The 72,089-nt window shown below is 39.1% G+C and overlaps 2 long non-coding RNA genes and 1 other non-coding gene across 5 annotated transcripts; 1 reads left to right on the forward strand and 2 right to left on the reverse strand.

Moving 5' to 3' along the window:
* Nucleotides 1–23,058: 23,058 nt before the first annotated feature.
* On the reverse strand, nucleotides 23,059–28,672 carry LOC118479315. Of its 2 annotated transcripts, XR_004885958.1 has the most exons (4): nucleotides 25,864–28,672; nucleotides 25,517–25,745; nucleotides 24,456–24,525; nucleotides 23,059–23,495 (listed from the first exon to the last, which is right to left on the reverse strand). It is a non-coding gene; the product is annotated as an uncharacterized LOC118479315 (long non-coding RNA). The 2 variants fall into 2 exon arrangements; XR_002582432.2 differs by having other exon boundaries at nucleotides 25,517–28,672.
* Nucleotides 28,673–28,682: 10 nt separating this feature from the next.
* On the reverse strand, nucleotides 28,683–31,818 carry LOC110921493. 2 transcript variants are annotated; one of them, XR_004885959.1, is made up of 4 exons: nucleotides 31,144–31,811; nucleotides 30,797–31,025; nucleotides 29,747–29,816; nucleotides 28,683–28,786 (listed from the first exon to the last, which is right to left on the reverse strand). It is a non-coding gene; the product is annotated as an uncharacterized LOC110921493 (long non-coding RNA). The 2 variants fall into 2 exon arrangements; XR_002582433.2 differs by having other exon boundaries at nucleotides 28,735–28,786; nucleotides 30,797–31,818.
* Nucleotides 31,819–54,651: 22,833 nt separating this feature from the next.
* LOC118489462 lies at nucleotides 54,652–54,758 on the forward strand. The gene has a single exon (XR_004887483.1). It is a non-coding gene; the product is annotated as a small nucleolar RNA R71 (small nucleolar RNA).
* Nucleotides 54,759–72,089: the final 17,331 nt, after the last annotated feature.

Here is a 72,089-nt window from a genome sequence, read left to right on the forward strand (position 1 = left end):
ATGTCGAGGCGAAATTTGAGTCCAGTGCGTCAGTTCCGTTGTTGATCGTCGGTGCGTTACTGTTTCCGCGTTTTTCGTTCGCGTCTGTGTTTTGTGTCGTTCGGAAGCACGATAAATTTGTAAAACTAAATTTATTGACACAAAATTACTCGTATAAGATTTGTACATGTCGGCATTGTCAGTATTCTGCACGTTTTCAGTCCGTTGTCATTTGATGTTCCGCAGATGCCCCGCGAATCTTCAAACGCGTACTGTAGAGTTGGATAAGCGTTCCTAGGCACTCCAATGGACTAATTAAGTTAATTTGTGCTGTAATCACTATATATTATCGCGTTAATCACCTGTTAATCACGTACTTAGGAGCCGTCAATTACCGGTTGTCACAGCAAGTCTGACAAGTCTTTCTTCATCTATCATCAGGAATCAAACACAACTTGGTATCAACATTTCACAAACTTCTTTTGCTTTCCAACACGAGTGGTTTTTAGAAAACCATGCATACCACATTTTGGCAGTGTAAGCTCTGTTTTGGGATGGAACAGGGGTTTTTATAGGGTGAAAAAGTGAAAGTAGATGTGGCATCTGTGACAACCCAAACTTTCGAGGTTTGTACTGTTTTAACTTGTGATTTTAATTTTCAATGATTCGCTCATTCCATGTCTTTGAGTATTATACTTTCGTTATACGTTTTGTATGTTGTGTGGTCGAGCGAATAAAGTGTTTGTATGTTAGTTGGGCCATCCTTAGTGTTTAGTGGTTATTTAGTCGGGCCAAGCTTTTAACGGGCCACGCATACACAACTGTACCCAAGCGAATACATGGCTCCCAATCCGCAATGTTTGGGCCAGCTTGGGCCTGTTTCTATCTTGATTAGTGATGCACCCCAGCCCACTCGGACCACACCAATCGAAGGGGGGGGGGGGTAATGTTACGTGATTGTTGCAAACTAGCAAACCCTAAGACTTTAATTCTCTTCTTGTTCCTCTGATCGGTGGCAGAAGGTCTTTCGTGGCTATCTTCTCGTGGTCTAGGTATTGTCACACATCTATTACTCGGTTAGTTGTCATCCTTGTTTAATGAGTTTGCAAAGTGCTAGACGAATTAGTGCAGTACTCGTGACATATGTTCTGATATGATTTGTGTAGTACATGATTAATCTTTGTAACACAATCGGTTTAGTTGGTAGATATAATCTCATGCTAGTAATCGGTAAGTAGGTTTATCGTTTTTGATTGTGACTGGAATCGTGATTTTATGTGATTGATTTGGATATCACCATGAAGTTGAGAATGAATATATGTGTTGATTGATTTTGATGTACCGATCTGCAAAAGTAAGTGTAATTTGTAATTGTTTGAAACCACTAAGTGTATTCGGTCTAATTAGAATGTTTTTAAATTCACAAAAAGTCAATCAAATCAATTATGATATATCAGTAGTTATTTTGGTCCAATACATTTGAGGATGAGTGGGCTGACAAGTTGAGATGATAACCTTTATTAAAAGTGGCGGCCATGTATAGCCTGGTCTAATCGAATATGAATGTCATTGTTAGTCTAGGGTATGTTGAGTAATTATTAGTCTTGTTTGTCTTTTGGGTATTTGATGATGTGTACATGTGGGACGTGATCTGTTAAGGTCATAAATATATACATAAGCACTAAGGGTGGGTCAACGAACTGTAGTAATAAACTGATGAAGTTGGTATGTTATGTTCATGCATGGAAGTATTAGGTGATGGTAGTATAGATGGGATTACTATAGTAATATGAAGAAATTGTGCATGTGCAATGTAACAATGATGTGTAACCAGTATTAGTTTATGACTTCAAGATTGTTTGATGATGATTGTGAGCTTAGATTAAATTGGGAAATTGAACTAACAACAATAACATGTAAATCCATTTGAGCTAAGGTAGGGGACGGATAACATCCAGTTTGGTTGGGCCGAGGGTTATATATAGTAGAGGGACACACACACATTAACATATATTCTGGTTATGGCTTATAATTGGGCCGCATAAGGTAGGATCATGATAAATGGCATCATGGACTGGATAATAAGAGTGGGCCGCATAGGAAACGTTATATATGTTTTGGACTTTACTCTACATGCGATTTGGGCCTTAGGCCTGCTGGGTCATAACAGTTCATCGGGCCCAAGTTGTTGGGCCATAGACGTGTAAACGAACCACATGATTAACTGGGCTTCATGTTTTGGGGCTGTACATGGTTGATGTGTTATTATAAAATATACTTATAAATGCCAATACTTGTATACGTGTGCACTATCTGATAAATAAACGTGGAATATTACATGCTGTGTTTGTGTGCAAACTGATTGTCGTGTGTAACTATCCTAGGGCTTGGTTGATCACATTGTTAAACGGGTAATTAATTCTACCGAGCAAACCACAGGTGAGTTCACTACTTTTGAGCATCCGTCCCGGTGGTTGGGACAGTCAGTGGGTATCCCGGGGAGGGATAAGTCTTTTGGGTAAAACTGGTATATTGGATAATATTCAAATTCTATCACTCTTAAGTCCCATCTTTTGTTACCGGGGAGGTAACAGGGTATTAGTTGGTAGCGCTACTTAGGTTTAGCACCCTCACACCGTACCGGGGAGGACGGTTGTGAACTAATGACCCAGTCGAGCCCAGTGTTTTGATAGGAGCACTGGGGAACGGGCAAAACATACATCAGGAGCCGTCTTATTCAGTATCGAGATATTATTAACAGTACTTTCGGATTAAATTCAATGGATTAACGAAACACTTGGTAACCAACGTTTTCGTAAAACTATGAACTCACCAGCGTTGTCTGATACACTTTTTGCATGCTCGCAGGTCCTAGATATCTTGGATTTGGGAACTTGCTGTCTGGAGTAGCTGGAGTGGTCATGGGTCGACTTGAGGGATTCATGCGACTAAACTATTGATATCATACATTGGTTTTTGAAACAATTTAACCTTGGTTTACCATTTGCTTCCGCGGAACATGTTGGCTTTCATTTAAACTTGTTGATGGTATTTTCATTAATAATTGAGGATTTATTTATAAACTTGTATGGGTTCAATGTAATTAGTGGCTCGTTGTTGGTATGACACACGCCTATCAGGGACACTCCCTAGGTGGTATTTTGGGGGTGTGACAGTTTGGTATCAGAGCCACTGGTTATAGTGAACTTGGTTTTAAAAACGTTTTTATAAAACCAGACTATAACCGAACAAGTTCCGAATACGACCATGACACTCAGCTCCAGATTGCAAGGTTCGTCTCTTGTTTACTTATTGCATTGCATAACTAGTGAAGACTTATGTATGATATTGCACGTGATTGCACATGTAGCACCAAAGTACGAGTTCATGTGTTACTTGCCTATGTTATGTGAATGATAGTGTCACAGTGTAGCATTCCTTCTAGACCTCTGTGAACCCTGTTTTGTGATGTCCTTTGTCTTGCTACTTGAATCTGAGGAACCTTTTAGCACGAGTTAGGAGGAGCTGAGACAAACATGCAAATCACAATATTATTGTGGGTGCACACATAATAATAATGTGGGGTGCATGCGAGTCCAAGTGAGGCTTAACAAGTGAAAAAGGGGTTCCGTTCTGTTATTTGAATGATGTGAAACACAAACGCCTATAGGAGTCGTAGTAGTGATTGTCTCCTACTTGAGCGTGATCTTTTCACTCCTTTCTGAATCCTCACGAATCTCGATGCTATCGAGTATTACCTGAACACCCATCTGAACGCCTAGCAAACTGTGTAGAATGTTAGGTGCTTGTACAAACATCCCAGAGTTGGATGTTGCAGCGTCCAATGATTGGTCAAAACCTTCTCACTCCTTTTCATTGGTTGGAACTCTGTGTATTGACGCCTTAGATCCCGTAAGTGCGATCGTTTCTGCAACACCCTAGCAACGTACTGTCTGTTACTCGACTAACTTGCAAGATCGAGGGGCAAGAGGATGATCGTAGTATCTCACCGACTTCAGCATTAGAACGGCCTTGGTTCTAGAAACGAACACCAGCAAATTGGCTCCAATCGAATCCTTAACCCTTGTAAGCGACTTATGGGAGTCGACTCTTACGAATCAATCGGGGCATCAGCGGTGACAACTGATTATAGTGTGGAATATGTGACTACCAGCACAGTGATTAGCGCTTTAGGGCGTGGCACAGAATGTGGAAAAATGGACTTGGTTGGTGAAAGATCGTAGGGTTCCGTTTCAAGCAACGACATTAGAGGTAACAGTCATGGCAACACAAAGGTACTTGTAATAATAACCTATAGTATGGAAATGAAGTTTCCTACGGCATGGATTGGTCGTTGATAATTCTAGGCGACAACAACCAAGGGAACGATGACAGTATTGGGAATCCACGTGATCGTAACAACAACACTGGTAGTGGTGCTCGCGGAAGGACATTTAGGATTGACAGGGGCGGCGACAGGATAATAGCAACATGGTAGCATGAATGGGTAGCAAATCGCTTCGTCTCGGATCTGTTTAACCCTGATGCTTCTCGAAATCGTACCTGTTGTGGAAACCGGCCGACGACAAGTCAATTGAAATCTCATATGTTCGTTGGGATGCAAACTCGACCTTGTGGGACAAGTGTTCGGCATCGACTTTCCTTCTGCTATCTTTGATGGTTTCGATGCAGTAGTTGTGTAGATTGGTTAACTGGATATCGCGTAGATATACCCTGTGGGAAGGAAATTTGGGTCACATTATATTTTGAAGTGTTAGAGTGGTGTAAAGGTTAGCATCATATCAGCAAATAAGGCCCAGAAGTGTCCACGGAAGGATTATCCCGCTATGATAGCACACGTTACTGATGTGGGAATAAGGAGGTGAGGATCGAGGATCCACCAATGGTTCGTGATTCTTTCGGCATGCTACTCGAGGAAATTCGGGTTTACTTCCACAACTGTTAGGCAGAATCTCCGTTTGATCTTACGCCAGAGGCAACCTTAATTCTTCGTACTTCTTACTCTCTTGCACCAGAAGAGATGCAAGAACTGTTAAATCAACTACAAAGACTGTGGGACAGAAGTTTTGTCGGACCTAGTTTTCGCTCCGGGGAGCCCCCTTTATATCCGTGAAGATAAGCCTTTTCGTGTGCGTACTGATTATCGAGGACTCAACAAAGTGGCAGTCAGGAACCGTTTGCCCCGACCATGTATTGACAACCTGTCAACTAGTTGCGAGAGTCAAGCTCCCATTCGAGGATTGGCTAACAAACGAACTATCATCAGATGGAAGTCCAAGGGGGAATACTCTTAGAACGGCATATCAAACGCAATGTGGCCATTGCGACTTTGTGCATCATGACCATCGAGATAATCAACACACCAGCAGCTTATGGACCGCCAGAATCGACTGTGTTTATTGATGACGTTTTGGGTCATTTCCTGGTGGAAGGGACATCATGGACGACATCTGTATCCTATCTTAGAGCTCCTGAGGGAGGAGTCACTACGTGTGAAGTCTTGCTAAACGTAACATCAGATTCGAGAGATGCATTTTGATCATGTAACCAACGAAGTGGAAATACGTGGGGATCATGCTAGGATCCATTTTGTTAGAAACTAATTGACACCAAGGATTCCTTCGGGGGTACAACAATTTCTTGGTTTCTTTGGATGTTGTTGTAGATTCATCGTAGGATTTTCGAAGATCGCATAGCTTAACTCCCTTAAGCACAATGGGGTGTTGTGTTCGTGGGAGACAAAACAGGAGAACGTCTTTCCAGCTTTCGAATCCCAACTCTGCAATACACTGAGCATAGTCTTCACCCGAGGGTGCGGGTGATTTAGTGGTATATCATGATGATTCGAATCAGAATCCCAGTTGCGTGCCGATGCAACACGAGAAAGTGATGGCTTACGTAGTGGAATTACAAGAAGAGTTGCACGAATCACAACCTGCAATGGAAACCATGGTCTTTGGAATTAAGTTGGAGGCATTACTTGGATGGTACCAAATGCGCTATTTAGACTGATCACAAGGGCCTCCCGTGTACCGTTGTTTTGAAGGAGCTAAAGCATGTAATGACCTCGTTGGATGGAACCCTTGAGCGATTTCAACTGTGACACCTAGTGTAGGATCGTGTTTCGACCTCAATGAGTCGTTCAGAGGAGTTTTGTCAATCGCAGGTGCGGAAAACAAGCAATTAACATAGGAACAGCTAGTATTACACTTTAAACACTCTATTGCATTAAGATATAACAGATTACAGGCTAATCTCGACCCGGCAGCACCTCGGTACGAGTTTCTCCAAAAGTTACACATGATCCGCTCATGAGGACTATATATAGGGGATACAGGTTCGCTCCAAAGGACATGGTCCATATAAGCGGACCTCCCTTTGGACATATAAGCGAACCAGACATCATGCACTAAAAGCGAATCTAGTGACTTGCACTATAAGCGAACCTATCATGTCCTATGAGCGAACCTGATTCTAAACTCACATACAATATCCTATTTTCTCGTAATTTGTGCCCTGATCTAACACTCTAAGACTATGACTCGATCCAAAACAAAGTCAACAGATGAAATGCACCAACAGACTCCCCCTCAGATGTTGACGGAGTGCCATCGAATGGAGTGTCATCGAGTCATATCACACTATCTTCAAATCTTCTGTCTTGATCAGCCATTGGGCTTCTCTTTATCTTCATCTCTTTCTCTTCTATCTTCAACAAACTCCCCCTCATGAGAAACAGACTCTTCTTCACAAAAACTTTGACAACTTTTGAGTTTGTTGACTCCCCCTCAGATGTTACATATTCTCTTCAGATGTTGACATTTCCTGCATACTTTCTACCACAAACATAAGATATATGACAAACATTAAAGCATAAAATAAACCTGCACCAACTCAGACTCCCTTTCAATTTTCTATCTGTATGATGAACCATTTGAAAAAGTTAGATTATGAAAACATTTTTAGTTTCACACACACACTCCCCCTCAAATGTTGCTCATCATGTTTAGCACTTCGAATTTTGAAAATCAGTTTTTCAACACCAGTTGTCGAAACTCTTTTTGTATTTTTCAAAAATTTATGCTAAAACACACTAAAATCTTTTTCGATTTTCTGAGAGAAAATAAAACTAACACCAATTGTAAAGAGAATACAAAAATGATATTTACAGACAATATTTTTGTGATTTCGTGCAAGAGGATCATATCAGTTTCTGAGACGTATCACCAACACCGTTAAGCTTTAAACATACTCAGTTCTAAACAATTTACCTAGATTGTCAGTATGTTTGTCCACTTAAATTTTCACACAGACTTCAATTGATTCGAGATACGAAATTAATGTTTTAGACACTTAAAATAAATTGTGTATCACTCCACTTGAATATACTCCTGTATCCAGATCCCAAATATTCAGTCTTACAGGTGAGTATACCACAGATGATATCTGTAAAGGGGTAATGCGAAACCGTAAGAGCTCAGGTCAGAACTTCCGTTCAGCAGAGAGATGACAGCTCGACTTTTGGTGGGTCCCCTTTAGAGGATCTTTTTTACAACAGCAATGACTATCAATTTTATTGTTTAATCAGATTGCTGAGGGCGGCGCTTTTTCAAGCTTATGCAGAAAGTATTATCCGGGGACTAGGTCAGTACTTCCATACAGCAGAAGTCCCGGGATAATACCCCAGATATCACTGAGTATAAAGACATAGTATCTCAGAATATGGGACCTTTCAAACAAGATTTCGGGGGTTACCCATATATTCAAGAATAGTTACCCACGAATCAAGCAAGTTTGATTTAGGTTTATATCTCGTTTCAATTTACTAAATGTGCGAAAATCTACTGACATATCCGCAGTAAGATCGTTTATCACATTTAAACTTTCCAATTCTTTAGCATGTTGTGATAGTCCACTGATGTACTATCATTTCCTCTTTTACGCAACAAAAACTCGTTTTTGAATTTATCATGTTTTTGACTTTTTCAAATTTTCTAATGTTTTTGGATTTTCTGAAATTTTCTTACTCCCCCTAAAATGCAAACACATTAACGAAAATATGAAAACAAACTGTACAGAAACATGACAACCGATATCAAATCACCTCAAATCGCCATTCACTAGGCATAAACAATCAGAACCCCCCCTATCAACAAACTATTTTCCCATTTAGATTTCAAAACACTTAAGTTTGTTTTAATCAAAATGGTTTTTCCGGAAAATAAGTTTGATTGATTTTACCACTCGTAGATTTACCAAACAAATGTTCGGGGATGTGGTTCATCATCTTGTCTTCCAACCAGAAGTAGGAAAATACAAGTACAACTTAATGTCCTTGATTTACCTTATGCAATCAAAAAACCTAACCACTTGTAATTATAACCAACAAACATAAACAAACCTCTTTACCGTTTGTATGATTGACGTTACCGAATAAAATTCAAGAAAGATGCCGATTCATGCTCCACGCTTACCAACCTGGGAGCTCCGGCAAGTCCACAGACTTATTGTTCAAAATATGTACCATCCCAGTCACAAACCAGGGATGGTTCAACCTTTTCTTTCGTTGTTTTCTTCTCATAAAATTCCTTAACCCCTTTGACTTTTCGATCAATCATCTTGCCAAAGATGTGTTTTACCTTGGGGTTAAATACCTTGTCAGCATCAAACTCCTGTTCATCATGATAAAATTGATTAGAAATTTCAACTTTACCAATCTTCTTTTTGTAATTCTCAGCCCGAAGTAATGGAAACTCTTCATCATTAACAATCGGAACTGAGTTTTCATTGTTTTTAACAGCTTCACAATTTTGAAAAACTTGTGGCTCAACTGACTTTGTGGAATCAGTTTCATTGCCTGAAGATAGCTCCTCTGATTTTGATCCATCAGAATCATCGCTAGAGCTTTCATCAACTTTCTTAACAACCCATTTCTGGTTGTCAGATTTTGCTCTTTTCTTATAAAATTTGTTCGAACTCTCACCGATCTCAAAAATAGAATTTTTAAACAATTTTGTTCGATCAATCGGTGGTTCAAACTCAACCACATGCTCTTTGAATTTCCGAGAAACTCCCTGTTTTGACTGTATTGCCTGTGAACAATCTTTGGCAATGTGTCCAACTTTGTTGCATTTGAAACAGGTTCTCGAGTCTCTCTTCTGCTCAGCTATCTTCTTCATCTCAGCTTGTTTCTTAGCAAGAAACTCACTGTTTGATTCTCTCCAAAACTTTGTTTTCTCTTCTTCCTCGCTTGATGTACCTGAAACAAATGACATTTTGGATTTAAAATCACGAACATATTTTTCATTTTTCTGTTTTTCCGTAGGTGTAAAACCAAGCCCTTTCTTTTTGAAATTACCGTTATGGTTTGATTTCTTTTGAAAATCTGAACCAGAACTGTAATTCTTTTTCTTGTTTAATCTCTGTTGAACTCTTGAGATGTAAGGTTTAGGTTTTTCATTAAGACATAAGCCTTTTATTTCAGAAATATTAATTTCTGTGAGTTTGAAAACCTTTTTTATCATTTCAGGTTTAACACCTCTTATTGGAAATTCCTCATCAGAATATAATTTGTCAGAATTATTCAAAGTGTAAGCAACTTTAAATAATCCATCATCCAAATTAGATTTTGACAATAAAAACTTTCTATCATAAACCAATTTGCCCTGTTTTTCTGATTGACTCTGTGTGCATGACCTAGACTTTGACTCTTCCACATCATCACTCTCTAACACATGATCCACGACTTTCTTCATTAATTGAGACTGTTGATCAGTGTCAGATGATGTAAACACAACATCAATACTTTCTGGAAGATTTACTGACGACTCTGACTCCCACTGTAAATTTGTGGCCTTTTTTACTCTTTCATTGTTTGGATATCTGGGCAAATATCCATTTTCCAACGGGGGTGGACACTTATTGTAACTGACACCTTTCTTCTTACCAGATGAAGCCTTTTTAGTGTCCTTTTTCTGATCACCCTTCTTCTTGTCAGCAATCTTTTCACTAGCAACAGCTCTAGCTGCTTTTTCTTCAGTTATCTCATCTTCTTCCCATACCTTCATGCTCTTAACCGTAGGATAAATCCTGTCAATCACATAGGAAGTACATGAGTAATTTTTTAATAAACGATTAACTCTTTCCGTTTCAATTCGTTGCAGCTCAAGCTTCTGTTCTAAAGCAGCACACTTTTCAATATAATTGTTTACAACTTTTTGTTTCGTCATAAACACTCCCTGAAGTGTCTTCATAGCAACAGCTTGCTCTTCACTAGTTTGATTGTACTGATTCATTGTCTTGTTCAGCACATCGTACGACTCCTTCAGACTGTTCAAGTTGTAAATCAAAGTGCTATTCTGCTTCTTCACAGCTTCACAATTTTCACACTTTACAGGAACTTCTTTTGCATCAACCTGTTCTTCAACTTTAAACTTAGACACTTCTGTCACCTTTTGCCTTCTCACCACCGGCACTTCTTCATCATCACTACTCACCGGTGTCTTGATCTTTTTCTTTTTCTTTTCCTTCTTGACTTTTTCATCTTTGCTATCACTCTCAGCAACCAACCTCATATCTTCTCTATATTTTCACGCCCAATATTCCGTATCATCATCACTATCATCTACAATCTTTGCCGTAAAAGTAGTATAAGCTGTAGTTTGATCAGGAATATAATCATCCCAAGTGAAATTTGCCCAACTAAAACCCTCTGCTAGCTTTTCATCATCCTGATCAATAATCAAAGCACTACCATCTCTTCTTTTGCCATACAACCTATCATGATTACCCACACAAGCTCTTTTTCCGGAATCTTCGATTACATCTCTTCCATGTGCAGTTTGAGCTTGATGTTTAGATTGTTGAGATGATTGACCAACTTGGTGATAGATGGCTTTCCGATAATAATCGTTGTTGTTATTGAACGGATTTTGAGCTCCACTTGCTTCTCGGTTTGTGCACTCTCTCTTGAAGTGTCCTTTTTCCCTGCACCGAAAACAAGTGACTTTAGATTTGTCAAAACCTAAAGTAGAAACATTCGCATCATGAAGATCATCTCTCCCCGTGATTTGTTTGAACTTCTCAGCTCTCCGTAAAACACTAGCCAGACACCACTTTATGTCCATCAGCTCCATTTCTTCAGCATCTATTTGGTCGTAATCTTCTTTGGTTAACATTGGATTCCCGATACGACCTGCAACAAAACAAGTGTAAGATTCCAAAACCATTCCTAATAAAGACATTTGGTTTTTGGCAACTTCCTCAGAATAATCTTGATCATTTTCAAGATTTTACACAATGTTACACTGTAATTTTCTCCCATTTTTAGTTGCAGAAATGTTTGGATCATATGATGAAAATGAAGTAAAGCTGGTTTTGCTGTTGGACCCCGATGATGGACTTCCAGATGAGTTCTTGGCGCTGTAGGCAGTCTCAACCTTCGGAGATAAATTTGAAGACTTCTTCTCATTCACCCCTGCCTTATAATACAGCCCGATGTCCTGTTCACCATCAAAATCTTTCATCCTGATCACTTTTCTCTGTTCCATCTCCTGAGCCTCTATCTTTTCGATGAACTTACTGAGCGTCAGGTTACTGAAACCTTTCTTGTTTCTAAGCATCATCAAGTATGTGCCCCACGTCTAATAAGGCAACGCATCAGCAAGCTTCTCTATCAGTTCATCAGTACTCTTCTCAATACTTAACCGTTTCATATTAGCAAGCAGATTACAATAACGTTCAATAATCTCTCTCGTACTCTCATTCTTCAACCCTCGGAACAAATCAAATTCTTTCTTCAGAAGTGACTTCTTACTCTTTACCATCTCCTCACTTCCCCTGAACTTCGATCGTAAAGCTTTCCATATCGAGTACGAAGTTCCATTATGCTGTAGAAGAACCATGATGTCCTCTTTCACTGCTTGTTGAAGAAGACTAAGCATCATTTTCTCATCTTTGTATTTTTATCGAGCATCAGCAGATAAATCTTTGATTGGAACGGGTTCTTCATCATCGTTCAATGGTCGAACATACTTAGTTTCTACGCATTCCCAAGCGTCAAGATAATTTGCTTGCACCCAATTCTCGAACCTACCTTCCCAATTTTTGTATTCCTCAATGTTCATCAGCCTAGGTGGTTTTTGCATTGTCCCCGTTTCATTCTCGAGCATCGTGTTTTGTGCCAAAGTGCTAGGAGTTACCGGTGTAGCGAACGAGTTGAAGAATTCCTCGTCCATTTTCAATCTTTCAAAAATTTTTATCACAGTCTTAAAAGCGAACTTAGTATCTTGAACAGTACACAAAAGCGAACCGGAATGTTCACTGGAGCGGATCTATATGATGACTAATGAGCGGACCAATCTTTGTTCAGTCGAGCGGACCAAACAGTGTATGAATGAACGAACCAGAGTGCAAAGTGACAAATGAGTGGACCAGATGAAACTTTGGAGCGAAGCTGAATCACAATGTCACTTCGAGCGAACCTGACCAGTATTTTTGAGCGGACCTCCTGAAGTTTGTATCTAAGAGCGGACCAGTGGGGTTCACAGGAGCGGACCTATGACCTGTTCAGAAAAGCGAACCATTTTCGGACATCCATTTGACCCATTTTTCCTTCGAGTTTTGACACCAAACTTTCAAGGGTTTGTCTCTGTGTAGTTGCGCACAATCCCTGAGATTTTGAGCCGATTTCGACCGTTGAAAGTGTCTGAATCAGAAAAAGAAGGTGTAGAAGATAGAAATTTTGAAAAATCTCAGCTATTCTCTGTAGAACTCCTCCTCCTGAAGCTCTGATACCAATTGTAGGATCGTGTTTCGACCTCAATGAGTCGTTCAGAGGAGTTTTGTCAATCGCAGGTGCGGAAAACAAGCAATTAACGTAGGAACAGCTAGTATTACACTTTAAACACTCTATTGCATTAAGATATAACAGATTACAGGCTAATCTCGATCCGGCAGCACCTCGGTACGAGTTTCTCCAAAAGTTACACATGATCCGCTCATGAGGACTATATATAGGGGATACAGGTTCGCTCCAAAGGACATGGTCCATATAAGCGGACCTCCCTTTGGACATATAAGCGAACCAGACATCATGCACTAAAAGCGAATCTAGTGACTTGCACTATAAGCGAACCTATCATGTCCTATGAGCGAACCTGATTCTAAACTCACATACAATATCCTATTTTCTCATAATTTGTGCCCTGATCTAACACTCTAAGACTATGACTCGATCCAAAACGAAGTCAACAGATGAAATGCACCAACACCTAGACGTGTACGAGCCTCACAGCACACCATCGACTTTAACTTACCTGATCAGATTTGTCCTGCTCAAACCGAGGCACTGAAGGAAGAAAATTTTCAAGTTAGGTCCATGCGGGGCATGGAGAAGTGATTTTTGGCAAGTCCGACGATATTCGCTACTTCGCGGAACGAGCATGGGTTTTACTATACAACAATCCAAGGGAACTCGTGTTGAGCAAAGCACACCGGCTTTGATATTCTAGATGTCTGGATTTTGATGAGAGATTTTGGACCTATAAATCTTGTACTGGTGATCGGGCATGAAGACCCACTTAGCAAAGTATGTGTATGATGTTTGACTTATGGGGAGGTCAAGGTGGAGTATCACCTGGGTGATCGATGATTGTCCCACGTAACCCGCACGCTTTCTCACAACCAAGGAAACTGACGAGTCTTCACAGCTGTGGATGTTCCTCTGAGAGAGGCGGATTTTAGGCACGAGGTGCCAACTCCTGTTACCTCTGATTTTGATCTATGTTTGATTTATGACACACAACACCCTTGGCTCACGTCTAGGCATGAGCATTGGACAAATGGACAAAGTAAACGAATCATCCAGACACTCGAAGGCATGCTGTGAGCATGTGAGTGATTGACTTTAATATGAGTAAGAAGGACATCTACCTTTGGTTGAGTTCTACTGCAACAGCCACCGGTTTGGTATTTAGACAGCTCCATTGAGGCATTGCATGGACAGTAGCGTTAATCTTCTTGTTGGATTAAGGTGGAGGACAACCTAATCACGGGTCCAGGACTTGTACTCGAAACTCTTGGGAAGATTGCTTGGATCGGAAATCGTTTGGCTGTAACGCATGACCGTCAAGAAAAGCTGATGAGCTTAGGAAACACTGGGAGTTCGCTGTAGGCGAACCCAAAAAAAAATCTCACCCTGGGAGGGTGCGGTACGCTATGGAAAAACGTGGCAACCTTAGTTTACGATACGCTGGGACATTTGGAGTTCTGGTAATGTTCACGATGTCATTTACATTTCGAATCTATAGATTAATAACAAGTTGCACCTCATCGACGAATCCATCAAAAATAGAAACCAGGAAGTCAAGGTCAGTAAGCATAGTCGTATTCCGATTGTGAGAGTTCGTTGGAACTCAAGACGTGGACCGGAGTTCACGTGGGAATGTGAGGATCAGATGAAGCTCAAGTATCCTCAACTTTTTCCTGATGACAAGTCTAAACCTGGTAAGGCTGGCGAATTTCGGGACGAAATTCCTCTTCAAGTTGGGGATGATGTGGCACCTGAGCAAAATCCGCAGCAATCTTGACTTCTCACTTCATTCCTCTGTGCTTATCAAATTTCGGGACGAAATTCTTTCAAGTTGGGGATGATGTGACAACCCGAAATTTCGAGGTTTGTACTGTTTTAACTTGTGATTTTAATTTTCAATGATTCGCTCATTCCATGTCTTTGAGTATTATACTTTCGTTATACGTTTTGTATGTTGTGTGGTCGAGCATATAAAGTGTTTATATAGTTGGGCCATCCTTAGTGTTTAGTGGTTATTTAGTCGGGCCAAGCTTGTAACGGGCCACGCATACACAACTGTACCCAAGTGAATACATGGCTCCCAATCCGCAATGTTTAGGCCAGCTTGGGCCTGTTTCTATCTTGATTAGCGATGCACCCCAGCCCACTCGGACCACACCTAAGACCTTAATTCTCTTCTTGTTCCTCTGATCGGTGGCAGAAGTTCTTTCGTGGCTATCCTCTCGTGGTCTAGGTATTGTCACACATCTATTACTCGGTTAGTTTTCATCCTTGTTTAATGAGTTTGCAAAGTGCTAGATGAATTAGTGCATTACTCGTGACATATGTTCTGATATGATTTGTGTAGTACATGATTAATCTTTGTAACACAATCGGTTTAGTTGGTAGATATAATCTCATGCTAGTAATCGGTAAGTAGGTTTATCGTTTTTGATTGTGACTGGAATCGTGATTTTATGTGATTGATTTGGATATCACCATGAAGTTGAGAATGAATATATGTGTTGATTGATTTTGATGTACCGATCTGCAAAAGTAAGTGTAATTTGTAATTGTTTAAAACCACTAAGTGTATTCGGTCCAATTAGAATGTTTTTAAATTCACAAAAAGTCAATCAAATCAATTATGATATATCAGTAGTTATTGTGGTCCAATACATTTGAGGATGAGTAGGCTGACAAGTTGAGATGATAACCTTTATTAAAAGTGGTGGCCATGTATAGCCTGGATCTAATCGAATATGAAAATGTCACTGTTAGTCTAGGGTATGTTGAGTAATTATTAGTCTTGTTTGTCTTTTGGGTATTCGATGATGTGTACATGTGGGACGTGATCTGTTAAGGTCATAAATATATACATAAGCACTAAGGGTTGGTCAACGAACTTTAGTAATAAACTGATGAAGTTGTTATGTTATGTTCATGCATGAAAGTATTAGGTGATGGTAGTATAGATAGGATTACTATAGTAATATGAAGAAACTGTGCATGTGCAATGTAACAATGATGTGTAACCAGTATTAGTTTATGACTTCAAGATTGTTTGATGATGATTGTGAGTTTAGATTAAATTGGGAAATTGAACTAATAACAATAACATGCAAATCCATTTGAGCTAAGGTATGGGACGGATAACATCCAGTTTGGTTGGGCCGAGGGTTATATATAGTAGAGGGACACACACACATTAACATACATTCTGGTTATGGCTTATAATTGGGCCGCATAAGGTAGGATCATGATAAATGGAATTAGGGCTGTAAACGAACCGAACGAACACGAACGAGGCCTTGTTCGTGTTCGTTCGTTAAAGAAATAAATGTGTTCACGAACGGTTCATGAACACTTACCGAACGAGATTTTATGTTCGTGTTCGTTCATTAAGGAAATGAGCGTGTTCACGAACGGTTCACGAACACAAGCGAACACAAATAAATTTGGCGAACGCGATGAAGGATAAAGGTGGATGGCCCAGAGAGTATCACTAGAACTTGAATCCCTTATTGTGGAACGGAGGTAGATCATATTCGTCGATGTAAATAATGAGAAAAGAAAGGGAAATAGTGCATAAACAAGGTGAAAGAGGGTTTCCTAGTTTAATTGTTAAGGTAATGATATAAATAAAAGTTTAATAGTATAAAAAGTATAGATAAAATATATGAAAGTATAAAAATCTTTAATTAAAACACGAACATACGAACGTAAATGAACGCAAATGAACGAATGTTCACGAACACCTTACCGAACGTTCACGAACACAATTGAACGAACAAGACCTTTGTTCATGTTCGTTCATTTAACTAATCGAACGGAATTTCTTGTTCATGTTCGTTCATTTATTAAAGAACGAACATAAACGAACTTCCCGCCGAACGGTTCACGAATTGTTCGCTGAACATTCAGTTCGTTTACAGCCCTAAATGCCATCATGGACTAGATAATAAGACTGGGCCGCATAGTAAACGTTATATATGTTCCGGACTTTACTGTACACGCGATTTGGGCCTTAGGCCTGCTGGGTCATAACAGTTCATCGGGCCCGAGTTGTTGGGCCATACACGTGTAAACCAACCACATGATTAACTGGGCTTCATGATTTGGGGCTGTACATGGTTGATGTGTTATTATACAATATACTTAGAAATGCCAATACCTGTATACGTGTGCACTATTTGATAAATAAACATGGAATATTACATGCTGTGTTTGTATGCAAACTGATTGTCGTGTGTAACTTTCCTAGGGCTTGTTGATCTCATTGTTAAACGGGTAATTAATTCTACCGAGCAAACCACATGTGAGTTCACTACTTTTGAGCATGCGTCCCGGTGGTTGGGACAGTTAGTGGGTATCCCGGGGAGGGATAAGTCTTTTGGGTAAAATTGGTATATTGGATAATATTCTCATTCTATCACTCTTAAGTCCCATCTTTTGTTACCGGGGAGGTAACGGGGTATTAGTTGGTAGCGCTACTTAGATTTAGCACCCTCACACCGTACCGGGGAGGATAGTTGTGAACTAATGACCCAGTCAGGCCCAGTGTTTTGATAGGAGCACTGGGGAACGGGCAAAACATACATCAGGAGCCGTCTTGTTCAGTATCGAGATATTATCAACATTACTTTCGGATTAAATTCAATGGATTAACGAAACACTTGGTAACCAACGTTTTCGTAAAACTATGAACTCACCTGCGTTGTATGATACACTTGTTGCATGCTCGCAGGTCGTTAGATATCTTGGATTTGGGAACTTGTTGTCTGGAGTAGCTGGAGTGGTCATGGGTCGACTGGAGGGATTCATGCGACTAAACTATTGATATCATACATTGGTGTTTGAAACAATTTAACCTTGGTTTACCATTTGCTTCCGCTGAACATGTTGGCTTTCATTTAAAATTGTTGATGGTATTTTCATTAATAATTGAGGATTTATTTATAAACTTGTATGGTTTCAATGTAATTAGTGGCTCGTTGTTGGTACGACACACGCCTATCAGGGACACTCCCTAGGTGGTATTTTGTGGGTGTGACAGCATCTGTTTCAAAGATCTGATGTCTAACATCTATCCATGTGGCAACCTCTGTTGGGAATAACAGATGACAGTAGTTAAGAAACCTCTGCTGGAAAGCAACAAAGGTTAGGAATAGTGGAATCAACAGTGGTTGATTTTAGTCTATCAGTGGATAGACATCAGAAGTTATGAACAGTGGTTGATTTTAGTCTATCAGAGGATAGATATTAGTGGTTAGGATAAACAGAGGTTATGAGTTCGCTGATCTGTTATTCGCTACAGAAAAAGTATACAAATTGTTCAAAAATGAAACCAAAATAGGGATCAAATTTCATATCCATCAGTATTTTTCATTCCTCAAAATTACATGCAAATAATAGTTTCATAGGGCAGGAATCAAGCTTTTCTTTCATCTATAAATATACAGGACCGAGTAAAAACAATCAAACTCAAACATAACCATCTAGCTTCAGGTATCAAGCTTTTCTTTCATCTATAAATATACAGGACCGAGTAAAAACAATCAAACTCAAACATAACCATCTAGCTTCAGGTATCAAGCTTTTCTTTCATCTATAAATATACAGGACCGAGTAAAAACAATCAAACTCAAACATAACCATCTAGCTTCAGGTATCAAGCTTTTCTTTCATCTATAAATATACAGGACCGAGTAAAAACAATCAAACTCAAACATAACCATCTAGCTTCAGGTATCAAGCTTTTCTTTCATCTATAAATATACAGGACCGAGTAAAAACAATCAAACTCAAACATAACCATTCATTCAACAAATAAATAAACAATTTAATAACTAATAAGAAACTATCGTAGCTCTTAAGAGTCTGGTCATCCTTAAGTATCCGTCCTTTATAAATCGACCGTTGCTGTGCCGCTGGAATATCACACTTCTGTTCAACAACAGACTTGAACGACTCAACGGACGGCTCGAGGCTCGCTTGAACGGGGAACGACTCAACGGACAGCTCGAGGCTTGCTTGAACCGTATTTACCGAAGAAACTAAATGAACACAATAACTAAAATATATGATTGTTTGTAATTATCTTTTTCATTAAAGAAACTAAATGAAATATATTAACCATATGTACCTCTAAAGAAAAGCTTTTTTTTCCATTTTCGTTTACCCTGTGATGAGGATTGGCCGATATTTTCATCTGTAACAAACCAATAATCAACTATATTCAATAGTTCCCAAACCCCAATATTAAACACTCATACAAATCACTCAATATATGACAATATTAGTAAAGACACTTTTTAAAGAGTTAAAACAAAACTTATAGAAAGTTGTTTATACATTTGAGCTGGTAACCTAACTTCAGAAGCACGCATCAGTTAAAGTAGCCAACCTGAAGTTGTTTAACGTGTGAGTCTCACCTGTTGTCATCTGTATTTGATTCGATTGAAAGGCAATAATTCCAATATTATGCTGACAGCAGCCTCTCATCCTCTACGCGTCTGCATCTACTCTCTCTCTCTACCGTTGATATATTATTTGTCAAGACATCCATTTTGTAAAATCTAGCTGGATATAAAGCAAACGCCATTGATTTAACTGTCATATATCAGTTAATGCATACACCCAAAAAGATAACAATAATTATTCTACACAAATTGAAAACTATAAAGTCGCTAGTTTGCAAATCTAAGCATATAAACTGATTTCTAATGTCCAGATAAGAACAGTTGTTTTGAACAGACGTTTAGAACATATGTTTTTGAACAGACGTTTAGAACAGATGTTTTTGAACAGACGTTTAGAACATATGTTTAGAACAGATGTTTAGAACAGATGTTTAGAACAGATGTTTAGAACAGACGTTTAGAACAGACGTTTAGAACAAATGTTTAGAACAGATGTTTTGAACATATTGTACTTGTAGCTGAAGATACTTGTAGCTGAAGATACTTAATAGTTTCTCCACTTGGCATGCCTCGTTCACTACCGCAAACAATATCATTTCAACTACTTCTTGGTCGGTAATGTTTATAGGCTGCAAATACATATTTCACAAAAACACATTAGTGTAAGCTTTTAAAAAACTTTAGGCGACTTTCAACATTTTTTTTACCAATTTGACCCAATTGAGATAAAACACAAACGAAACCAACTTTTTAACTTATTCATAATAAACGGGTCAAAAACGCCACCTCGGTATCTGACATTTCACTTCCTTTATTATGGAAAAAAAGGTACCTTTCCTCCGGGCATAATGTTGACTTGTCTTCTAGCCTCTTCTAAAATCGGGAACACTTGTGGATCGGGTTTTGGCTTGCTACCCCTCTCATAAATATAATATCCTTTTCCATTATTTTTACCTGAAAAATTAGTCTTGCGTAAGAAAAAGAGCCTTTCATTCAAGATCATGACAAATGAAGCGTTTCCGAAACATATTCAAGAAATTACCGTTTCGTCCACTTTTAATCATAAGGTCAGTTATAGGAGACCGGAATGTACGATCAGGAAAAGCTTTGGCAAATTCTTTACCGACAGCAACAGCTACACCATATCCCGCTAAATCTTGAAGCCTGAATTCACAGATTCATACAACATTTTTGAGATTGAATATAAGTAAAGTTAAAAAAAAAATATTTAAGAAAAAACTTACTGGAACGGGCCCATGGGGAGTCCAAATGCAATGAGGGGGGCACACTTTCTCGAGTTCGCTAAAAATCTTTTGCTTCAGTGGCACATTCTCAATAACCGCCTGCAATAAGGACAACTCGATAAGAACATAAAGTTCATATTCTTATGTTTTTTAGGATGTATAATAACTAATAACATACATTCTTTTAAATAAGAACGAACCTCTATAACCATATTCACATCTCTAAATTCCGAGTAATCTAATACGCCTTTAATCATCGATAAAGCTTTTTCAGCTTGTGCCTGTGCTAACCTCTTCCTTGCAACCAAACCTCGAACATTTCCTATCGAACAAAGTGTTATCACCGTAAGTTTTTCTAAAAAAATAAATCCTTTATATGACAAAGAATAAGCTACATTGAAGGTGGAAAAAAGCAGGTATTTGAAACGGGAGAATAAGATATAACACAATCAGTATACCTGACGTGTGAGGACCAAGCTCCGTTTCACCAATTTCTTGTAATGATCTTTGCTGAGCAAATAGGTATTTGAAACGGAATCTTTTAGAACAGAGAACATTGCATTTTCCGTGACAGCCCTGAATAAAAAGCGATGGAGTATATTCATGTTGAACTGATTGAAGAAATTATAATTGTAGCTGTGAATTGAGTTGAAAACATAATATTGTGTAATTTACATATATCAGGTAGTTTATAATGAAAGAAAGGACCCCATCCTCCCCACTTAAACGTATACTGGTGAATTTCACATACATCTCTCAATAATCAACTTTTTTTTTTTTTTTTCATATTAACTCCTTATCTACTTTTCTGAGTCTGACTATAGAAAGAGGCCAACAAAGTTCAAAAATAGATATCAAACCTCAAACTTCAAGAAGCCTTCAAGCACGTCTAACAGCAACGGACCACTATCCCCATTCCTGCTTATCTCATAACCATTTTTGTTACTAAAGTCCTTTAACTCTGCTTTCCAGGCATCCTTTTGCTGCAAATGGCAGGATTAAAAAAGAACCGCAATTGAACAAAACTAGAAAGTTGAAAGAATCGTGAATGATACTTAGCATAGATGATAAGAAAGAAAACTGTTACCACATTACACTCAGGCAAATCTCACCGGTTTCTCACACAGATTTTGATAATTTAACACATATTTTGTGTGGCGGTGGTATCACAAAAGAAAGTAGAATTAAAGGTGAAATTACAAAATTCATCAAATTTAAGCAAAAGTGAGTATAAATAGATCGGACGGAGCTCCGGCTGATATATTTACATACCGTTGACTGAGTTGAGCAACTGGAAGTGATGCCGGTGTGATCTTTACCTTCTTGCGTTGAAGAAAGATACTGGAGATAGAAAATGTGAGTTTTAGAGAGAGAAATTGATTGATGAAGATGATATGTTATATACTTAGAGACAGAATTTTGAATTTTGAATTTGGAGCCATAATACTGAATCGTCAGAGGTTTTGAAGTTTGAATTTTGAATCATCAGTGGTTTGATTATACTGGTTTGAATTTTGAATCATCAGTGTGGCTTGAATGGACAGTGGTTTTTTATTACAGAGGTTTTGAATGGGCACTGGTTTGATTGTGGGCCAGCTTTGAAATTTAAAGTCTTTATATATTAGCTTTTATGATGTAATAATGACATAAAAATGCCTTGTTGGACATGCTTTCCTGCTGACACATCAGCTTTTCTTATGTCACTTGGATTTGTTCTTTTATAGAAACTATAGATAGATAGATGTTTTTGTTAAACCTGAAGAATTTGGTTTATTATTTTATAATTTAAATAACCAAAGTTTTTTTATTTATATTTATGAGTTCTCATTCTCTAGATGTTCTAAATTTCCCTTTAAATTGTTATGAGAACTAGTGGGTTCCGTATGTGATGCATTTCGGGAAAATTTGAGTGTGTTTTACATCGTTTCAAAACTATAAAAACAAATACCAACATTGAGTTCCAATAAACCCAATATATAGGTGTATCATATGATTAAAAAAAACTCAACTTTGAACGTTGTATGACGTAACCCAAAAAAAAGTCGTTTTTATATTGATAAACAAAATAATAAAAAGTGGTATATTTTTAACTGTTTTATACACTGTTCAAGTTTTAATATTTATAAAATACTATTATACTACACTTCACGTTGGGTAAGTGCACCCATTGTTGGCGTAATACGGTAATGGTAAGATACCGATGTCATCCAAGGATACAACTGTGACAACCGGCAAAATTAATGGTAATTCCGTACAACTTAACAATTATTTATACATTTAATTGCGTTCAATTTGGCTTAATTAATGCGTAATTAGGTCATACAAGTCTAGCAATTGTAGGACATGTTTAAACATGACAATTGATATTGTTATTTTCATCCCGTCGCGAGAAAACAATTAATTATGTCCTAATATGTTGGCGAAAATACTGAAAACACTGTTCGCATCAGCGAATTCTGAAAACTGACTAAATGATCAACGAACGATATGGAAGGCATATCAACATTGAAACTTGAATAAAAACCCTAATTAGGGACATGAAATGCAATAAAAGTCTAACTTTTCGAAAAATGTCAAAACTATTAAATTGTCCGATCCGCAATAAACTGCAATAAATATAATTGCCCGTAACACTAAAATTCAACTTTTACAATGTCCATAAGGCTTGTAAATGATGTCCAACTCCTTAAATAAACCCCGGGATATCAATGGAATATCCAAAACATAGCTTCTAGTATTACGACGCATCTTTCACAAATTGTCCGGTTTCGAGCCGACGAACAAACTAGCGATATTTTTATTATCATAATACCTAGTTAACTAATTTAATAAACTAGTTAATACTAACACCCTAAATCATCATTAGTGGGCTAATGGTGTCACACCCCGAAATTATCAGAGCATTGGCGTGACTGGACTGGTATCTTCATTGCACAGCGGAAGCAAACAATCTAAGTCTTTTAGGAAATTGAACGCCACTAAGTACTCGACTCTTCATGGTTCTCCTATTCCAACCGTGCCTTGTCTTAGAAATGCAACCTGAGAAAGAACATGCGAAAAGTCAACATAAAGTTGAGCGAGTTCATTGTTTGTTTGTAAAAGATTTGAAGTAAATCTTTTTGAATAACCGGTTTTTGATGTTTTGTTGAGAAAATGTATTTAAAATCATTTTCTTATCGAGTTACTTGAAACTCTGAATGAAAACATAGTTTGTGTCACGTATAAATCAAGTTTTCATGTATAACTCAAGTATTCATGTGTACACCAAGTACTTTATGTATAATTCTAATCTTCTTGAGTACCCCACGTACTTCAAGTATAATTCAAGTTTTAGTATGGTATGAATTTCATGTAATTAAAGTGTTCCTGTAAATTTCAGGATTGTTAATGGGTTGCAAGGCCATTAACATGTGGCACGACATAGGAAGTCACCAAACCTTAGGCATTTAATTGGTATATTCTGAGACACAAAAGCACTACTCGATACTCGCCCTCACCGAGAGTGTGGCTGCCCGGCACCCGTTAGATCTAACCTTTTGTTCTGCGGTCTAGGTATATTGTTGATTAATGGTGCTTCTGTACCCTATTCGTGACACGATTTCTCGCATCATTTTTCATAGCGCATCCTACTTGGTTCTCGTTTCTCACCAAGCGCGCTTCCCGTATTCTTATATCACATCACACTCGGTACTCGTTTCTCACCAAGTGTGTTTTCTTGTATTCTTATATCGCAACACACTTGGTACTCGTTCTCACCAAGTGTGCTTTTTATATTTTCATACCATAACTCATGTATTTTTAAACTCTTGTCTTTGTATTTTCAAAAAAATACGCTTGTTTGGAAAACCGGTATAAATCATAAGCTTTTCGTAAACCATTTGTGTTCTTTTGTAACATGGTTTAAAAATATATAATCCTTGTATGCTTTGCAAAAAGTGCATGTCTTTCCACCCCGAAAACATTTATAAAATTGTAAAAAATGTGGGGTTATGAACTCACCATAATGCGTCCCGTGCCCATGCTAGCAAGTCAATGTTGGTGAAAAGAAATGATCCGACCTACCCATGCCCTATATCATAAAGGGGCACCTTAAGATCTAATAAAATAACCCTAGCATATGGGTTGGACATGTACCAAAAACACCCAACTAATTAGTTTTGAAATGTAACTCGTTCTTTTGTTTGGCCCGATAAATCGACCCATTGGTGATATTTTATCGACTTTTGAAAATATATAATTATGCCAATAGATGTAAATAATGTGTTAGCATTATTATCACTGTGACTGAAAATCCATGTAATGAACCATATTCGGGTAAAATGGAATATATATCTTCCGAATCGAATGGTAAGTAAATATACACAAAATCATATAAATAAAATTTTAGGATTTTCTAGCCTTCACAATTTATATATAAATATATAAAACCATAAAGATGCATCTCTTAATTTCCTGCATTTTTGAACTTACTAAAAATAATTTAGTAAATTATTTAGTAGTCTTGTAGAATTTATGAAGTACCATAAATATTTGTCCAGATATTCTTTTTAAGTTCACAAGTGTTCGAGATTAATTTAGTCCTTATTTGTTGTATAGCTAGACATACATTTTCAAAACCAAATAAGCATATACTTGTAACTCACAAGCACTAGATTATATATATGGCTTTATAAAGTCATTTCAAGTAAAACTAGTCCTTACTAAAAATTAACTTAAAATCCTTGAATGTGTGTATGAACATATCCTTAATATACCTTGTAAACATCACTGAATAAATCATGCAAGTCTTGTATCTTATGGCAAATCATGGATTCCCGATGCTTGTTGGTACATTCATAATTCAAAATATATATATATATATATATATATATATATATATATATATATATATATATATATATATATATAAAGAGACTCAGGTATATATATATAAAAAAAAAGTTCTATGATATAGTCTTGTTTACTTCCATGAACTATTTGATTGTATAACAACTTCCTAGGTGTTTTTGGAGCATGAATAATGTATGAAAAAGACTTAGGATATCATGGATTCAACTTACTATAAAAAAAACACGGTATAGGTGGGATGAGAACTTGAAGTAGAAAGCTAGAAACTTGGTGAATCCTGCACCCGAACCGCACTGCAGTTGACCATCTCTGACCTCCTTTGACCGGGTTTGACCACACCTGATCCCGCTGACCCGAACGAATGTGAAGCTGCCTTTGACTAGCGTTGACCTGGACCCCAAACCGGAGCCTGTAACACACGAACACGAGCCGGAGCCACGGCTGTCCCGAACCAGAACCGAGTCGAACCCGAAACCCGACAAACCGATCATCATCAGCGGACCTCAATAACGTCATCTAACAAAAGAAATGGAGATGCACGCGGGAGGAGGAGTCTTACCGTGAAATTTTGACGGATAATGTCATGGACTGCCGGATAAATGGACCGACCGGAGGTCCGAGTCTTTGTCCGTCAGATCTCTCTTTCTCTTCTCGCCTCTCTCATTTCTTCCGATCTTCGTCGCCGGAAAATGACCCGAGTAGCCGGTTAACCACCGGTTTCGCCGTCGGACCAGAGACGAGGGGGTGGGGGTGGGGGTGGGTGTTGCCTGGAAGAGGACTCGCCGGAAACACAGGGGTGCCGGCTACCGTCTACCGTCGCCGGTCCTCCTTGTGGTCATCAGTCTGCACTGAGATGGAGGGGAGGTGGGGTTCAGTTCCTGTGGTGTTATTTTGAGGATCAAAGAAATGAAGGGTTCTCATATGTGTGTGTATCTTGTACATATAATTTGTTTATTTTGAAATCGAGAGGGTGAGAGGGGATGAAAGGCCTGTTCTCTATTTGTGTGTGTGTGTAACCGAGAAGGAGAGGGCAGACTTTTAAGTCTGTGGGTTCTTGTGTGAGTGTATGTGTTGTGAATGAAAGATGATACACCCCTTATTTATAGAGATAACAGATATCTTACAAATCTTGTGTGTTCTAAACTTTTGAGACAACAATCTTTTGTCAAGATTTTGCTTAGATTTTGACAAGATTTTCTTTTTCTAAGATCTTGAAGAGATTTTGGATAGATTTACAAGAAGAGTCTTGTAGAAAAAAAAATCTAATATATTATATGTAGGTTTAGGCTTGTGTGTTTTGGGCTTGGGCCCAGGGCCCACAAGCCCATCTCATGTGTGAGCGGCCCGTAATTCCTACGAGACCCGATATCGCGACCCAAACTCCATGAGCATAAAATATTCGTGTAACATCCATATTTGTCGGCGTCGTCAGTACTTTGTACGGTATCGGTCCGTTGCCGCGTAATATTAAGTATATTTTCTGTAAATCACCACACGCGCACTATATAGCTGAACAAACGTCCCGGGGCACTTGAAGGGCCTGGTTAGCGTCGTAAACACTATTTATTATCGTGTTAGTCGCCTGTTAATCACGTAATTAAGGGCGTAAATTACCGGTTGTCACAGTCTCCCCCTGTTAATAAAATTTCGTCCTCGAAATTTACACTACGTTAACTCCTTAGAGTTACATTATGCGTAGAAAATGTGAATAGTACTAAACTGAACGATCATGAAATCAAATCATGACTTATTCAAATGATGTGAATTCAAGGATGTATCACAAGATGTAAATGAATTCTAGAAATGATTGTACCCAATCAATGAATTTAGATTTCAACAAGCTCAAATGTACTAGTTTGCATTAAACGCTCGATCATGATCAGCCCAAGCTGAAAGTTCTACTGACGCCACAAGGTGTCGTAGTGAATGAAATAATTCAAATATGGCGGTGATCGAACAAGTATCACCTGTGTTTTGCATAAAACGCTCAATCATGATTAGCCCAAGCTACAAGTCTGTACTGACATCACAAGGTGTCGAAATCAACAAACGACTTAATGGAGTCGTAGATCAAACAAATCTACTACGACTCAGAGCAATGAAATGCTTGTTAAAACGAATTCGAATATGATGTTCTCAATACATCATATGATGTCTTGAATTGAATATGTGAAATGAACAAGTTCAAACAATTGAATTTGACTTTGGCGCAAGCCGACAATAATTGCATGTATTGACAAGAAAACTTTCGGCATGGTCACCACGAAAACCATGTATGTAACTTGAAAGGAAAAGGGATTTCAAGAAAACGTGTTGACCTGATAACGAAGAAGCCAACAATTACAATGATGCAGGTCATTCGAATCACAAATCAACAATTAGATTTAGCGAAACAATATTTGAGCTTCAATGAAACGCTTTATTCGAAACGAAACCACATGCGTAACAAACGATGCATGCGTAACATATGAATTTTCAAGAAACGAAGCAAATGGGTATTCGCTATACTGGAAGAAATGATCATGACACAATGACCATCAAGAGGAGTAGAGATTCTAAAATCTACTCAGTAAGTGTGAAAGTCGAAATTTCAATAAAAGAAATTTAAGGACTTTACCTGGGGTTGCATGTGACGACCAGTTGTTAGGTGACATTACCATGGAGTCAAACATAGCGTACTTGTCATTATTCGGATAGGGGGGATACGGTGACTTGCGTCTTTTCCTTAGCATGACTCGTGTCGTTTGCAGGATCGCGTGCCAAACCGCCGCTTCCTGATCGATAGTTTTCGTGCTGACAGTATCTAGCGTCGTTGCTGAATTACGCCATCGTATCCTTTCTAAGGCATCGCCTTGATAGTCGTATGTGACATACTTCAACCTCCATTGATCGAGTTTTCGTGTAATTTTGCACGCTCGTGCTTCGTTTTGCGTAGGTTACCTGCTCGGCTAAATAGCATAGATGACATAAAAATGACGTTTGTCCGAGTTAATAAACGTGGTACCTACGTGGTGACCTTTAATGAACTTCTACATGAGTTTCCGGAGGTCTTAAATGCATGTTTCTTAAATTCTCAGAGTTTTGTGTACTGTATGCGACTGTTTTGTGTACCGTGTGTAAAACACCACTTTAGCGTATGTTTGAAAACAAAATCTTGACTGTTTGTTTTTCGGCAACGGTTGGAGACCATATTCGAGTACTATGCTTTCTGTATGCATTCAGGTTTTAATATTCTAAGTTCCCAGAGGATAGTGAGGTTAGAGCCTAGGTATTCCTACGGAAAACCCTGTTCGCTGTAACCTATAGCTCTGATACCAATCTGTCACACCCCGAAATTATCAGAGCATTGGCGTGACTGGACTGGTATCTTCATTGCACAGCGGAAGCAAACAATCTAAGTCTTTTAGGAAATTGAACGCCACTAAGTACTCGACTCTTCATGGTTCTCCTATTCCAACCGTGCCTTGTCTTAGAAATGCAACCTGAGAAAGAACATGCGAAAAGTCAACATAAAGTTGAGCGAGTTCATTGTTTGTTTGTAAAAGATTTGAAGTAAATCTTTTTGAATAACCGGTTTTTGATGTTTTATTGAGAAAATGTATTTAAAATCATTTTCTTATCGAGTTACTTGAAACTCTGAATGAAAACATAGTTTGTGTCACGTATAAATCAAGTTTTCATGTATAACTCAAGTATTCATGTGTACACCAAGTACTTTATGTATAATTCTAATCTTCTTGAGTACCCCACGTACTTCAAGTATAATTCAAGTTTTAGTATGGTATGAATTTCATGTAATTAAAGTGTTCCTGTAAATTTCAGGATTGTTAATGGGTTGCAAGGCCATTAACATGTGGCACGACATAGGAAGTCACCAAACCTTAGGCATTTAATTGGTATATTCTGAGACACAAAAGCACTACTCGATACTCGCCCTCACCGAGAGTGTGGCTGCCCGGCACCCGTTAGATCTAACCTTTTGTTCTGCGGTCTAGGTATATTGTTGATTAATGGTGCTTCTGTACCCTATTCGTGACACGATTTCTCGCATCATTTTTCATAGCGCATCCTACTTGGTTCTCGTTTCTCACCAAGCGCGCTTCCCGTATTCTTATATCACATCACACTCGGTACTCGTTTCTCACCAAGTGTGTTTTCTTGTATTCTTATATCGCAACACACTTGGTACTCGTTCTCACCAAGTGTGCTTTTTATATTTTCATACCATAACTCATGTATTTTTAAACTCTTGTCTTTGTATTTTCAAAAAAATACGCTTGTTTGGAAAACCGGTATAAATCATAAGCTTTTCGTAAACCATTTGTGTTCTTTTGTAACATGGTTTAAAAATATATAATCCTTGTATGCTTTGCAAAAAGTGCATGTCTTTCCACCCCGAAAACATTTATAAAATTGTAAAAAATGTGGGGTTATGAACTCACCATAATGCGTCCCGTGCCCATGCTAGCAAGTCAATGTTGGTGAAAAGAAATGATCCGACCTACCCATGCCCTATATCATAAAGGGGCACCTTAAGATCTAATAAAATAACCCTAGCATATGGGTTGGACATGTACCAAAAACACCCAACTAATTAGTTTTGAAATGTAACTCGTTCTTTTGTTTGGCCCGATAAATCGACCCATTGGTGATATTTTATCGACTTTTGAAAATATATAATTATGCCAATAGATGTAAATAATGTGTTAGCATTATTATCACTGTGACTGAAAATCCATGTAATGAACCATATTCGGGTAAAATGGAATATATATCTTCCGAATCGAATGGTAAGTAAATATACACAAAATCATATAAATAAAATTTTAGGATTTTCTAGCCTTCACAATTTATATATAAATATATAAAACCATAAAGATGCATCTCTTAATTTCCTGCATTTTTGAACTTACTAAAAATAATTTAGTAAATTATTTAGTAGTCTTGTAGAATTTATGAAGTACCATAAATATTTGTCCAGATATTCTTTTTAAGTTCACAAGTGTTCGAGATTAATTTAGTCCTTATTTGTTGTATAGCTAGACATACATTTTCAAAACCAAATAAGCATATACTTGTAACTCACAAGCACTAGATTATATATATGGCTTTATAAAGTCATTTCAAGTAAAACTAGTCCTTACTAAAAATTAACTTAAAATCCTTGAATGTGTGTATGAACATATCCTTAATATACCTTGTAAACATCACTGAATAAATCATGCAAGTCTTGTATCTTATGGCAAATCATGGATTCCCGATGCTTGTTGGTACATTCATAATTCAAAATATATATATATATATATATATATATATATATATATATATATATATATATATAAAGAGACTCAGGTATATATATATAAAAAAAAGTTCTATGATATAGTCTTGTTTACTTCCATGAACTATTTGATTGTATAACAACTTCCTAGGTGTTTTTGGAGCATGAATAATGTATGAAAAAGACTTAGGATATCATGGATTCAACTTACTATAAAAAAAACACGGTATAGGTGGGATGAGAACTTGAAGTAGAAAGCTAGAAACTTGGTGAATCCTGCACCCGAACCGCACTGCAGTTGACCATCTCTGACCTCCTTTGACCGGGTTTGACCACACCTGATCCCGCTGACCCGAACGAATGTGAAGCTGCCTTTGACTAGCGTTGACCTGGACCCCAAACCGGAGCCTGTAACACACGAACACGAGCCGGAGCCACGGCTGTCCCGAACCAGAACCGAGTCGAACCCGAAACCCGACAAACCGATCATCATCAGCGGACCTCAATAACGTCATCTAACAAAAGAAATGGAGATGCACGCGGGAGGAGGAGTCTTACCGTGAAATTTTGACGGATAATGTCATGGACTGCCGGATAAATGGACCGACCGGAGGTCCGAGTCTTTGTCCGTCAGATCTCTCTTTCTCTTCTCGCCTCTCTCATTTCTTCCGATCTTCGTCGCCGGAAAATGACCCGAGTAGCCGGTTAACCACCGGTTTCGCCGTCGGACCAGAGACGAGGGGGTGGGGGTGGGTGTTGCCTGGAAGAGGACTCGCCGGAAACACAGGGGTGCCGGCTACCGTCTACCGTCGCCGGTCCTCCTTGTGGTCATCAGTCTGCACTGAGATGGAGGGGAGGTGGGGTTCAGTTCCTGTGGTGTTATTTTGAGGATCAAAGAAATGAAGGGTTCTCATATGTGTGTGTATCTTGTACATATAATTTGTTTATTTTGAAATCGAGAGGGTGAGAGGGGATGAAAGGCCTGTTCTCTATTTGTGTGTGTGTGTAACCGAGAAGGAGAGGGCAGACTTTTAAGTCTGTGGGTTCTTGTGTGAGTGTATGTGTTGTGAATGAAAGATGATACACCCCTTATTTATAGAGATAACAGATATCTTACAAATCTTGTGTGTTCTAAACTTTTGAGACAACAATCTTTTGTCAAGATTTTGCTTAGATTTTGACAAGATTTTCTTTTTCTAAGATCTTGAAGAGATTTTGGATAGATTTACAAGAAGAGTCTTGTAGAAAAAAAAAATCTAATATATTATATGTAGGTTTAGGCTTGTGTGTTTTGGGCTTGGGCCCAGGGCCCACAAGCCCATCTCATGTGTGAGCGGCCCGTAATTCCTACGAGACCCGATATCGCGACCCAAACTCCATGAGCATAAAATATTCGTGTAACATCCATATTTGTCGGCGTCGTCAGTACTTTGTACGGTATCGGTCCGTTGCCGCGTAATATTAAGTAGATTTTCTGTAAATCACCACACGCGCACTATATAGCTGAACAAACGTCCCGGGGCACTTGAAGGGCCTGGTTAGCGTCGTAAACACTATTTATTATCGTGTTAGTCGCCTGTTAATCACGTAATTAAGGGCGTAAATTACCGGTTGTCACAAATGGTTCAAGAATACTACTAAATACCTAAACATGTAAATATAACATAGGGTAGGGTTCTAGAGTGAACACTAGGTTGAGAGTGAACTGTGTGAACTAATCTGGGCAATTTGATTACATCATCTAAGGATTTTTAAACAATGGCAAGATTGTAACTATAATGTTGTAACCTCTCTTTAAATTAATTGACAAAAGGGTATTTGCGTCTTTTATAAATTGCATTTATTAAACAATATAATCAAAATCCCTAAAATCTCGCTAGTTTCCGAATATACAAGATACACATTTGTTAGTGTATACACATGTATACAGTCTCGCTAGTATTAGTTTATACAAGATACACATATTTTAGTTTATACACATGTGTACAGTCTCGCTAACTATCAGTTTATACAAGATACACAACTGTTAGTTTATACACATGTGTACAGTCTTGCTAACTATCAGGTTATATAAGATACACAGTTGTTAGTTTATACACGTGTGTACAGTCTTTTATACATCTGTGTATTATATTCAAAAATGGTTACATATGTGTATATTAACAACATATAGTATATTATGCATGTGCACGAGTAGATTCATATAAAAATTATGAAATTAATGAAAACGAAACATATCACATGTATGAAAAAATAAATAACTTCATCACGTATTCAAAAAAAGAGTTAATGCCCAAAAATAATTACAATTTCAATCTCAGAGAAAATTTTCAATATTTATTGAAAATTATAAAAAGTTAAAAACAATATATTATGATATCTCCATATATGGATAATAAAAGAAAAACAATATTAAAGTTAAAATTGAAACAAAATCTATGGATAAAGAAATGATAGAGAAATAATTAAAATTGAGAGAGAGTTAAGAGAGGAGAAAATTAAGGGATTTTAATTAAACATACTTGGCTAATGTCAATCTTACCCTTTTAATCTAAAAAATGATCAAGGGTCAAGATTAGTTCACACAGTTCACTCTCAAAAATTTGTTCACTCTTGAACCTAATCCTATAACATATTATATATATATATATATATATATATATATATATATATATATATATATATGTAACTTAAAAAAATCCTAAGGCCATGCCCCCCCCCCAATTCGGCCAACACGAGGGTTACCCCCTCATTCTACAACCTACCTTGAATAGTGATGTTAGAAGTATGGCATGAGGAAGATGGTATTGTGTCGCAACCCCCGACCCCTGCCTCGGGAGGCGGGCGGCCGCGGCCTACTCAGAGATGGTGGTATCGGTGTTCATTATTATTTGGCAGTGGAAATTTCATCAGGACCGTAGTTAGAAAATATTTAATCAGAGTAAAACACCATATTTTATAATATTAATTATCTTGGGATAAAACCCAAGTTTTCGTTACAAACAGGTTTATAGGGGTAAACCCTATTTTATTGAAATAAAACATCTTCTTTATTTAGATAACTTTTATAGCCACTTTTCCAAGCCTTCAGTGCTGTCCAGCTGGCTTCTATTTAGCTTTCACATTTTGTTACCTGAAACGCGTTTAAAAACATTTTGTCAGTGGAAAATACTGGTGAGTGAATCCCAATTTAATCAAGAAGAGTTTTATCATTTAACAGTATTGAGATCGATTACAGTGTTTGTATCTACACAATTACTCATTCAGTACTATCAATCCTGATTGGTGGGTCATATTACTCATTGGCTATCTCGTTGTCCAATGGTAACGTGTTCCACATTTTGTATAAAAAACCCAACATACCGGCAGTAATTGAAGAATTACAAAGACTCAATCACTGCTAATCACATTGTAAAATATTTAAGGTTTTGTAAAATAGTTTGCAAAAAGGTTTACAAAAAGGAGATTACTCAGATTGCTATTTTAGGGTTTTCCTTTGTGGTTTACTGGTTATTATCTACTAATTAAACGAAGAATGTATTCCGTTTGTAACTATCGTTTGAAACTGACCCATTCCGTTTGAAATTGTCACTATTGTTTAAACAATCGTTTGAAACTGACATTCCGTTTGAAATTATCGTTTGAAAATGGATTCCGTTTGAAAATGTTCATTTGAAAAGAGTTTTCGTTTGAAAGTGGGGATATCGTTTGAACTGTATCGTTTGAAAGGGTTTCGTTTGAAACTTGACTAAGTGTTATCTCAAACGGATTAGCACATTTCGTTTGAAGAAGACCATTTCGTTTGAAGAAGACCATTTCGTTTGAAAGACTACCGTTTGAACCATTTTGCTTGAACAGATTCCGTTTGAATCTGTCATTTTTCAAAACCAAAAATATTTCTAAGTGTTTGCTGATTTTTCAGGTACATTCAAGATGGATGATATTTTCTTGAACCCGTTTAGCGATATGTATGCGTTCACTGGAAATTCTGGAAACGATGATGCTTCTCTAAGTAACACAATTGAGAATCCTCCGAATGCAAAGAAAAAGTTATCGGATGCTTTGGAAGTTGAAAGTGCTTTCGGAACTTACAATAAACCACCGAAGTTGATGGCTATTGAAGAATATAGTCGGTGGGCTAAAAAGTTCGAAGATTAGTTGATGGCTTTTGCGTTCCTTAGCTGGAAGAGTCTAAAAAATGGATACGATAGTGGTGGTAAAAAGGGTGAAGTCTTATCATCATCTGAAGAAATTGAGGCATTTGTCGCCGAGCAAAAATGCATTGCACTGCTGTTTCAGTCTGTTCGAGAAGATATAATATCTTTGATCGAATACTCTAGTTCTAAAGATCTTTGGGATAAGTTGAAAAACAAATGTTTAGGAAGTACTGAAATCGTGAAAAACAAAAAGAAACTTCTTAGGAAAGAATTTGATTTGTTTGGGTGTTTAAAGAATGAATCAGTTTCAAAAATGATCGAGAGGTTTGGGCACCTGAAGCTGGAACTAGCTAGACATGGAATTAATTATCCTGAAAATGAGCTAGTAGACAAATTGTTTGACTCATTGCCAGACGAGATGGATTGGAGATATTATGCGCTGATGCTGAAAAATACTATCAAAGCGCCAGAAGTGTTGACTGTAGATTTGCTGATTGAGAAACTCGAGAGTCACGAGTTGGAATTGAAGAAGACATTCAAAGTCAATAACTATTCCTACCAGCAGAATTTGGATTTGTATTATCCAAAGAGTATGATGCCAAAAACAACATCTCCCAAGACTGCGTTTTCTGCTGAGAATGTGTCTACAACAAGCAAAGAAAGTCAAAGTAGTCAAAGCAGTGGATATCACAGTGGATCTTCATCAAATTCAAACCAGTCTGACGCAAAGAACTTGTTTCACTGCAACATCGCTGTAGACATGAAGAATGCTCAGAACTTCAGTGAAGAGTCGGCGAAGCAGCAGATGGTTTTCTTGGCGTCGGTGTTAGAGTCTTATGAAAGCCTTGTAGCTGGGAAGATAGGCAACACCAACCTAACGAAAGAAGATTATGATCAGATTGATCCCGAAGAAATGGAACTGATCGACATACGGTGGTGTATGGCTAGTGCAGTTCATCGTGCACAGCGTTTTATGGAGATCACAGGGATGAAGTCAATTGGTGGACCATCTACGAAATTGGGATTCGACAAGTCCAAGGTGACGTGCTTCAAGTGCAAGCAAAAAGGTCACTTCAAACGTGAATGCCGGAATGCTTATGCCGATGAGTCTGAGAACCCATTCAGAGAAGACTACTACAAGAAGGCGATTTATCATCAGAATAAATCCGAACCGCCAAGATTAAAGCAGGTTGAAGAGAACAAAGAGAGATCTAGAGCTCTTGTAGTAATTCACGATGACGAAGGTTACGACTGGAGTGAGTTGTTACCTGAAGAGGATGCGGTTGGATATGCTTTCATGGCAAAAACTGAACCTATTCCTTGGAAAGACAACAGAACTGAAGAGTAGAAGTATAATTACAGAAGAATGTTAGCCACAAACAGATTGATCAGAATATCTGGTATCTATTTGGAAGCAAAAAGAGCAAGAGGATGGGATCCAGACAGGGAGTGTTATCTTGACCTAGATGGAAACATTGATGTTGATCACAACACTCTTGATATAGAAGCCATAATCAAAGAGTTCAAAGATAATGATGAGTATTGGCAGAATAAATGGTGGGGAACCGGAGAAAAGAAAGAAAAAGAAGAGAAGGAGAAAGAAGAGAAAGAGTCAAAGAAGATTGATACAGGGATCATTGACACGACGCAGGAGTTGAATGCTGAAAATCTTGGAAAAATGGCTGACAAAGTGCTGGCAGCAAAGGCGCTTGAGGTAGATTCTAAATCCGTCTCTGAGTCCAAAGGCCAGGTCAGTTCAAACATGTCAACGACTGAGTCAGGTAAGAACGTCAATGGTGATGTTGTTTGCAAAAATTGCATCAAGGAATGCAAAGTTTGTAACACAGTCACTTATCGCAACGATAAGAAAGTTGAGGATCTGACTGCGAGAGTTAGAAGCGTTGAGGGTCAAATTCTTGATCGTGATAAAAGGGTGAAAGCTTCAACTGAATGGCTAAAAGAATAAACTAACAAAATTGAAAACGATAAAATTGATCATGAAAGGATTAGGCAAGAAAATGAAAAGTTAGTTCTTGAAAACCGTCAGATCACTGAAAAGTTTGAGAAACTTAAAAGCACAATGAAAGATAATGATGACAGAAATGGTAAAACTTATAAAGAAAATATTCAACTAAAAGCAGTGCTTAGGTTAAAAGAAGAATCAATCAACCAACAACTGGATGAAATCGCTAAATTGAAACTTAAAGTGCAAGAATCTGAAATTGAAAATGAGCGAATCCAGTTGAAGCTTAAGAGTTACAACTCCGCAAGCTTTGTTTTGCAACACATTGTTCCCAAACCCATCGGGAAAAACAAAGCCGGCGAAGATGTTTACTCTGATGGAACCGGGGTGGGTTTTCATCAAGTTCCACCACCTGTTCTTGACAATTATTCGAAAAAACAATCAGGGTTGGTTGAAATTGGAGAAGAAAGTGAAGTGAAACTTCCTGATTCAATTGATGTTACATTTTCTTCTTCATCATCCGATGATAGTGTTCAGACAGAGATTGTGAAAAGTACAGCTGAAAGTGTGTTGTCTGATTCAACTGAAGATGATGGATGTTTCTTGGATAATTACATTCCGAAACAAAAATCCAAAAACAAGTTAAATGATGAACTTACTCTTGTCATGTACAAGATGTCGGGATCTGATAAGTTATTTTCGGATTCTGAGTTTCCCATTGAGAATGTTAATGTTTCCAAGTTAACAAATGTTTTCAAATTGGTTGAAGTTGAGTTGTTAGAAGTGAATAGTTTGAGTCAAACAAAGAGACAAATGAATTTTGAGAAAGATAAATCATACTACAAGAAACCCGTTATTCCACCACGTTTTTATAACAACAATCAAAACAACTGGTCGGGTGGTTATAAGGGTAAGAGTTATCAAAAGAGAAATGTTCAAAACAAGAAGCTTGTTGGAAAGAAGGTGTTTGTGAACAGCTCAAGTTCACTGTCTGATGAAGAAGCAAAGATTTTTTCGAAGTCAAATGAAGAATTTTTTGAAAAGAAAGCTACACAGTTTCAGTCTGAAGGCACAAGTCGAGTTGTTGACACTCGTACATGTTTCAGATGCAATCAGGTTGGACATATTGCTCGCAATTGTACCAACTTGCAGCCTAAGACTGAAGTTGTAAAGTCTCAGCAAAGAAAAGTTGATGTGAAGGGCAAAGTTCCATTGTTCATTGATAAAAAGAGTTTGAAAAATGACAACATCAAAATCAAAACTGAACCCGTAAAGAAAGTGGTAACTAACACTGATAAGTTTTACAAACGGGTAGCATTATCTCAACAAATTTGGAAACCTAAAACAGAGATGAAAATTTCAACTTCTGAGGTGAAAAAGGTTGAGGATCCAATTCCGATTGAATATGATGCAAATTTTCCACCTCTTAAGGCTGAAAACTTTAAAATTCAAGTTGCAAGAGTCAAAACTACCAAGGTTACACCCAAGACTGATGAGGCTTGGGTGGACACAATGTTTGACTAAGCAGTTTGAATTGCCGGAGCTTCCTGGATCGCGTAGCATGAATCGGCATCTTTATTGAAGTTTTGAAGTCAATGTTTGTTACATGCAGGATCTTCCAAAACTAGTTTCAAGATGGATCATGGATAGTGGAGCCTCTCGATATATGACAGGGAAAACTGCATTGTTGTATGATGTGATGAATATAAATGGAGGTTACGTAGGATTCGCGGGTAATCAAGGTGGTAGGATTGTTGGTGAAGGAACGTTGTCCAATGGGATTGTGACGTTTGAAAGAGTTAATTACATTGATGAGCTGGAGAATAATCTGCTGAGTATCTCCCAGATCTATGACAGGATGTATACTACTCACTTCACTGATAAAGAATGTTTGATCTTGAAGCCAGGATTTGTAATCCCTGAGGAATGGATTATCATGAGGGCACCAAGAGTCAATGATCTGTACGTGTTGGACATGAGCGTAGCTACTATAACCACGGGTCAGGCTCATTGTTTTGTGTCCAGAGCAAATGAGAAAGAATCAAGATTGTGGCACCGCAAAATGGGGCATATTCATCTAAGGAAAATGAACCACTTGGTGCACAACGATTTGGTTACAGGTGTTCACGTCAAAGGTTTTCATCTGGAAGGGGAGTGCATTAGCTGTGTCAAAGGCAAGCAGAAGAAAAAGTCACACCCTACAAAGCAAGTCAATTCAGTTTCGAGACCTCTGGAAAGACTTCACATGGATTTATTCGGTCCTGTGAATGTCAAAAGTATTACAGGAGACTACTACTGTTTGGTCGTTACTGATGATTATTCCAGATTTTCGTGGGTTTCTTTCTTGAAGACGAAAGATGAAACGTTTGATAGTTTGATGGCATTGTTCAAGAAGATTGAGAATCTGTACCAAAGGCGAATCAAAAGAATTCGAAGTGATAATGGTACTGAATTCAAGAACAGCAAGTTGGAAGAATTTTGTGATGAAAGAGGTATATGAGTTTAGTGCTCCGTACACTCCGCAGCAGAATGGAGTCGCAGAACGCAAAAACCGAACACTAATCAAGACGGCTAGAACAATGCTTGCAGATTCAAAGTTACCGATAAATTTTTGGGCTGAAGCTGTTTCCGCCGCATGCTATACGCTCAACAGAGTTCTCACTGTCAAGAAGTTCAACAAAACATGTTTTGAGTTAATCAATAATCGCAAACAGAATTTGAAGTATCTAGAACCGTTCGGGTCACCCTGTACTGTTATAGAGCCTCATGGAAAGTTTGGTCCGAAGTGCATTGAGGGTATATTTGTTGGTTATGCAAGCCCGATGCGACGTGTCTTCGTTCCAAGTGAAAAGCGGATTATTGAAGCTGCAAATGTTGAATGTCAAGGTTATACTATGCCGCCGCAGAATCCAGGAGATTCATGGCATTATCATTATGACAAGTTGTGGGATTCGTTTGACATGAGAGAAGAATCGGAGGAAGATGAAGATTTCTTTGATGAGCTGGATATTTTGCGAGAGTATGAGTCGCAGCACAGGTTCCCAGCTGAATATTCTAGACGACCTCGGGAAACTTCAAATGATGATGAAGCAGGTCCTAGCAATGCTGTTGAACATGATGATGAAGTTGCTCCTGGTAATCAGTCGACAGAGAATGATGATCAAGAAGCTGAGAACATGCCAGTATTTGATCATGGTGATTCAGATTCTGAGGGGAGCAGATCCAGATTTCAAGTCAAACAAACCAAGTTGGTGAACAAGATGCAGATCCGAATGTTACTAATCTGGAGGGCAATGTAGATGTTCCAAGCGAAGTGATGCCACGAACTCTTTCATACCATCCAGAGGAGTTAATCATTGGAAAGTTGCAAACAGGCGTTCGCACGAGACGTCAAATTGACCAGGGCCTTACATGTTTTTATTTTACAGTAGCACCTTTACAAACTGAATTTTCATTAAGTTGCATCTTGGAAGAACTTCAAAGTATATCAGCTAGATGTAAAATCGGCGTTTCTTTATGGGAAGGTTAAAGAGGAGGTTTATGTCGGACAGCCGCCGGGCTTCACCGACCCAATCCACAAAAACAAGGTCTACTTATTGGACAAAGCGCTGTATGGTTTACACCAGGCCCCGAGAGCTCAGTATGAGACTTTGTCTCAACACCTACTAGCCAACAACTTCATTCGTGGAAAAGTGGAGGCCACTCTCTTCACCAAAGTGGTCGATGGACATCTTCTGATAGTACAAATGATAGTACATCATTAGAAAAAGGTTTTTTAAACTAGAAAAATAAAACTAACTAAAATGCTGAAAATAAAATAAAAATAAAAACAGATAGATAAGATGAATCACTTGGATCCGACTCGTGTGTAGTGTAACCTTTGATTATTTTCGCACTTTTGCACTTGTTTAAGAGATTATCTTAGTTATTGTAGTAGGCCCCTCTTTTGAAGGTGACGTTACCCTCAACCCAGTTGTTTGAGTCAGCAAGGATACAATCATAAAGGGTCGGATTATTGAAAGATAATTAATTAAGTTATTAATGCATAATGTGGTAGGCCCCTCTTTTGAAGGCGACGTTACCCTCGGCTAAGTAGTCTGAGTCAGCAGGGATACAGTCCTAAGTAGCCGAGTTAAAGTTTTAATAGTAGTTTAACTTATGAGGGGATCAAAGAGTTTGGACCCCCGCCATCCAATACCGGAGGGTATTGAAGGAGGTCCTACTAAATTTGACCCAGGTCCTTTCCAGGATCTATACACTGAACAATGGCAAGACTCTTACCAAACCGTTCCCTTAACCCCCGACCAGGTAGCCAACATACCTCCATATAGATCGTGGAGATATGAATGGTGAAAATCTTTTATTTTATATAGACAGTAAAATAATGCCAAGACACCACGGACAAATGTTAAGGAAGAATCACCTTCAATATAAGAAACTAGTAATTAATGTCATTAATACAAAACCAATTAAAAAGTGCAAAAGATTAAAAATAAAAAGTATTACACTAAACACTTGTCTTCACCAAGTGATGTAAGAGACTTAGGCAAACATGGCCTTTGATTGTCAAGAACTCTTACGATCAATCTTGGATCCCGAGATGACTCACACACTCTATGATGGACAATAGATGATGGTGGATGATGGTGTTGTGATGGTGGTGGGTGGTGGGTGAAGTGTGAGAGAGGTGGTGTGCCAAGGAATAAGTTGCAAGAGCTCCAAGCACTCCTATTTATAGGCTGAACAGAAGCTCGGGCACGGCCCAGTGTCCATTGGACATGGCCCCGTGTCCATCCTCCTCTCTTTCTTCATTAAATGCAATTTGTCTGCATTAGTTGACCACGCCCCCGTGTCCGCTAAGCACGACCCCGTGTGCAGAAGCATATCTGTACTATCAAGATTTGCCTGGATTCCGCGAATCTTATAGTTGACACGACCCCGTGTCCGCTGAGCACGGCCCCATGGTGGGCGATGGAAGGTTCTACCACTTTGTCTTTTCTGCTGACACTTGGGCACGCCCCCGTGCTCACTGAGCACGGGGCGTGTTCAGTCTTCTGTCTTCTTGTTTTGCTTGGGAAGATGCTGTCAGGAGGTCGAGCATGCTACATTTGTTCCTTTTCTTGTATTTATGTTAGATTTTGCTGCCTTTTTGCTTCTTTTGTTCATTTGAGCTCATTTAATCCTGAAAATACAAAAGGAAGACAAAAGCACACTTTTTCCAACATTAGTACTAAAAAAGGGTTAGTTTTATGTCACAATTGATGTAATTTATATGTTGCATTTTGTGCACATCAAATACCCCCACACTTGAATCTTTGCTTGTCCTCAAGCAAAACTCTTTATAATGTGGCCTTTTTCACTCCCAAATGGAATGGGTAGAAGAGAAGGTTTTTTTTGGGCTTGTCATAGAGTGTCGGGTTTTCCAAGATTCTTTATCAAGTTTTATTTTTATTTATTTACAATCATATTCGTTATGATTTATTAAAAACGTTTCATAAGATAAATTACTTATTAGGGCATAACATGCCTTTTTAAAATTCCATTTATATACAAGTTCACATACCTCACGGGGGATCACTCGACACTCGGCCGAAGGTGTATTTTTAGTGAATCACTCGAGAGCGGCATGGAACTTACTCCTACCATAAGCTTGCCAAGCAATCAAACTTCATCCTTTTTAACTATATACCTTTGTAAATATCAAGAGGACTTTTTGGGTGAAGGGTTAGGCTTGCTTGAGCTAAAGGTGGGTGGTTGGGTTAGTGGTTAGTAAAAGGGCGAAAAGCGTAAAAAGCATCGGTTTTTGAAAGACTTTTTATTTTTCACAATTTATCTTATTTTGATGAACCATTTCTTTCAAACAAAGTTATTTTTTTGATGAACTTGTTTGTTTATTTGGTTTCATCATTCACATTTTTTTTCAGTCATAAGAAAAACCGAGCTTTGTTACTAAAAGAAAGGGATAAAATAAAAAGGTTTAGGTGGGTAAAAAGGGTGATTGTTTTGGGTTAAGAAATGAAAAGGTTTAGGCTCAAAGGGGTTAACTAGGGGGATTTTGGGTAGGTGGTAAAAAAAATGAAAATAATGGTGTAGATAGAAAAAGGGTTAGTCCTAATGCCTCCATCATTTACTTACTCGGGTTTAAGTTGGCAAGGACCGGGAATGTATTGTCGTGGCAAGTTCTAGAGTCGTAAGAACCAAGCGGCTATTCAAACAAGAAACGAAAAATGAGCATTTAGTGTAGAGATATGTATTTGTATGCTCAATAAAGGCTCAAAACTCACTTTTGTGGGAATGGGTTTTAATGTGATCAAGTATATATAATCAAATTTTAACTAAGCTTGTCATGCCGTTTCGTAATTTTCTTATGTTGGTTCTTTTTATCACGACGCTATCGGTTGTAAATTTGTAAAAATATAACTTGTTAGTGTCACACCCCCAAAATCCACACGCGGAGTACCACCGCTTGGGGGCGTGACATGACCAGGATCAAGCCACCAATCATATTGAACATATAAATAAATAGTGAAAGTTATCCATCAATATGAAAGGTGTTTATCAAAACCAACATAAGTAGATGTAGCGGAAGCATTAATGTAAAAACCCAATCATAAGTATTCAGTGTATGAAATGTCCTAAATGTTTAATAAGCATTCATGATCCATTGCCCACAACGACCCGCTCCTCCTTGTGCAAGCTCCAATAGTACCTAAGGTCCTGCAAGGCATGCAGCAGAGAGTCAACAACTAGTTGAGCGAGTTCATAGAAAGTAAGTTCAGTAATAGTAATTGTATGAGTCGCATTATGTTCGTTCGTTGTTCATGTATAGTATTGGTTTCCATCGCGGGCCCTTTCGGCATGTATGCGAAGATTTGGGTTAACACTCCCAAATATCCTAGACTATGTATATTTGTATCGCTGGCCACCCTGGCATGTGTGCGAAGTTTTAGTATGTATAGTTCGCAGCCTTCCTAAGGCATGTGTGCGAAGATCAGTCATAATATCGCAGCCAACCCCTGGCGTGTGTGCGAAGATCAGTTCAAGTAGGTATACTAGTCTAGCCACATCTTATCCTTTCTCTTCCTCTCCCGAGGACTATATCCTTAGATTTAATAACTAAGTATGTACGCATAATTCATTCAAATCCACCCCCACCCTGGGAACCCCATGCCTTGGCTGTGTGAACTCACCTTGGGTTGCTCGGCAGACACACAAAGAGGTTTCTTGAACTAAAGAGGTCAACCACGTCCTAACAGGGTTACCATACAAGTCAGGTTTTGACTTCAAGTAATGCACGTATAAATCATACCAGTTAACATGTTACTAACACGCATTGATCATGGCAACTCACACATATAATCATGGCAGTCCATCAACAGCAAAGTCACGTAATTTAACGAAGTCCAAGTATCCGGCCCAATCAGTTGGGCTCATGACAGTGCAAGTCCAATAAGGTGCAAGTGTTCGCGGTCTCGAGTCGAGACTAGTCGGTCTCGGGTTGTACTGGTTTCGAGGTCTCGAGTCGCAACAAGGGCGGTCTCGAGTTGTCACGGTCTGGTCGAGACTTCACGGTCTCGAGTCGCAACCGGACTCGTAAACGCTGGTCTCGAGTTGTGCTGTTTGTGTGCGAGTGTTGTGGTCTCGAGTCGAGACTAAGAGTTCTCGACTCGCAACCTTGGTCGAGACAAGCAGATTGTAACAACTTTCCATAATTCAGTCAACAATTATTCCGTGATTTCAGCTAACAAGTTAGACAGTTTCGAAAACAGATCAAATCAACAATTAATCCATGTTCAAGCATGTTCATAATCATCATCAAGAACAATCAACCAAATCATCATACGAAACATACAATCGGATCCTTAAATCAACCGATTCTAAACTAGCATGCACCCTAGTATATGTGTACATCAATTCTGTAATCATGTTTATCTATCCATTCAAGTTATACAAACCCTAACCAATTTAAACATACATGAGCCGATTTCAAGCACATTAACATTAACAATTTATAACATCACTAACCATAATCACCACATAAAGCATGCATAACACAACATCTGTAAACACACACTAACTGGTTAGAGAAGGAATGATCCGAAACAAAACTTCGAGAGAGATGGGGGTGTTCGGCTGCCTTAGTTCCGAGTCGAGAGAGAGAGAGAGTATGTTCTAGGGTTTGTGTGTGTTCTCTTGATTGAAGATTGTGAGAAGTAAAAGACCCCAAAGGTGTGTGTATGCGTGAATGTATACTCGGTTTAGAGGGGTGGGCCAAGTCCAAGCATAGTGAGCCGAGAGAAATGTGTACGGCCCAAAGGTTCGTGTGGTTGGACTAATGTTGTGCGACTAAACTTATGATATCACATGTAATCACGTAACACATAACATAACAAATATAATGTTCCATTACGTCAACTAGTCACGTATAATCCAAACAAGTTACATCGAAGCACACAAATAGAGGTTTGAAATACGAGTTGTCACATTATCCCCAACTTAAAAGAAATTTCGTCCCGAAATTTGGTATGCACTCACTGAGGAAGCTTGGTAAGTTGTAAAGTTGTATCGTTTACTGGTTTTCCTGGGGTGTCACATCCTCCCCCCATTGATCTGGAATTTCGTCCCGAAATTCCGCAGTAGTAGCTTCAGCCTCAGTAGTGGTTGCATTGGTTCCAAATAACTGGGGATACTTTTCTGTAATCTGGTCTTCGCGTTCCCAGGTGTACTCTGGGCCACGTCTGGAGTTCCAACGAACTCGGACAAGAGGGATTCTCTTGTGTTTGAGGACCTTCACATCCCGGTCCGTGATTTCAACTGGCTCCTCGACGAACTGCAACCGCTCGTCGATAGTGAGTTCCTTAAAAGGAACTATGAGGGTCTCATCTGACAGGCACTTCTTCAGATTCGACACGTGGAAAACATTATGAACTGCCCCGAGTTCCGCTGGTAGGTTCAGTCTATAGGCTACCTTGCCTATTCTTTCTATGATCTCGAACGGTCCGACATACCGCGGATTTAGTTTGCCCCGTTTGCCAAAACGTACTACACCCTTCCAGGGTGAGACTTTAAGTAAAACCCGGTCCCCGACCTGAAATTCCAAAGGCTTTCTACGCTTGTCCGCGTAGGCTTTCTGACGGTCGCGTGCTGCCGCCATGCGTTGTCGTATTTGTGCAATCTTTTCTGTGGCGTCCACTACAATCTCTGGACCCGTAATCTGACTATCCCCCACCTCTGCCCAACAGAGAGGTGACCGGCATTTACGTCCGTACAATGCCTCGAATGGAGCGGCTTGTATGCTGGTGTGGTAACTGTTATTGTATGAGAACTCCACCAAAGGGAGGTGCTTTTCCCAGCCGTTGCCGAAATCAATAACGCATGCCCGAAGCATGTCTTCAAGAGTCTGGATCGTTCGCTCAGACTGCCCATCCGTCTGAGGGTGATAAGCTGTGCTCATGTCTAACCGTGAGCCGAAAGATTTGTGCATCGCTTGCTAGAGCTCTGATGTGAATCGTGCATCCCGATCCGAAATGATGGAGGTGGGCACCCCATGCCTCGAAACAACTTCTTTGAGATAGATGTCTGCGAGAGTGGAGAACTTATCCGTTTCCTTTATAGCTAGGAAGTGTGCAGACTTGGTGAGTCGATCCACGATTACCCATATGGTATCATTCCCACGCTGGGATCTGGGTAGGCCTGTAATAAAATCCATGGAAATTTCTTCCCATTTCCATTGCGGTATCTTGGGTTGCTGAAGTAGGCCCGCTGGTTTCTGGTACTCCACCTTGACTCTCGCACAGGTCAAGCACTTGCTGACATAGGTAGCGATGTGGGCCTTCATTTTAGGCCACCAATAAGTAGTTCTGATGTCGTGGTACATTTTATCCGACCCTGGGTGTACCGAGTAGCGAGACTTGTGAGCTTCATCCATCACAAGTTCGCGCAAACCGCCATAAAGTGGGACCCAAATACGCCCCGTTACATAGTAAGCACCGTCTTCCTTTTGTTCCATTTGCTGCCTTGAGCCGCGTAAGGCTTCAGCCTTGACGTTTTCGGGTTTTAGTGCTTCCATCTGAGCAGTTCGTATCTGTGCTGGAAGACTGGACTGAATAGTGAGCTGCAAGGCTCGTACGCGTCTAGGTAGAATGTCCTTTCGACTGAGGGCGTCAGCCACAACATTGGCCTTGCCTGGATGGTACTTGATGGTGCATTCGTAATCGTTAAGTAGTTCAACCCATCGTCGTTGACGCATGTTCAGTTCCTTCTGCTTGAAGATATGCTCGAGACTCCTGTGATCAGTGTAAATTGTGCACTTGGTACCGTACAGGTAGTGTCGCCATATCTTGAGCGCGAAAACAACAGCTCCCAGCTCCAAATCGTGCGTCGTGTAGTTCCGTTCATGAATCTTAAGTTGACGTGAAGTGTAAGCAATGACCTTGTCGCGCTGCATTAACACACATCCAAGACCCTGGATGGATGCATCATAATAGACCACAAAATCGTCCGTGCCCTCTGGCAATGAGAGGATAGGTGCACTGCAAAGTCTATCCTTTAGGTGCTGAAAAGCAGTTTCCTGCGTGTTGCCCCAACGGTAGGTGACACCCTTCTGTGTCAGTAGTGTAAGCGGCTGAGCAATCTTTGAAAAGTCTTTAATAAACCGTCTGTAGTAACCTGCCAAACCCAAGAATTGGCGTATTTCCGTTGGCGTACGTGGTGCAGGCCAGTTCCTGATCGAGTCTACCTTGGATGGATCGACATGAATCCCATCCCTGTTCACTACATGGCCTAAGAAGTGGACTTCACGAAGCCAGAAGTCGGATTTCGAAAATTTAGCGTACAGTTGTTCCTTCCGAAGGAGTTCCAAAATAAGGCGTAGATGCTGCTCGTGTTCCTCCTGACTCTTGGAGTAGATCAGAATGTCGTCGATGAAAACAATGACAAACTTGTCAAGATAGGGTTTGCACACCCTGTTCATAAGGTCCATAAATACGACAGGTGCGTTTGTTAACCCGAACGGCATGACAAGAAATTCGTAGTGGCCGTAGCGAGTTCTAAAGGCTGTCTTGGAGACGTCCTCATCCCGGACTCTCAGCTGATGATAACCAGACCTCAAGTCTATCTTGGAGTAGTAACACGACCCTTGCAACTGGTCGAATAAGTCGTCTATGCGTGGAAGAGGATAACGGTTCTTCACCGTCACCTTGTTCAGTTCACGGTAGTCGATGCACATTCTGAACGTACCGTCTTTCTTTCTCACGAATAACACTGGAGCTCCCCAAGGCGAAGAGCTTGGACGAATGAAGCCCTTTTCCAAGAGCTCTTGTAGCTGCTTTGACAGTTCCTCCAATTCTGATGGAGCTAGGCGATATGGTGCGCGAGCTATGGGTGCTGCTCCTGGAGCGAGCTCGATTTGAAATTCGACCTGACGGTGAGGCGGTAATCCAGGTAAGTCTTCAGGAAACACCTGAGGATAGTCACGTACGACTGGAATGTCTTCCAATTTCTTTTCCTTCATTGATGCATCTGAAACGAGTGCCAAGATTGCGGTGTGACCCTTCCGCAGACACTTCTGAGCCTTCAAGAAAGAGATGATGCCAACCACAGCACCACTCTTGTCGCCTTGAACTTCGAGAGGTTCTTGACCAGAACGGGGAATGCGAATAATCTTCTCACTGCATAAGATCTCTGCCTGATGTTGGGATAACCAATCCATCCCTATGACGATATCGAAACTTCCCAAGACTATGGAAATAAGGTCGATGGAGAAAACTTGACCGGCTAAGACGATACTACAACCCCTGACTATCTGCGTGGCTTCTAAACTCTTACCATTAGCTAGTTCTACTACATGTTTGATGTTTAGGGGTGTTGGTGCACGTTTTAACAACTTACTGGCTTTCACAGGTATATAACTTGTATCCGCACCCGAATCAAATAAAATAGTAACATAAATATCGTCGAGGAGAAACTTACCCATGACCACATTGGGATCGTTCATTGCGTCTCCTCGTCCTAGCACGAAAGCTCGACCCCTTGCCTTGTTGCCATTGTTGTTGTTGTTCCCACTGTTGTTGTGCCCGTTGCCCTGGTTATTGTTGTTGTTGCGGTTCTGATTCTGGTTCAACTGAGGACAATCGCGTTTGTAATGACCTTCTGCCCCACACTGGAAACATCCCCGGTTTCCACGCTGTGGTTGCTGCTGTTGTGGGTTTTGAGGAACCGGTGGCGGAAGTTGCTGATTCTGGTTCGCAGGTCGTGAGCTCCTGCAATCTTTGGCTTCGTGCCCTAGCTTGAGACATCTCTGGCAACGTTCTTTGCGACACCTTCCACTGTGGTGTCTGTTACATTTGTTACATAGTGGGTGAACTCTCCGGTATCCACCCTGCCCCTGACTGCCAGATGGTTGCTGACTCGAATTCTGGTAGTCGTTCGTCCTGCGCTGCTGTGCTTGAGACTGAACGGAAACTGATCCCCTGCTGGAATCCCCATCCCACTTCCGTTTGTTGTCGCTGTGTGTAGTAGAAGTAGCAGCTGGAGTAGTAGTTGCACTGACGCGTTTGGGCAGCTTGTTCTGTTCTACTGCCTGATCTGTGAGTCGATGAGCAAGACGCTGGATGTCTTGGATGTTGTCGAGGTTTATCGATGTAACATGGCTCTGGATCTCTGGCGCAAGTCCCTTGAGATACAACTCAATGCGCTTCACTGGAGGGTCCACCATAGTTGGACACAGAATGGCCAGTTCGTTTGATCGTTTCGTATAGGCTTCAATCTCTGACCCCATCATTTTCAAGTGATAAAGCTCGTTCTCTAACTTGTGGATGTCATCACGCGTGCAGTATTCCCTCTTAATGAGTTCCTTGAAGTCGTTCCAGGGTGTGGCGTTAGCAGCTGCCAACCCTAAAATCTGAACTTGGGCGTTCCACCAGGTTAGTGCTATTCCTTCTAGCGTGCCAGTGGCGTATTTCACCCTGCGAGCCTCAGGGCATTCACACATCTCGAACACAGACTCGAGCTTTTCAAACCAGTGGAGGAGTCCTACTGCTCCTTCCGTGCCACTAAATGTGCTGGGACGACAGTCCATGAAGTTCTTAAAAGTGCAGACAGGTTGCTGTGCTAGTTGACCTATTGTGTATGAATAGGACAAAGTTTAATTACAAGGGCTAGTTTAGGAGTGTAGGATCTAAAGATCCTAGTGTGTGCTATAACCACAGGATATACCTCCTGCTTGTGCGGCTGCAAGTGCCGCAGCAACTTGAGCTTGAACGAGGGCCTCTAGCTGGGCTTGAGTCATGTTAATCCGTCCAGACATGATCTTCATTGTAAAAGTAGCGTAAGTGAGAATGGTTCGCGAGTAGGGCGATGACAGAAAAGCGTAAGCAAGTAGGTATTCTCATGTAATAAAGTCATGTGTTATCTAAGCGTAATACGAGCAAAGTTCTATATAGTTCTAGCAAGCAGGTAATAAACATAAACCTTATTACCTAGGATGTCGAGTCTTGCACGTGGAGCGAAGCGTCGTTGTGGATCGTTGAGAGCACTGTTCTGCTTATAGTCTGGTTTTAATAAAACGTTTTCCCATATTAAAACCGAGTTCTCTATAACCAATGGCTCTGATACCAATCTGTCACACCCCTAAAATCCACACGCGGAGTACCACCGCTTGGGGGCGTGACATGACCAGGATCAAGCCACCAATCATATTGAACATATAAATAAATAGTGAAAGTTATCCATCAATACGAAAGGTGTTTATCAAAACCAACATAAGTAGATGTAGCGGAAGCATTAATGTAAAAACCCAATCATAAGTATTCAATGTATGAAATGTCCTAAATGTTTAATAAGCATTCATGATCCATTGCCCACAACGACCCGCTCCTCCTTGTGCAAGCTCCAATAGTACCTAAGGTCCTGCAAGGCATGCAGCAGAGAGTCAACAACTAGTTGAGCGAGTTCACAGAAAGTAAGTTCAGTAATAGTAATTGTATGAGTCGCATTATGTTCATTCGTTGTTCATGTATAGTATTGGTTTCCATCGCGGGCCCTTTCGGCATGTATGCGAAGATTTGGGTTAACACTCCCAAATATCCTAGACTATGTATATTTGTATCGCTGGCCACCCTGGCATGTGTGCGAAGTTCAGTCATAATATCGCAGCCAACCCCTGGCGTGTGTGCGAAGATCAGTTCAAGTAGGTATACTAGTCTAGCCACATCTTATCCTTTCTCTTCCTCTCCCGAGGACTATATCCTTAGATTTAATAACTAAGTATGTACGCATAATTCATTCAAATCCACCCCCACCCTGGGAACCCCATGCCTTGGCTGTGTGAACTCACCTTGGGTTGCTCGGCAGACACACAAAGAGGTTTCTTGAACTAAAGAGGTCAACCACGTCCTAACAGGGTTACCATACAAGTCAGGTTTTGACTTCAAGTAATGCACGTATAAATCATACCAGTTAACATGTTACTAACACGCATTGATCATGGCAACTCACACATATAATCATGGCAGTCCATCAACAGCAAAGTCACGTAATTTAACGAAGTCCAAGTATCCGGCCCAATCAGTTGGGCTCATGACAGTGCAAGTCCAATAAGGTGCAAGTGTTCGCGGTCTCGAGTCGAGACTAGTCGGTCTCGGGTTGTACTGGTTTCGAGGTCTCGAGTCGCAACAAGGGCGGTCTTGAGTTGTCACGATCTGGTCGAGACTTCACGGTCTCGAGTCGCAACCGGACTCGTAAACGCTGGTCTCGAGTTGTGCTGTTTGTGTGCGAGTGTTGTGGTCTCGAGTCGAGACTAAGAGTTCTCGACTCGCAACCTTTGTCGAGACAAGCAGATTGTAACAACTTTCCATAATTCAGTCAACAATTATTCCGTGATTTCAGCTAACAAGTTAGGCAGTTTCGAAAACAGATCAAATCAACAATTAATCCATGTTCAAGCATGTTCATAATCATCATCAAGAACAATCAACCAAATCATCATACGAAACATACAATCGGATCCTTAAATCAACCGATTCTAAACTAGCATGCACCCTAGTATATGTGTACATCAATTCTGTAATCATGTTTATCTATCCATTCAAGTTATACAAACCCTAACCAATTTAAACATACATGAGCCGATTTCAAGCACATTAACATTAACAATTTATAACATCACTAACCATAATCACCACATAAAGCATGCATAACACAACATCTGTAAACACACACTAACTAGTTAGAGAAGGAATGATCCGAAACAAAACTTCGAGAGAGATGGGGGTGTTCGGCTGCCTTAGTTCCGAGTCGAGAGAGAGAGAGTATGTTCTAGGGTTTGTGTGTGTTCTCTTGATTGAAGATTGTGAGAAGTAAAAGACCCCAAATGTGTGTGTATGCGTGAATGTATACTCGGTTTAGAGGGGTGGGCCGAGTCCAAGCATAGTGAGCCGAGAGAAATGTGTACGGCCCAAAGGTTCGTGTGGTTGGACTAGTGTTGTGCGACTAAACTTATGATATCACATGTAATCACGTAACACATAACATAACAAATATAATGTTCCATTACGTCAACTAGTCACGTATAATCCAAACAAGTTACATCGAAGCACACAAATAGAGGTTTGAAATACGAGTTGTCACAGTTAGAACTTGAAATTCCCAACGTAAACTTAGACATGTAAAAAGAAAATGAAAATTTTTGAAAACATTTGGGGTGATTAGCGGTTCCAATAGAGTTTTGTGTAAGGCTTGTTAATTAGGACTTGCAAGATTCAAAGTTTTAGCATCCCCCCCCACACTTAAATTACACATTGTCCTCAATGTGTCCCAAAAATAAGTTTTTAGGTTGATTGGATGTGTAAAAAGGTGTTAAAAAGCAAAATTTTATGTTACTGGCACTCTAGACACGGCCCCGTGGTGACCGGGCACGGCCCCGTGTTTAGTTGCCAGTAATCAAAATTTAGTAAAGAGAAACAGAAGCCTGGACACGGGGGCGTGTTCGGTGAACACAGCCCGTGTCCAGTTACCTGAACTGGGCGTTTTCTGCAGATTGTGCAGCACGGGGCCGTGTCGGGCGGACACGGCCTGTGCTGAACTTGCTGTAGTGAAGAATTTTTGTCGGGAAGCTCCGTTTCCGTGCATGGGGTGATGTTTCTCGTTACCCTTGGTATCCTTCACCATCCCGAGTGTGTTTTATTCCTGTAAATTAAAATTAAACTAAAAATTAATCTAAGCTAAGCTAAGGATAGTTCCTCGGAATGCCTCCGTGGTGCGCCACGTTTATAAGGGTCCTTGGCTAGACCCAAAGTCAGGTCACATGTTATCCGAGCAGGATGTTTTGCATCCCATGTTGCACCGTCGGAGAGCATCATCCAAACTCGAATCAATGACCTTCATGTAGTTGACCGGGTCCTCGTCCTCTACTCTCTTCCCTACCCCAAACTTCACTTCCTTATCCCCATACTTCAAAGTAAGTGTTCCGTCATTCATGTCTACCACTGCTTGTGCAGTGGCTAGAAATGGCCTCCCTAGTATGAGGGGGACTTTGGTGTCTTCTTCCATATCTAATATGACAAAGTCGGCCAGGTAGACGAAATTGTCGACTTTGACCAATAGATTTTCAGCGACACCTTGCGGGTATTTGACGGATCTATCGGCAAGTTGTATACTCATCTTGGTAGGGCTTGTTTTTTCCTAGGCCGAGTCGTTTGAACATTGATGCAGGCATGAGGTTAATGCTAGCCCCAAGGTTTGCCAGTGCATTACGAACAGGGGATTCCCCGATCGAGCAAGGAATCGTGAAGCTTCCAGGATCAATCTTCTTTTGTGGGAGTTTGTTGAGTACAAGGGCGGAGCATTCTTCGCCTAAGTTAACTAATTGCAATGATTCGATTTCCCTTTTATGAATGAGGAAGTCCCTCATGAATTTTGAGTATTTAGGCATTTGAGTTAGGACTTCGGTAAATGGAATATTAACATGCAATTGTTTTAGTAAATTTTCGAATTTTGCGAATTGCTCATTGGTCTTTTGGCGAATTAACCTACCGGGGTATGGAACCGGAGGAGCCTTGGTAGGCTCTTGAATTGGAGGAGAAGCCTTTTCTTGTTGGGGTGATGTTGTGCTTCCCTCAGTCGGCGGTGGCGGAGCCTCTTCGGAACCCACGGTACGATTTATTAATGTTATGAGATGGACTTGTGCTTTTGGGTTTGTTTCGGTATTACTAGGTAACGCGCCTTGTGGTCTCTCGGAGAAATTTTGAGCTAATTGATTTATTTGTTTTTCAATGTTTTGTATACTAGCTTGTTGATTTCTGAAATTCGATTCTAATTGTTGAAATCGATCCGAGTTTTTCTTTTCAGTATCGGAGATGAGGCGAGATACAGTATCTTCAAGCCTTTCTCGTCCACCTTGTTGTTGAGAGAAATTTTGTGACTCGTTTCTTGGTTGTTGAAAGTTTGTTCGTTGGTTTAGGTTTTGTTGGTTACTACTATTGCCGGGTTCTCTCCAACCAAGGTTAGGGTGGTTACGCCATCCTTGGTTGTAGGTACCCACCCGTTGGAGGACCCGACGGCCTAGGTCTGTTATCAATATAGTTTACCGACTCTTGTTGATCATCTGTTTCTTTCATACAACTCCAACTTTCATGTGGCTCACCACACCCTTCACAAGCCATAACCGAGGTCGTTTTTGTCATTTCTAACCTTTTGATTTTTGAAGAAAGGGCCTCGATTTGGGCATGTAAAGAAGTGCTTTCATCAACCTTATGGCCGCCCGGGGCAATAGATTTATTGCCTCGGGGAGTGTGCCACTGAAAATTGGTTTGAGCAATTTCCTCAATTTGATTGTATATTTTATGTGGGCGGCGATTACCTAAAAGTCCCCCGGAGCTAGTGTCAAGTGTTTGTCTTGTGTGTGGCAACAACCCATTGTAGAAGGTGGATACTTGTTGCCATACCGCAAGACCGTGATGAGGACACTTTCACAATAGCGCCTTGAACCTTTCCCAAGTTTCATATACGGATTCCCCATCCTCTTGTGAATATGTATTAATTTCAGTCATTAATTTAGTCGTTTTAGCGGGAGGGAAATATTTATATAGAAACTTTTGGGCTAGTTCATCCCAGGTGTTTACCGAGCCAACTGGGAGGGCGTTGAGCCAAGCCTTTGCTCGGTCCTTTAACGAAAATGGAAACATCCGAAGGCGGATGGCGTCGTTTGATGCTCCATTGATCCGGAAGGTATCACATATTTCTAAGAAATTAGTAATATGTAGATGGGGATCTTCGTCCGCAAGCCCATGGAAGGTTGCGGAGTTTTGAAGCATCTGTATCAAATGCGGACGAAGTTCGAAGTTGTTAGCTTCGACATTCAGGGCATTGATAGCGGCGCTGAGATTACCTACGGTGGGTTGTAGGTAATCCATGAGGGTACGTTGGTCCGCCATTGGAAATGGGTCCCTCGAAACTTTCTCTTGGTTTTTAGCTTTAAGTCTTTTTCTGAAAAAGCGTTCGGGTTCTTCTAGAGGTTCTTCTATGTTTCTACTAGAACTGGAGCTCATACACTATGTAGAAAGTTCAGATGTGGTGCCTGGGTTCTAAGTCCTACAATAAAAACAGAAAAGAATGTTGGTCAGTAAGTTCACCACGGCCCCGTGCTCAGTGAACACGGCCCGTGGTCAGAGATACAGTGATTGTTTTCCGGATCCCTGTTACTGGGAAGTTGGACACGGCCTCGTGTTGCACCGACACGGCCCCGTGCTCAACTCTCTGTAACTCGGAAAATAAAAACTGCCAGTGACACTGCTGGGCACGACCCGTATTCGACCAGGCACGACCCGTGCTGAGCTCTGCAGAAGCTGAAAAATTAAGAAAATCCTAAAAAAATAAAAATAGAATAGAAAAAATTGATTAGGCCGCTGATTCCTAACTTTCTTAAAATCCTTGTGTCCCCGGCAACGGTGCCAAAAACTTGATGTGTGCGAAGTGTAATATAATTTAGGTGTATATTTTAAGCCCTTTTTACACTTTTTAGCCAAGTTTTAAATTTAGAAACACGATATTCACTAACACTAAACACACATATGGGCAAGTGCACCCATCATGGACATAGTATAGTGTTGGTAAGATACCGACGTCGTCCAAGGACACAAGAGTTTTTAGTACCGGTTTATCCTCAACGTCTAATCAAATCAAAATATTAGAAAAAAGTTTTTTAAACTAGAAAAATAAAACTAACTAAAATGCTGAAAATAAAATAAAAATAAAAATAGATAGACAAGATGAATCACTTGGATCCGACTTGTGTGTAGTGTAACCTTTGATTATTTTCGCACTTTTGCACTTGTTTAAGAGATTATCTTAGTTATTGTAGTAGGCCCCTCTTTTGAAGGTGACGTTACCCTCAACCCAGTAGTTTGAGTCAGCAAGGATACAATCCTAAAGGGTCGGATTATTGAAAGATAATTAATTAAGTTATTAATGCATAATGTGGTAGGCCCCTCTTTTGAAGGCGACGTTACCCTCAGCTAAGTAGTCTGAGTCAGCAGGGATACAGTCCTAAGTAGTCGGGTTAAAGTTTTAATAGTAGTTTAACTTATGAGGGGATCAAAGAGTTTGGACCCCCGCCATCCAGTTGAAGGAGGTCCTACTAAATTTGACTTAGGTCCTTTGCAGGATCTATACGCTGAACAATGGCAAGACTCTTACCAAACCGTTCCCTAAACCCCCGACCAGGTAGCCAACATACCTCCATATAGACCGCAGAGATATGAATGGTGAAAATCGTTTATTTTATATAGACAGTAAAATAATGCCAAGACACCACGGGCAAACGATAAGGAATAATCACCTTCAACATAAGAAACTAGTAATTAAAGTCATTAATACAAAACCAATTAAAAAGTGCAAAAGATTAAAAATAAAAAGTATTACACTAAACACTTGTCTTCACCAAGTAATGTAAGAGACAGGCAAACATGGCCTTTGATTGTCAAGAACTCTTACGATCAATCTTGGATCCCGAGGCGACTCACACACTCTATGATGGACAATGGATGATAGTGGTGGATGATGGTGTTGTGATGGTGGTGGGTGGTGGGTGAAGTGTGAGAGAGGTGGTGTGCCAAGAGATGAGTTGCAAGAACTCCAAGCACTCCTATTTATAGGCTGAACAGAAGCTAGGACACGGCCCCGTGTCCATTGGACATGGCCCCGTGTCCATCCTCCTCTCTTTCTTCATTAAATGCAGTTTGTCTGCATTAGTTGACCACGCCCCCGTGTCCGCTGAGCACGACCCCGTGTGCAGAAGCATATCTTTACTATCAAGATTTGCCTGGATTCCGCGAATCTTATAGTTGACCACGACCCCGTGTCCGCTGAGCACGGCCCCGTGTGGGTGATGGAAGCTTCTACCACTTTGTCTTTTCTGCTGACACTTGGGCACGCCCCCGTGCTCACTGAGCATGGGGTGTGTTCAGTCTTCTGTCTTCTTGTTTTGCTTAGGAAGATGCTGTCGGGATGTCGGGCATGCTACGTTTGTTCCTTTTCTTGTATTTATGTTAGATTTAGCTGCCTTTTTGCTTCTTTTGTTCATTTGAGCTCATTTAATCCTGAAAATACAAAAGGAAGACAAAAGCACACTTTTTCCAACATTAGTACTAAAAAGGGTTAGTTTTATGCCACAATTGATGTAATTTATATGTTGCATTTTGTGCACATCACAACATGTCAAGCTTCACAGTGTTCAAGTTCGATCTGACATTCAAACCCGCATAATTCAAGCTCAACATACTTGTGTTACACAAGACTTGATGAGTAAAGAGTTACCGTGTCATACTAAGCCTGAGCTTGGACTGAGAGACTTTAGGATATTCTATTTCATGGGCCGTTTGTGGGTCCCAAGTATAGATGATCTTCGCACCTTGCTAATGGATGAAGCTCACAAGTCTCGTTATTCTATTCATCCTGGTGCAGACAAAATGTATAAGGATCTTCGAACCCAGTATTGGTGGCTGGGTATGAAGAAAGACATTGCCTTATATGTTTCCAAATGCCTTACATGTCTTAAGGTTAAGGCAGAACACCAACATCCCTCTGGATTATTGGAGCAACCAGAGATTCTGGTTTGGAAATGGGAAAACATTTCTATGGATCTCATTACCAAGTTACCGCGCACTAAAAGAGGTCATGATGCCATTTGAGTAGTTGTTGATCGTCTTACAAAGTCAGCACATTTCTTGCTGATCCGTGAGGATCTATCTGCTGACAAGCTTGCCAAAATTTATGTTGATGAGGTTGTATCTCGACATGGTGTTCCTTTGAATATTATATCTGACAGAGATGCTAGATTCTCGTCGCGCTTTTGGAGAACCATGCAATCTGCCATGGGTACCCAACTTCATTTGAGCACAGCATACCATCCACAGACAGATGGTCAATCTGAGAGAACAATCCAGACACTGGAGGATATGCTTAGAGCGTGTGTGATTGATTTTGGTGGTAGTTGGGATTCGCATCTACCATTCATCGAATTCTCCTACAACAATAGTTATCACTCTAGCATCAACATGGCTCCTTTCGAAGCTTTATACGGTCGAAAATGTCGTTCACCGGTCTGCTGGAATGAGATAGGTGAAGCTCAGCTTAATGGGCCTGAACTCATTCTAGAGACTACAGATAAGGTTATGAAGATTCGTGATAACCTACAGACAGCTAGAAGCCGTCAAAAGAGTTACGCGGATCGATGACGCAAGCCCTTAGAATTTCAAGTCGCTGATCACGTCCTACTCAAGGTGTCCCCTTGGAAAGGTGTGATTAGATTTGGAAAGAAAGGAAAACTTGCACCACGCTATGTTGGACCATTCAAGATCGTTGAAAGAGTCGAAAAAGTAACCTACAGACTTGAGCTACCTCCTGAACTTGGAAATGTTCATCCAACATTCCACGTGTCCAATCTTAGAAAGTGTTTAGTTGATGAGAACCTCCACACACCACTTGATGAAATTCGTGTTGATAACACGATGCACTTCATTGAGAAACCTGTGGAAATCATGGACCGTGAAGTCAAATGGCTCAAACGCAAGCGCATTCCATTAGTCAAAGTTCGCTGGAAATCTAAACGTGGCCCAGAGTTTACTTGGGAACGTAAAGATCAGATGAAAGAGAAATATCCACATCTATTCTCACAAGTTTCTTCTAAATAAATTTCGGGACGAAATTTCCTGAAGTAGGGGAGACTATGACATCTGTGCTTGTGTAATCATTGTTCAAACTCTGAACAATACAATATTAATAAAACAATGAGTTTTGATCCCAATGTTTGTTATTTGTGTTTGATTTTATGCACGTGTTGATTTTTGATCGATTTTGAACTCTATATCGCTTTCTAGAGAGTTATACGCAAACTGATGCATAAACACGATCAGCTTAACGTGACAAACACTCCGGGACAGCAACATAAGCTTGACATACCTTAAATATCCTTTACCTAACTTAGAAATAAGTTTTAAAGGCTTTGGTATGGCAAAAACAAGTTTATTCGCTCACATGGACTATTTGCGTCAACTTGCAAAAGTCTGCCGTTTCGTATGGAAACGTACAGTTCTGAACTTGATCATAAGTTAAACATACCTTATATAAACTAAACATGGCTTAGAAATAAGCTTTGATAGGTTCGGTGTGCGAAAACATGCTTATATGATCTTATAGGGGCTAAAAGTGTCAAAAAATGGCGTAAGTTCGCATTTTCGCGCATATCTTACGCTCTAACCACATCTGGACTTCCAAAATTTTTGTATACACTAAAATATTTTTATTTTAGTAATCGGCATGCAAAAATACCATTCGTCACTTAATTTGGTTCGTTTTCGCGTCCGTTTGAGTTTCGTCATAATTTAACGAACAACGCGACCGTACGACCAAACGAGCCGACATCCGAGATATTTTTGAGCATGTTTTGAGTTCCCAATACTTTAACTTCAATTTTAGAGCCTTGAAATGAGGTTAACGGGGCTTAAACGTGTCAAAAATGAGCCGAAATGCAAGTTTTACAAGTTTAGGGGCTAAAACTGACAATCTGCCAAAGTGGCCCAGGCGGCCCGCGTAAGCCTGGCCTTATCCTTACGCGGCCCGTGTTAGACATGCCAGACAGGAACATTGAATCTGGTCTTCCAGCTCGTTTTTGATGGTTTTGATCTCTAGTTTTTCATACTATGGGCTGGTTTGTGTGGAGAACAAGTCCCCCAATCATTCTCTAACACTTGTATGGCCAAGATCATTCCTTCTTTGCCAAGAAATGATCCTAACGGTTTGCAAAAAACTATATAAGGCCATGCCCTCATTCATTTTCCTCACATTTGGTCTGAGATTTCTCTAAGTGGTTGTGATTATTCACTACCTACCTGAGAATACTTAGAACCAAATCTATTTGGACCCTTTGTAAGTCCTCTTTCGTTCTTTTATCGCTTTCTAGCTTAAAAGTCAAACTTTGTTTGACTTCCAGCTTTGACCAGTCCATGGTCAACGAGAAGTTCGTTTGAACTTCACAACGTGAGCGTAATCACGATGGTTATAGTCCCTTGTGACTATACCTACTGATTACCACGTTGACTAGGCGTAGTGACGAGTCGTAGTTTCGGTTAAAATGCGCATTTAAGCGTATTTTGCAACCAAACTACTCTTGGTATCAAAACACTTTGTTTTGATATCAAAACCTGTTTTCTAACTTAGTTAAGCATGTTTTAACATGCTTAGCTCGTCACTTTTAGTTTAGTGCTTGTTTAGAGTCGTAAGTCAAGCGGTCTAAACCACCGCTTAGACTTTCGAACCCGACCCGTTTGCTAGTTAGCTTGTATGCCATAGTTTCATAGGGAATAACCTCTGAGGTTATACCTTATGATCACATAGGATTGGTTAGTCATTTGCTAGTTAGCTTGTATGCCCATAGGAAATGACCAAAATGCCCTTTTGAAGCATAAGTATGTATTTTGCCTACGTGAACATATTTTTGACATATAATCTGATTTAGTAACATGTTTTGGGATAATTGGGCATGTAAGACTTGACATAGCACATAGATAACCATCCGAACATAGTTTTACGCAAACGACGCATTATAGTGGCTTATACTACCATAATGGGTCGAAACGGGTCAAAAGCACCTAGGTAGACTTTCAAATCAGAATGTAAGGTCTATTAAATCATACCATATGAGTTCAAATACTCATTTGATTTATAGAACCTCATTCTATCCTATCTCCCGATTTAGGATCCGTTTATTAACATAGTTACCTATATTAGGTGCCGGTTGATTCGTGATCCTTGAAGCCTTATTTAGTCTTATTCTCAAGACTATTAGGCAATCCCAAGTGAGTACATAGTTCCCCTCTTTTACCGTTTTCAAATATTTTGGGGTGATACACATGTACATACATATTACTTTCGTGCATTTCATGCTTTTATGACATAAACATGCTAGTTTCACCTAGTACACTTATAGTACATGCTTTCAATTGTGTTTTGCTACGTATGTCAAGGATGCTAGCGCATTGATTTATTACACATTTGTTGCATATGTTTACTTAGCATATGTACACATTGTTTTACATGACATTTATGCTATGTATGTTACTGAGTATGCTAGCACATTGTTTTACATGAACATTTCTACTAGGCATGTTTACTTAGCATTCCTAGTACATGGTTTTCACATGCTACATTGGTTATGACATTTGGTGTGTTTAATCGGGACAATAATACATTCATTAACATTGATCACGCCGCTCGGTAGTATGTAATGGTACCATAGGAATTGACAACTCCCGTTTCCGACTTCCTAGGTTTGTTTGGAAGATGGGAATGACAGAATCCGACTACAATATTTAGATAAACCTTTAATTTGTTTAAAGGTTTGTCGCCACAGTCGCAAGGCTTGAATGTATGCGATTAACATTACTGCATAAATGTTTGTAATCATAAAGCATTGTTTTTCTGCAAAACATAACATTTGATTTAAACTTAGGTTTATTCAAAAACTTTGTTTTGTACATTTTTCCTATGGGGTTGAGTAATTACTAGTTATTCACCATACATAACATTTGTTTCACATTGACATCATCACATAGTTTAAGTAGGTACTTGCTACTTGCTATGCATTTCATTTGGTTATACATGATACATGTTACACAAGACATTGAAAATGGTTTATACATAAACATTTTTGACATTAAACAAGACATTTTGGTTGGTTATTGATAAGTGACTTATGTAACGGGGCTATGTGTTATATGATAAAAGCATGGTGGATACGCCGCTGGTACTTCCTATATATAAGTGCTTTTTTTGTATTACACATTGTTGCGTTATCTAAACCACTTGGGCAAGGCATGAAATATTTTATACAAGAACATGACATTGTTTTACAAATTACACAATTTATACAAATTCACTTTTACTTGGTTATTCATTTAACCATGCATTGTCCTTTCACTATCATTTGATTTTCATATCGATTTTCATATGATTTCATAAAGGAAAACATTTTACAAGGTTCATGACCACATTTTTGTTGAACACTTCTTTTAAACTACAAGTCATGAACCCTACATAAACAGAACCTATGTATCTCACAGACATTTTTATGCTGACGTACATATTTTTACATGTGTTTTAGGTGCTAATGCATGATGATGTTTGTGCTTCACTTAGGCAGACTCGGGCCTTAGTGACTTAAAAGACAGTTAAGTATGTTATTTTAGTTTGAACTCAAAGACAATGTAAACTTAAATCTCAATAATACATAACTTTAACTACCATGGTTGTTGAAACAATAATTCTGTCGCATTCACTCCCCGGCGTTTCCGCCGCGGTTTTGTTGTTTTGACGCGGCCGGGGTGTGACATATATATATATATATATATATATATATATATATATATATATATATATAGGGTGAGGATTTAGAGAAAACGCTCAAAAGTGTGAGAACGGAGAGAACGCTTATGGATCGTCCGATCAAAACAATCTATGGACTAGATTGGCGCGGTGACATTTTAGTAAATAACACCAATTTTATTACGTGGACGCGCGTCATTAAGGGTAAAAAAGTAAAAAACTATTCCTCACATAAAACGCCATTGAAAATAAAACGCCAAATAAATACAAAACGTCAATTTTATCACTGCGTACTTTTTTTCTGTGTTTTTATTTAAGCTCTCTGGCTACAAAAACGCCATAAAATATGAAACGCCATTATATAAGACCAAACTTTACATCCGGATAAATGTTATTTACATTTTGTGTTATAAAAATAAGATCCCGCCTAACCTACGCGCCAAAAAAAATCTATAAATAGAAACGCCTCACCACCTTTCCGTTTATCACACCAAAAAAACACACAGTGGTTGCTAAAAAAAATACAACTCAATGTAAAACGCCAAAAAATACGACGGCAAACATCTTTTTTTGATCCTCAGTAAAGTTCTGCATGAAGCTTCATTTAATGATTTTTTTACGCGAGTGAAGAAAGATTTTGCTGCATGAGATGGACAAAACTGAAAAAAGAGAGACTGATGACACCCATATGTCATACTGTCATCTTTGTTCCTGAAGAAGGTTTGGATGATAAGAAGAGACCTATACTAGTGGCACATAGTATCCACCCACAGGGGGTCGCTCTATGTCTCAAACATCAACAAAGACATTTCAACACATGAACAAAGAAAATAAACAATGCCAAACCCAAAACGTCATTTATTTGTCACATTTCTTGTAGTTTCAAAAGAAAAAAGAGACCGATGACACTGAAGATATAAATTCATAAATTGCTTCTACTTTGTTTTTCTTTTTACTTTTTTTTTTAATTTTTCTTGGTCTATTGTTTGTTTTGTAATGTCAGTTAATAAACAACAAAATAATATTAATGCTATAATGAAAAATATAATAAAACACCAAAATTAGCAAATACGTGTAAAACGCCATAATGCCATAAAAAAGCCCCCCAATAAACTACCAAACTATAATAAAATTAATTTGAACAACTAATATTATAAAAAAAGAGTGAAACAATGTGCAAAGAATATAAAACAAAAGAAATCCAATAGTTATCTAACTACCATTGGAAAACAAAACGCCATAATTACAGCCGTCAAAAGATTTGACGTACTACACCATTAAAACAGTTGAGTCTGAAAACAAAACACTGTAAACTGCAAAAAAACAGTAAAATGAAACGATGGAAAATATAATTACTAACATTTATTATATTAAATTTATTTATCTTTTTCAAAATGCCATAATTACCTAAAATACGCGGGAAAAAAAGTCAATATAAAAGAAGACCATCAGAACCGAAGCTCAAACACGCCAAAAAAACTAAAACGCCACATATTCTCCAAAACGCCAAAAAATTTAAAAAATGGCTAAGGTTATTGCATGGAGGTTTGAAAGGAAAGAAAAAAGATTCATCTTAAAGTTCGCTAACAGGAGAAAGGGTTAAGGTAAGAACAATAAAAGCCATGATGGGAATGAATGAAAATGTTCAGAAGGATATCCTGGCCCTTGGGGTTCCAAGAGACAAGGATTGTGAAAGAACAAGAACTGTAATAAAAAGACTGGAGAGAAAGTTTCCAGCAGAAGATGATGATATTGAAGATACACAAATACCAAAACTTAGCAGTTGGGTATTGCATGAGGAAGAAGGAACACTTGAAGTAACTTATATAAACGGGGTGCAATATTCAAGACCAATAGAAGAAATGTTGAAGACAGGGTTGCTATCTATCATTGAACAACTCTGTGATTTAACACCTTCAAACAATCCAAAATCCAAGGATGCAGTGATATTCATGAATAGGCTGCAGCAAAGAAGAGACGAGCTAATGGCGTTATTTGCAAAAATGAAATTTGACGATGAAGAATCTGAAGAAAGTGAAGAATGAAGCAATGGGTACATCTCTGATGTAATCCCACCTACGGAAGGCTATTAGATTATTTTGATTTTCGAGTTATTGTAATTTTTTTAAAATATTAATCTATGGTAATGAATTATTAACAAAAATATACAAAACGCCAAAAATGACATGGAAAAAGCCATAACGCCAAAATATTAACTATGTGACACAAAAAGAATTAACCCAAAGAGAAGAAATCTGAGAAAAAACAATAAACTCCAAATAATTAATAAATCTACAAAACGCCAAAATTATCTTGCACGCAAAAAATAAAGAAGCATGTCAAACGCGAAAATCGTGAAAGGAGAAGAATACCAAAAAGACAAAAAAAAACCCTCGGACCCTGATCATGCCCCACGCCACGTGTTCGGCCAGGATGTGTTCTCACCGTTCTCACACTTTTTACCGTTTTCTCCTGATCCCGTTTATATATATATATATATATATATATATATATATATATATATATATATATATATATATATATATATATATATATATATATATATATATATATATTACTATTACTGGTATGGGTTCATCCAGAATTGCATATTACGCTCGTCATATTTCCAGACGAGCCTTTCACCTATTTGTCTCATTCTCTCACTTTCTTCTAGTATCTCCTCACCAAAGGTTTAGAGTTCTTGCACATTCTTATTACTTATGGGTGGGGCTGGTGCTGGTATTGGGTCAAGAAACTAGGGCATCGGTTCTTCGTGTGGGTAAGGGTTCTCTAGGATTTCTCGGATATATTGGTCATTATCAAAATATGGGTCCAAAGGGTCCAGGTTGGGATAGGGTGCTATGGGTTCCTCTATTGGGTAAAGTTGTTGGTAATCCCTGTGGTCATTAAACCAGGGGTCATAGTCTGGGGGATGGGGTGCTGGTACCCTAGGGATTTCAGTTGGGTCAAAATCAGGTACTGGAATTTGGTCTATTGGGTTTGGCTTAATTTCCATAGGTTGTGTGGGGAATAGTGGCAACGGCTGGGGTGCTATGAGTTGTTCTAGATTCGGGTCTGCAGCTGTAGTTGCTAAGATATGAAAATTTTCTAATCTCCTATTGATCATATCCTGTGTTTGAGCATTCATTTCTCTATTCGCGGCTGCTAAAGCTCGCTGCTGCTGTAGTTTTCTCATCCTTTTTCTACGTTCATGAGTTTCTTTGCTGAACCATCCTCTCTTCTTAGGAGGGAATGGCTCTTCAGATTGTGCTTTTAACACGAAAATCCCTTCTTCGGTGTCAGTCAAATACCCCGAGGGGGTAGGCTGTGAAGAGGTGCCTTCGTCCCTAGGAGAGCTGGACAACTGACGGTAAGCGTCTGAAGGTCCTTTGTCGTTCATACTGTAAACTAACCAATTGTCAAATAACACAAAACAATAATATATAGATATGCACGTATCTATGTAAATTATTTCCTAACATATTGAATAATATTTTGGTGTCAGCAGAACACTTCTGTGGCTAAATCAGTGGCTGTCGCTCTGATACCACCTTCTTCTGTCGCAACCCCCAACCCCTGCCTCGGGAGGCGGGCGGTCGCGGCCTACTCAAAGATGGTGGTATCGGTGTTTATCATTATTTGGCAGCGAAAATTTCATCAGGACCGTAGTTAGGAAATATTTTATCAGAGTAAAACACTATATTTTATAATATTAATTATCTTGGGATAAAACCCAAGTTTTCGTTACAAACAGGTTAATAGGGGTAAACCCTATTTTATTGAAATAAAACATCTTCTTTATTTAGGTAACCTTTATAGCCACTTTTCCAAGCCTTCAGTGCTGTCCAGCTGGCTTCTATTTGGCTTTCACATTTTGTTACCTGAAACGCGTTTAAAAACATTTTATCAGTGGGAAATACTGGTGAGTGAATCCCAATTTAATCAAGAATATTTTTATCATTTAACAGTATTGAGAGCGATTACAATGTTTGTATCTACACAATTATTCATTCAGTACTGTCAATCCTGGCTGGTGGGTCATATTACTCAGTGGCTATCTCGTTGTCCAATGGTAACGTGTTCCACATTTTGTATACAAACCCCAACATACCGGCAATATTTGAAGAATTACAAAGACTCAATCACTGCTAATCACATTGTAAAATATTTAAGGTTTTGTAAAATAGTTTGCAAAAAGGTTTACAAAAAAGGAGATTACTCAGATTGCTATTTTAGGGTTTTCCTTTGTGGTTTCCTGGTTATTATCTATTAGTTAAACAATGCACACGCATTAGTATAATAACCCAAAATTTACATTAATTATACCCTCCCCGAGACAGAACTCCAACGACTACGTTGGGCAGAGCCTCAACAGCCATTACGGAGCGCTAGATCAATCGGGCAGCGTATCTAATACGTAACCGGGGGTTATGATACTTACAACGAGGCAAAACTTCGCTAATTAGGGGGTTATAATGCCCGGGTATTACTTCTACGCTTTAGAAATTGAGAGAGAATTGAAAAGAAGTGAACGAGTTGGACTGAAGGCCGATCAAGGCAATTTATAGGGTTGTTCATCAAGTTTATCGTGCCCCGCGAAAGCCACACAAGGGGCTTACGCGCCCCGTGACGTAGGGGGTCTACGGCGTAGCTTGGACCGGTCATTCGTATAGGTTCAACACACGTGAAGACACGTGGCGGCTTAGGGTGCAGCCTTGTAACCAGGCGCTCGCGACCCGCGTAAGACCAAGGCTAGGTCTTCGCGGCCCGCAGAGACTAAAAAATTTGATTTTTAATTAATTTTAATAAAAATAAAGGTATTTTCGGCCATTTCTCGTATACGGGGTGTATTTTAGGACGTATTGAGATGTTCTAAATATTTTTAGGGTGTCGAAAATAATTTTGGAGGGTTGTTATATATTGACCAAGATTGCAAGATCTTTGAAAGTTATAAACATCACTGTATCTTCACAATTACAACAACTTTCAAAAACCAAAAGACCCCTCTTGTTCCCTCAAACTTACGGCCACACCTTCACCACCATACACCACCATCTTCAACCATTAAATACCATTTGCTAAGCCAATTCAAGATAAATTGAAGGAGTTTCAAGGATGGAGAAGCTTTAGGAAGCACTTTGGAGCCTTCATACCTTCATATTATTCTCATCTTCTTCACTAGAGTGCTTCCCTAGCCTTGTGGTAGTTGTAAGACATCTTCTCATCATTTTTATACTTGTTATGTTATGTAAAATGATAGTGTGTAGTTGTAAGACATCTTCTCATCATTTTCATACTTGTTATGTTATGTAAAATGATAGTGTACAACTTGTAATCTTGAACACCATGAAAATCAAAGCTAAAACTTTAACTATAACTTGAAAGTTTACAAAAATAAAGTATTTACATGTTGATTATATTGATTTTTGTGAGCTAGTTAGTATGAACTTGATGATTATGTTAAACTAGGTTGTTTAAATGTTATGATCTTGTATGAACATGGTCAAAAATGATGATTTAAACATCAAGATGTTTAGATCTAACAAGGTCGCCATCTACATAAACCATGAACTTAAACAATAAACTTGAATATTTTTTTAACAAATATAACTTTTACAAGAAGTTAAAATCACGATTTATAGTATAGTGATCTTAAAAAGTAGCCTAAACAAGTTTGTTTAAATGGGTGAACTAGGTTAAAGATCATAAGAAAATAAGTTGGTTTTAAAGATCATGTTGAAATATATTTTTAGAAGTATTGCTAAAAATATATAAATAAGAGTTCATGGAAAAATGAAGATGTTATGTGTTATTTTTATACATGCAAAGTTGATGGTTGAACTTGTTTTGGGTCGATGATGATTTTTGGGCTTAAACATGGTTTAAAATATGTTTTAAAAAAGTGGAAAACGCCCTATTTTAAGGGGATACTATGGGGAAATTTTCTAAAATCCTAATCGTGATTAAGGTGTAATTAAAAAGTGATTAACATGACTAAACGTGGGCCTTAATCACGATTAGGTAATTCTTGATGGAAAGGTTTAAGTCCTAAACTTCTAAAGTATTTTCTTAAATACTTAAACATGTTTTCATAAGTTAAAAATGGAAACTTATATATATATATATACATATATATATATACATATATATATACATATATATATATATATATATATATAGAGAGAGAGAGAGAGAGAGAGAAACGGGTTCTGGAGAAAACGCCCAAAGTGTGAGAACGGTGAGAACGCATCCTGGTCCAACACATGTCCCGCGGCATAGAGAAGGGCGGAGGGGCTTTTTTGTCTTTTCATTCTTCTTTTATTTTCACAACGTGGTATAATATTTTCTGGCGTCTAAGTTTTTTTTTGGCGTTAATTGTATTTATTAAACTTTTTGGCGTTGAATTAATTGTTTTTGTGTCACATATATAATTTTTTGGTGTTATATCATTTTCTGGTTAATTTTTTGGCATTTGTGGCGTTTTATGTAATAATTCACTATGAGTAATTAATATTTGCATAAGATTAAAATAAGTTCAATTTTTCTTTTTGGCGTTTAGTGAAATTTTTGGCGTTTTAATACCCTTTACAAGGTGCTTTGCCAGCAGCTGTTCTCCCAGTTTTCATTCTACTAGCGTTTTGGTGTTTGTAGTTTTTGGCGTTTTATATAATAAGGTATTTTATTTATAGAGAATTAGATAACAAAACAACATATAACTTGATATCAATACAATATAAAATGAAAACAAAAATAATTAAAAATGGTAATCTAATTTTTCTTTCCAATCTTCAATGTCATCAGTCTCTTCCTTCTTGAATTTGTTTTTGGTGTTTTGAACATTTTTTGAATAATTTAGCTAGATGCCAACTTTCCTTCATAAACCCCGTCTTTTTCAGAAGAAGCTACTTAGTGGCATCCTGTTTTTGGTGTGATATTCTTGTTTGGTGGCATGTCGTTAAAGATCAACTCTTGCTTGATGCTATTTGTAATAATGGAGTCCAAAATAGCATTTTACACTTGTATTGAACCCTTTATTCCATCCATATAATCATCAAGAACAAAGCTCACATGATGGCATATCACTGTCATCAGTCTCTTTTTTTTTGAATATTTGTCCATCTCTGTAGGATCGTTTGCACAACCAAATGAGTCGTTCAGAAGAGATCTCGTCCAATACGAAAGGCGGAAACAGACGTATCAGAGTTGAAACAGCTTGATATACACTCTAATTGTCTTGTTTATTGATATAACAACGTTTTACAGCCTGGAGACACTTCGGCTGCACCTCGGTACCGGAATCAGAAAGTTACAAATGAAATGATAAAGGCAGGTATTTATAGGCATTCCATTTCGTGCGGAACAGCTCACACGAAATGGTCATTTCGTACGAAATGGCTTCACCATTTCGTGCAAAATGGCTAATAGTCATTTCGTACGAAATGGATATTCCATTTTGTGCGAAATGGACTTCCAACACTAAATCCATATTTTCTCGTACAACGTGCCCTGATCTTTCTAATCTATTACAAGACTCGATACAAGACGAATGTGACACCTGTGTCACTTCAGCCATCAAACAAATACCAAACCAATGAAATATTGTATTTCATACTTGGGATTTGTATAAACATGTGTATCATTTGCACATATCAACTCTTGTTCGATTTCGGGCTCTAAATCGCTTTCTGGAAGGTTATACGTGCACTGTTGTGTAAATATAACCAGATTAATGCAACAAACACTCCGGAATAGTGACATAGGCTTAACATACCTTAAATAACCTTTACATAACTTAGAAATAAGTTTTGGAAGGTTTGGTGTGCCGAAATCAAGTTTATTCGCTTACAGGGATTAAATTCGACAAACTGCGAAAGTATGTCGATTCGTACTGTAACGAACATTCTGGAACTTGATCATAAGTTAAACATACCCTAAATATCCTTTACATAGCTTATAAATAGGCTTTGAGGGGTTCGATATGCTAAAATAAACTTATTTGATCAATAGAGACTAAAAGCGTCAAAAGTGCATAAGTTTGCATTTTCGCGCATATCTTTCATCCTGAATATATCCGGACATCCAAAAATTTATGTAATCATTAAAATATTTTATTTTAGTGATTGGCATAAAAAAATTCCATTCGTCGCGTAATTTCGATCGTTTTTGCGTTCATTACGATTTCCGTCGTAATTAACCGAACAACGCATCCGTACGACCAAACAAACCGACATCCAAGATGTTTTTGAGCATATTTTAAGTTCCCTATACTTTAACTTTATTTTAGAGCCTTGGAATGGGGTTAACGGGGCTTAAAAGTGCAAAACAATCAACTTTTACAAGTGCATGGACCATTTTTGAAATTTCTGGCAGATACATTGAACTTGGTCCACTTTTGAGATTTGATGGTTTTAAACCCATGGTTTTGCAATACCATGGGCTGATATTTAATGGTTATTACAATTCTATGGGCTCATATTAGGGGCTCCCATGGTTTTACAAAACCATGGGCACATGTGTACGGTTGAGATTAAATCACGTTTTACGACGAACGATCTTAACGGTTCCATGAAATCTATAAATACCCCACACCCATTTCATTATTCCTCACATTTGAATCTGATTCTACACTCTCTAAGTGGAAGTATATGCTTCCTACCTGAGAGTGAATCGGGTTCGAATCTTGCGGGGACCTCCTGTAAGTATTCTTTCGCGTTTATCGTTCGTTTTAGCGTTAAAGTCAAACTGCGTTTGACTTTTTGCATTGATCGGTTTATGGTCAATGCGAAGTTCGTTTGAACTTCATAACGTGAGCGTAATCACGATGGTTATGGTCCCTAGTGACTATACCCACTGATTTCCACGTTATCTAGGCTCAGTGACGAGTCGTAGTTTCGGCCAAAATGCGTTTCCTCGCGTATTTTGTGACCAAACTACTCTAGGGTATTAAAACCGTTTGTTTTAATACCAAACCTGTTTTCTAACTTTACTAAACATGTTCTAGCGTGTTTAGCTCGTCGCTTTTAGATTTGTGCTTGTCTAGGGTCGTAAAGGTAAGCGATCTAAACAATCGCTTATACTTTCGAACCCGACCTGTTTGGCCGATCATTAGGATCCGACCAAACACATTAGGTGACCATAGTTGTATAGGGAATAACCTTCCGAGGTTATGCCTTATGGTCACGTCATTTAAGTAGTTGTATGATAAGTAGTTCTTATGCCTTAGGTAAATTACCAAAATACCCTATTTACGCATAAATTCATTTTAAGCATATGTGACCTAAATTTTGACATCTAAACTGATTAGGCAACTATATTAGACATGTTAAGGCATGTTCTACTTGTCAGAGGACTAGTTAGGCGGTCCGAACGCGTTTTACGTGAACGACGCGTTAAAGTGGCATAAGCTACCTAAACGGGTCGTAACGGGTCAAAAGCACTTAGGTTAGGTTTCATTTTAGTATGTAGGCTTTGTTGAACCATATCATATGAGTTCCCATACTCATTTG

This window comes from Helianthus annuus, chromosome 17 (assembly GCF_002127325.2).
Source record: "Helianthus annuus cultivar XRQ/B chromosome 17, HanXRQr2.0-SUNRISE, whole genome shotgun sequence".
NCBI classification, from domain to species: Eukaryota; Viridiplantae; Streptophyta; class Magnoliopsida; order Asterales; family Asteraceae; genus Helianthus; species Helianthus annuus.